The 60948-nt window shown below is 34.2% G+C and overlaps 1 protein-coding gene and 1 long non-coding RNA gene across 2 annotated transcripts; one reads left to right on the top strand and one right to left on the bottom strand.

Annotated features, from left to right (window-relative positions):
- Positions 1 to 22954: 22954 nt before the first annotated feature.
- On the bottom strand, positions 22955 to 28962 carry LOC128998743 (uncharacterized). The gene is made up of 4 exons (XM_054425075.1): positions 28878 to 28962; positions 27559 to 27725; positions 24930 to 25090; positions 22955 to 23295 (listed from the first exon to the last, which is right to left on the bottom strand). Exons 1-4 carry the CDS (start codon positions 28955 to 28957, stop codon positions 23092 to 23094), a joined length of 612 nt encoding a protein of 203 aa, XP_054281050.1. The 5' UTR covers positions 28958 to 28962; the 3' UTR covers positions 22955 to 23091.
- Positions 28963 to 31034: 2072 nt separating this feature from the next.
- Positions 31035 to 37642, top strand: LOC128999150 (uncharacterized). The gene is made up of 3 exons (XR_008491239.1): positions 31035 to 31327; positions 35134 to 35292; positions 37532 to 37642. It is a non-coding gene; the product is annotated as an uncharacterized LOC128999150 (long non-coding RNA).
- Positions 37643 to 60948: the final 23306 nt, after the last annotated feature.

The raw sequence follows: 60948 nt of genomic DNA, 5'->3' as shown, positions 1-60948 counted from the left end.
TTTCTGAGCTCGCGTGGCCTAGCCCTTGTATCTGTAGCCCTGATCTTTACCAGCAAACACCAAATCTGCATTTAAACTACTAGAATTGCTGAAGCCAACTTTAAAGCTGGGTCTAAACTGAGATTTGCCAATTTTACTATTTTTAATGTCAATCAAAAGTAACAACTCTTTATATAGCCTTGAAGAGTTTTTTTACCTGGTAAGATTAATTTGTGATCAAATAAGTGCACATAGATCCACATTCAAACACCATCTGCTCGTATGTTATTGGGTTAGTTAATTAGTGCGGATAAAGATTTGATGTCTAAATTTAGGCCTACCACCGTTTAAAGTGACTTTATTTTTATTATTTTTTTCAATATTTTACAGCTAAAGTGGTTCTCAAAGAGTATTTTTAATTTGCCAATGGTATTTTATGTATCCCTTATAGCGAATGTAACGTTATTAAAAACTTAGAATTTCCCGTGTATTTGCTATCGTTTGACATTTGTCTAGTAAAGATTGAATGGTTCATATCAATTAGGCCTAACCCTTTCAGTTTAGGTAAATTTTCGGTGAACAAAATGGAATTAGAGCATGATCAACACAGTGAACCCCACCAAAAATCTTATCTACCAATCAAAATGTAAATGTAGACAAATGTCTTTAACTTATTTTAATGACAGAAAATTTGAACGTTTTGACACATGAGGGTAGGCCTACTTTTGTTTTGTTCTATTTCAATATTTTTATTTTACAGCATCAATTGAAAAAGTGTGACAAATATTGTATTCTGTAATATATTGTATTTTGTAGCCCTAATACAATTTAAATTTCTGACAGAAGTAAATGTCTCGTGCCATTGTGTCTTCTCCATTACTTTGAATATAAAATAATTTCAAGCTATTTATGGATAGTGACATCGACATCATTCATTACTTGTTTACTGGAGGGTAACTATTCGAAAGTGTCCAAACATGTAAAGCCATATTTGTTTAAAAGGTTGGAAGCCTCTTTTAACTTTGCACTAGCCCATTCACAAAGGCCTCATCTTCATGCGCAGAACAAAAAACATAACCAGCAAACAAAACAATGGTGGGACCAGTAAAGTTCAAGGATAAACTATACTGTTAAATGTTATGGCATCAAGACAGGAACCCCATGACATCACTGCCATGTCACGCTACCAACTCAATGACTCACAAAAAATAAATATAGCTATAAGTGTAAGCAAAATTTAAAATCAGAAGTTCGTTAAATTAGGCTAATTTAATGGGGATTTTAGACAAAAGTTTTACTGTGAAAAGCGTTATGGATTAAAAGTTAAGTTACCTCTTCTGAAATTATGTCTGAAGTTATTTTAGAAGAGATATTCAAACTGGGGCAAAGGATGTTAAAACTGTACAAAATGTCCTACCTGTGTTATCCTGGTAATATTGTCCATACTCCGTATGATACGCATTTATAATATTTTTGTCCTCAAACGTCTCTGGATACATCATTATCTGAAACAATAATTTTAAAATAGTTTTACGATGTAAATTTTTCAATTGCTTCATAATAAGAGAAGTGCCTTCAAAATACTGATGATTTACAAATAATTATAAGGCTTAATTGTGTGTCATATCATGGTGGAAGGAAATTACATAGGTGTGCTATTCCCGTCATATGCTGACGTCACCCAGATTGCAAACAAAAATCAGCTGTTTGTATTGCCATATAAGTATATATTTGTTTTGATTTGATTGTAATTGTTTATATAGTTTTTCTTAAAATCTGAGTGAGGTCAGCATAATATGACGGGAATAGCACATCTATGTATTTTCTTCCACCATGATGTCATATGATAATTTTGAATATTATAATAACTACAAATATTCAAATATTACCTTACCGGTACTTACATAATTTTTAGCCGTTAAATAACAATTTACATTTCAACATTTATTAAAGCTTCGAAAAGAAAGAGGGCTAGTGTCGCTGGATCTTTGGAAGGATATAAATGTCTCGCCACTAGGTCAATAGCTTTAAAATTACACCTTTATCATAAAAATTGATTACAGTAAGTGGGTTGGCTTTAAGAGATGTAACTAACAGAGAAAACCCTTATTGTAGGTCTACTAAGCATGTATATTGATAGAGAACAGATCAAAACTTATCAAAATAGGATTGAAAATCTTCTGTTGTTCTTGTGAAAATCCCTAATTTTTTGGAACCCTATCAAAAATGTTTTTTTGAGCTTCAGTAACAAAGCCAAATTGATTCATGGATAAAATCACTTACCTAATCAACTTACTGTAAATATACAGCAAAATCCACAGGTGTTAGAAATAGTTTTGGTAAGTAGGCCTACTTTGAAACATCAGTTGTTTCATAAATTTGTAGGCTAGGCCCCAACCAAAATAAAACTGGATGGTAACTTAGGTCTGATGAATACTTTAAGTGCATGTTGAACCAATATTTAGAACTGTTGTGGCAAAGGCAAAATACATTTAAGTCGCACCAAATTTGGCCAACAACAAATGGTTGGGGGTGGTGCTGGCATTTGGTTGATGTCCCTTCATTCTTGAACACAACTTGGCATAAGATGAACCCTCAATAGCCAGACCATTTGCGAAGAACTTGAATCAACAACCCTAAACAAAATCTAGTTGTAAGAATTCTAACACACAACCTCTGACATGAAACTCCACATAAGTTAGGCCTACATGGAAAGATTAGTTGTAGGCCTATTCATTTCATTACATTTTTGGAGTTTGGGATAGGTGTGTTGTATTAGTTGAAGGCCACATTTCTAACCCCTGCTTTTAAGTTAGTTTACCTAGACTTTTAGGACTAGACTAGAGAGAGATGGGGGGATGGCATAAACAGTTTAAAGGATCGCGGTCGCGGTCACGGTTCGATTCGATCAGCTGTTTGGAAGGTTAAGTTTGCTTTTGTTGTTGTGGCGTTGTGTAGAAAATAGACAGCTGTAAGAAAAACATCAGTCTGTAGTTCAGGTCGACCAACATAATTATGAAGTTGGAAGTATTATTGATCAGTGATTGATTATTTTTTATAGAAACTTAAACGCTTAGATACTATACAAAATACGCAATTACATCAATCCTTGTTTGACTTTTGTTTAGTTATAACTTTTGCATATTAAACTATGGACTTCGACTTCAGATATTGTAAAAGGAGCTATATTTGGAATTTAATAAATAAATTAAATTACTCATCCTAAGCATGTTTAAAGTAAAATGTTATGCCTATCATCGCTCAAACGCGTTTATGTCAATTCTCATATATTAGGGCAATTTTTATAGTGTTTGAGTATCTCCTTTGTTTCATAACGAAGAAATGATAGTAGTGAATAAATAAAAAGTTTTTTTTACCACTGTGACTCTGTGAGTTGTAATAGCTTTACTTTAGTAAAATAGCATGTTAATAATTTGAAGGCATTAACGCACTTAGGTCTTATAAAAACCAGTTAAGTCCAGTTGCAGTTGCTTATTTACTGGATTTTTTTATATTATAGATTCGCATTCAGATTCTTTATTGATCATTAAACACAACTGTGCAATAGATCTTGTCATGCAACATGCAATAGAATACAATAACCAAAAACAATAAATAACTTTCATATAGTGATACATCAGTAAAAATTGTACCCACTCGTATTTTATTTGCCTTTTGTGAGTATTTTATCCAACCAATCTACATAAGATTCATGCCGAGAAGAATCAATGGTCGAGGCCCTATAATGCTCCAGAAAAATTCAACAGAATTAAGTCACTAAGTAAAAGTAAAGTTACTAAATACCTACAAGTAAAATGATTCACGTACTTTAGGAAAATTCATCCAAATGTGGTAAAAATAAACACATTGAGGAATATTTAAAAAATAGACATTTCGTAAAACAATACCACAGATTAATAAATACTACTTACTCCGTCTGAATGGTATGTCCTACAGTCTCATCGACATAGTACAGAGTCAACAAACACTTCTAGTACAGCGGAACTGAATTACGGCTTCTAGGGCACTGTTTCAGCTGAATCAGGTCGCATTTCAAAACACAGACGTAATTTGAACAGGTTTGCATTTTTGCACTTGAAACACTTCAGCTATTCTTGCCAGCTTACATGGTGGTCATAAAACGTAGATTATTACAAGTTCTATATAATTTAGATTATAACAAAACAAAGCTGTTCAATTTTACACTTTTGTAATTTTGATTGTCATAAAAATTTCTAACCTTACATTTTTCACTTGTACATTCCATAAATATACCGAGAGTACCGTAAGGAGGTCCTGATTTGGGCATTAATATTACCATAACACTGAATGTTTTGTCGAAGTAACAGTATTCAAAATTTTAAAGTCAAATTAAGTCGAATTGGAATAAATTCTTAGAAAGATACAAATTTTGATCTTGAAATAGTCCCTGTGTCCAAGACCCCACTTTAATTCCTACTGTGTCTATGATTAATATAATCATTTTATATACTAATGTCATTGTTGACTATAGAAATGTAAACCTAAACCTTCCATCCACATGTTAAATTTTTCACCTGTTGTGGAATAAAAATGTATGAACCTAAATAGAGCCACCGACAGAGTGTTCTGGATGTATAATACGGAATAAGTAATTTCTTATAACAAAGTTAAAGTGAAAGCGAAAGAATAACTTATTGCAAGGTGTAGTTTTTTTAGGAGCACTTGGCTCAAGAATTCATTTTGGAATGGACAACTAACATACCTAAGAAAAAAGTTCCAGGCTATTAAAATGCACAACAAGAACAAGTTCACAAAAATTGATTTGATAATTCACTTCTACAAGAGGCGTTTTGCGAGATATCAAATTAACTTTATGTTGTGAATTTGTTGTGTACTTCCAATTGTCTGGAACGCTTTTAGCAAATTTTCCCATAAAATAGGGAATTAGCATTTACCCTAGATCTCATAGTAAGGGAGACCTGTACCCGGAACCGCTTTTGTTTTGACGTCCTCCATCAGAAGCAACAACACCATCCATTGAAACTCATTCATATTCGTGAACCAGCATCGGTTGGACTATGGGAACGGGGTTTTATGGAAGAAAAGAGGTTGCCCAGTTTGTGGAGCTTAAAAAATACAATTTGGTATATTAAGCGTTGCTGAGAAAATTAATTCAAGTTAAATAGTTTTGGAGAAAAATCCACAATCCTGTACTGTAAATATCAATTCCCATCTCATTCTTTTGGGGAATAAATCAATTATTGTAGTTTGCTTATTTTTCATGTATGTTTATCAAATTTGGCAAATTTATTTATTTCATCATAAAGCTATACTATTTACATTTCTATAAAACACATTTTATTTATTACCTTTCCAGGAGAAGCATACCTTAGTACTTGTTAACCTTAATGTAAATTAGTTAGTATTTATCAGCCAAAGATTGCTGGCCTGTTTGCGGAGGATTCCTGAAAGTACAAGGGTAGAAGGGGTGGGGCTCTGATTTCTCCCTTCGAGATACGCAAACTTGAGGGCAAACTGAATTCACTATTATGGTCAGTAAAGAAACTAGTACCTACAGTATGTAAGAGTCAAAGTGGGGTAAAGGAGAGCGATTCCCTTGATTTCTGAACAAATACATTAAAATCAATATTGTTAAGTTACATTAAATCCTAGCTTGCTAATTGAATTACTACAATAATCGCGTGTTTATGCTTTATTTCTCAAATTCAGTATAATATTATATGGTCATCCACAACTGTAACATAATTCATAGAATACATTACATTTAACATTACAACACAATACAATGAAATACGATACAATACAATAAAATATATATTTGTTTAGGGTAGATTTCAATAGGGGTAGTCCTCATCTTGAAAAGACCTAGCCCTTTGATTTCTCCTTCCAAGTTAAAAAAAGAAAAACCATACCACTGATTAATGAGGTTCAAATTATTCACTTAATATATTGATTACTGTATTTTGTACCAAAGACGTCTGTGGTTTAAACCATTTAACACTGAGTACTTCTTAAAATCTGCTCTTTCAAAACCAGGATGCTTTGTTTCTGTTCTGGAGGTAACATTGCTGTCTGCTCGTCTGACAACTGTGGTACGGTACAACTTACATTTATGTTACTTCAAGTATGAACAAAATTGTTGATCATCAAGAATTTGAATAATTTTGCACTCACTATTAGGTTTCTCAAGGTCTGATCGAGAGGTTGCCGAATTTATTTCCTGAAGAGCTATTTGACCATTGGCACATCGGGTAAAACAGTTACAACCAATTATTTCCCGAAACTATGTGAAAATCTGTTTATCACTAACTCTGATGGAAAATGTTTGCATTTATCCTTTAGATAATATAACTAATTACAATTGTGGATGGAAAGTCAAATGAGTTTTTAGGATAACTTTTATCAAACTGAAAGCAGTATTTTACTTTCACCTTTCATACATTTGGTCTGAAAACTACCTTCATGAAAACATCAGATTTTGGTAACCTTTTCTTGTTTGTTGTGAAGCGGTTTTACTGACCTCCTGATCGGTGGCTGCTACGCCAATGTTGACTGCCAGAGGTCCTAAGAGACACAGGTGTGGTACAGGTCCGGGAAAACTAATATTACATAGAATAGGATGAAAAAATAAATTAAATTGAATGTGGGTGCCAGTAGTACTAAAGTAATTTACAGGAAACACCTATACTAAGACATTTAAAATATATAGATTTTTTCTCATGTCTTGTACTTAGATTTAATGAGCTATTTGGCAGCAGCTTTGCTTAGTCCCAGAACATACCCAAGCCCTCTATTGAGATTCAGGAAATGGAGAAGAGCGATACTAGATGTAAAATAGTTCAACTCTTCCCTTAAGTGTCACACATTTTTAAATTCTCACTATCAAATAATTCATTTGTTATAAATATAGATTTTTGTAAAAGCTTATAATGTGTGAAAAGAAGGGGGAAAATGAATAATGAAGATGAAATAATGGTCCATGTTACCATGTTTATAATTTATTTAAACATTAATGACATTATCAATAGGCATTGACCATAAGACTAAAACAGGCTACTACCAACAACAAAACTTGAAGGAAGAATGTGTAAATATTGACAAAGGAAATTAATTATCTTGAGAATTTCTGAGGTACAGGAATAACTATTCATGATTTATTCCAAGTTTGCCAACCCCTACAATTTTTTTGAAGTTTTTTTTTACACTAAGCTTCCAAAGAAATCGTACTATCTATACAGTGGCGGTTCCAAGTAGGGGAGGGCTATAGGGCTAAAGCTCTCCCCATTGGACCCTGGATATATAGATTTAAACATATATTTCATAATAAAAAGGTAATGGAGGTGGTTAGACACAGTGATAGACACTAAAAATTCCTTTAAAAGTCACAAAACGGCTTTTAAAATGTACAATTTTCTGGGGGAAGAATCCTTAACAACCCCCCTAGTGTAGGACACCCCCGATATCCCCCCTCTGAACAAGGTCCTAGAACCGCCACTGCTCGTATATTTAATAACTATTTATGAAAGAATAATGTTTACAAAATATGTCATCAGAAAGGCACATCAATATTTGTTTTGACATAGGTTGACATTTGTTCAGTCTACTATGGTTGTCAAAATCACTTTAGCCTAAAATAGACATAATATAAAACATATCTTCAAGTATAATTTAAAACGTCTAAAAAATAATTTAAGTCTTTGGTTTGTGAGTTTACAGAACTGTAAATATATATAACCATCTTAACCTATCACAGTGTGTCCCTTCTATAAATAACTAAAGGAAATTGAACTAGTTAATGAAACTTATCAATGAATTATTAATTAAACTATAAATAACTATTGTAACTACTAAAAATAAAGTAACTCCTCAACATACAAGTTGCATAACCTTTGAAACCTCTATGTAACATATCTTTATTGTAGTAGCTTTAGTCAATGACTAAACACATATTGCAGTCATAGTTGCATCTGTGAATATGTCTGTGCCAAAAAATAAATATAATCCAAACCATCATCCTTATGAATGGAAAAATTGACAAATATGACAAGCTTTCTTTTGAATTGCCTAAGATTGTGCCAGTTGTCAACAAGTTTCAAAATCTAATATTCAAAAGCCAAGTGTTAAGCTCTAATAAACACTAACGGTATAATATACAACAGTAAGACCCGTGTACACCGAGCTTATTCTAGCTGCTTATAATGTTAGCTATTTTTAGCACAAGCTAATCACATTAGCTTGAGCTCATTGTTAGCATGAGTTAGGTTAATATATGTGATCACTGAATAAAATTGTTTTATGTCCCTAAGAATCTTTCATAAGGATTCTGACAGTGATGTTGGTTACGTTGGATTTTCATGTCTCAACAGGAATCAAAACACAGCTGACTTGCACTGTGCGGCAAAAAATCTATTTTGAGGCATTTCGTGTGAACTCCTACTTATAAAGGTAAACTTGGAGATAACGTGCCTTGATAACAGGAGAATTTGAGTTACAGAGGTTGAGTATTACTGATAGAAACTGTTAAAATTTGATTAATGGGGATTTAAAAACGAGATATTAAGGTTCAAGGTATTATGGTCCTACTATTTGAATCTCACGTCACAGTAAACCACTTAATTAATGCTTTGTATTTTCAAACATGTTCCAACTAGTACGTAAGTAAAATATTTGCATGTTGATTGTCCTTACTAATGATAAGTTCACAGGGCTAATTCATATACACTAATAATTATTAAATATTAGCTACATGTACACAGGCCTTAAACTGGTAAATTGACAAGCTTACTGGTAACTAATAGGTGCTGGCCCTTGCCTACAGGTTTGTATGAGTCATCTAGCAATGATTTAAAACATAGTCCCACTTATAGGTCTAATTACTAACACACTGTATATGTACATATTGCTTGCGCTATATTATAAAAATATTTTGAACATGAAGGCACTCATATGATATCCTTAGTTTTCTAAGAATAATTACTAAAGATGTTGGTGATTATTTCACTTGTTAAGGTGGATTGGCAAAGTTTCCTAATTTTATTGTTAGAGGAACTCAGAAAGCTTAACAATATAACTTTGCAGACCAGAGAGAACAGAGTAGAAATAGAGCATCATGCAATACGTTTAAGCCTGTTTACGAACAACCCACTTAATATCGTTATTGCACGTTGCTAACAAAGTGGCATAGATCATTGAGATGCATTAAGAGTATTAAGATTGACTACATATTGCTCATGGAATACTCAAACCCTACCCTTTATGTTTTTTAATTCAAGCAAAAAATAACTCGATAAAATCAAAACCAGAGAGTTAATAAAATTGTTATTGGTGCGTAGCAATATGAGCTGAGTTCTATATCTTTAAAATAAAGTAGAACATCGCTAATTTGAACCTCGATAATTCGAAAACCTCTATAATTAGAAATGTTTGTCTGTTCCCCTCAGAAAACCTGGGGAAATATAAAATTCAAAAATAATATACCGATAATTCAAAGTGATTTTTACGCTTAATGCAGCCTCTACATTCAAATTTGCACATACTCGAGCCTCTAGAATTTCAATTTTGTTGCTGTAATTCAAACTGTTACCTCTAAAATTCAAAGTAAACCTCTTCAATTCAAACTGCGTTACCGTAAGCTACTGTAATTCAATTTCAGGACAAAAAATACACCTGTTGCAACATGAACTGACGCTCTTATTGATGTTCCCACAATGTGTTCATTAGTCTCCGTTCTCTCAAACTCTCTACACTTAAAACTGGGACCTCCATAACCCAATTTTATTTATTCTGACCTCTATAAATCAAACTCTATATTTCAAACTTCCCATAGTTCGAAATATATTGTCTTTCTTCTGAGATTAGAATTAGCGAGGTTCTACTATTTTCCCAAAGTAAAGCTCGGTCCCACATATTATTTATACAATAATCACCTACACCAATAGATTTTTTTTTTTAATTTGTTATGTTTAAAATATAACACAAATATAAGGACAACAACTATATGGGTTTTCTAATTTTTACTGTACTTCATCCATATTAATTACAAATCGTATAAAAACGGCAATGAAACAATTTCACATTAAGAAAACCCTATTAAGTACGTATGCTTTTACAGAAAGTATAGTTTTTAATATTTTTCACATAAATAATTTAAAGTTAAAATATATGAGTGGTTCAAAACACTTCATATACTCTAAAAATATTTGTCAAGACTGTTAGAACGTTTCTTACTCAAGTTCTAGAGGTTCTAGAGAAGTTGTCTAGAGACGGTTAAGACAAATGGAACTATGACTCTCGTTACTTCCACAAACCCTTATTCGGACAACACCGATTTTCGGGTGGCTTCACCTCTAGTACCTGATGCCCTCTCTATTTATATTCTGTGCTCGCTGGCAGAAGACACTACAATGAATAGTGAGCTATAGCTCAGTTGTCATGTATAACAGTCTAACAGGTGGACATTTATTTCTGTGCCGGAAAGTTGATATTTGCATTTTACTGACTGAATTAAATAAACATTTATAATTCAAACATTGATTACAGTAACATAAACTGTTCTATAATTACTTCCTAGTGATGATGAAGCTTTGGAACTGATTTGAAACTAGTAGAGTTAATTTTACCAAAATATTTTTATTTAGAGGTTTTTAACAAAAAGATTAAACTTACTGGCACAAAAATATTCCTCCCACTTGTAAAAAAGGCAACTTAGCCCTACCATCCTCAGATATTTATGCTTCAGCACCCATGAAACAAGTAAATACATAAATATACATAGTAAATATAAGTTAATATTAAAAATTTCTTTCATCTTAATTGTATTGTGTGATTTTTACGAAATATGGTGCAATAGTAAATTTGATTTTCTTTGTCCCAAGATGTGGCTTATACCGTTCATCCCAACTATATACTGATTTATACTAATCAATTACAGGAGAATTCCAATCATCCGAAAGCCAATCGTCCGGATTGCCAACTATCCGGATGTGGCCCAAAAAATTATTCCTTTCTTTGGTCCATGGGAGTTTCATCCTCTGTACCAATCGCCGGAGCTACCATCTTTACTTCCGGAAGGACAGTTAACACGACGGGTCCAAACGCTCCAGTTTCAATGTCTCCAACCCTGAAACAAAATGAAGAAAAATTATTTCTGCAAACTAAAATATTGTAACAAATTTAGCTCTTATCTTATCTTATCTAACAGGGGCAGGCCGAGACCATAAAGCACTTCATCATCTGAAAAGTTGAATTACTGCACACCCCAGACAGTTGTTTCATTGATAGACCCTACAAATTCAGCCATCCGATAAGCCTGTAGTTTTCCAATTAGTTCCTCCTCGGGAAGGTATCCACCTCGGCTGTGTCCTCTGACCTAACCCAGTGCCTACAGATCGGTTCACTATCAAATAAGCCCATCCGTTGAAAATGTTTCCTGAATCGCCCATGGCCAGTTTTCAGTTCCACCGTTACTTTAATTCTTCGCCTGTCTAGTCTCAAGAGGCAGAGGCAACCCCTTTGGAAGCCCTAAACAGAGTAAGCTTGCTAACTCTAAAGAAGGGGAGTATCAACCCAACGTTTTCGGTGCTTCGAGGGGGGCTGATGCTTCTAGGTGTCAGGGCGGAAATGCTTTATGAATGTGTTAGGGCAAACTATAGTAAGGACACCAAATTGAGCTCTTCGTTAATAATTTTATTTTTACTTACTGATCAATAGGTATTGGAGATGGAGTCCTGGATACAGGAAAACTGGCTATGTCTTGAGAAAATGTAAGAGGCCAGAAATACTCGGCACATCTGAAAAAGGCGAGTTCTCTAAAATGTCAGGATTACTAGAAAATTGAAAGAAATACACTGGTAAAAAAACAATAGAGAAAGGTCCTCAAACTTGGCACTTCATTATCAGGTGGTCGGACTTCTTGGCTAACATGTAAAGAATTCTGTTATAACATTGCAACACAACATTAATTGGTGTTAATTTAGACTGCAAGTGATTCTGGTAGCGAACTACAAAACTTGGTTACTTCAATAGTTAAAGAGTTCTTAAATCAAATAATCAAATCAGGTACCTATGTGGAATGGTGTCAAAAACTATTTACAAAACAACCTAAACAAGCCCCTAGAAAAATAAAACATTAATTTGACATATATTCTTCTAGAGTATACATAGGTAGTGATACTTAACGGTTAAATCATCTGTGTGTTTTAACATTAACACTTAAAAAATGAAACCACATCTAATAAATTGATAGAAATTGTGTAATATGTAGAAAGTGATGTGTTTGTTTTTTATTTAAATGTTCAACTAGGATGACATAATAACAAAACAAAGAAAAATGTGTATAGATAATGTATAGATAATATAGCAACCAATATAGTGTATGATGTATCAAATGTACTAAATTTAGAAGCAAGTTTCACTGACTACAATAATTTTTCTTTAATGTTACTTTTGGCATAACTAGCATGCACTAGCGAGTAGTCTAGCTAATAATTTTACAACATAACCTTGAATTAAAACAAAAAATAATAATAATGGATTTAATTCAAAAAGTAAAACTTGTATTTTTCAATGTTATGGTGTTTTTATTCAATGGAAAGATCCAAACCTTGGTCATATTAGTAATTTTGTTTTGTTAAATAGCATCATTGATTTATTAGCCCAATGAAAAATGCTTATGGTACCAAAAATTATCTATTTTGGAATTGAAATAGCAAGCCTCAGAATTTGAATACAAACACTATCCACTGGTACATTTAGTACCCATATATGAGGAATAAAATTTTACTGTGCCATATTACATCTTAGTTTTAATAGTAACCCTTTTCCATTTTAGGCATTTGTTAACTCTGCGCCTTTTGATCCATATTACTCTTAGTTAGTGGGACTGCACTGTTAAATTGACAAAATCTACAAACATATGCTTCGAATTTGATCAAACCATTTTCAAGATATATGTGCAAGCCAATAATATCTCACGCTATATGTTCATTAGTACTACATAATAAAATATCTGCATAAAACTTAATGATGAAGATTGTGTCAACTAGAATAGCCTGAGAAAGGTGAGGGGAACTCCCAACATCACTGAATCACGCCACTAGATAGTAGCATTACATTAATCTAATGACAATCACCGGTAATCGCCAAGTGTACAAAACATCCAAAAGGAATCCTGCCAAGGCGCATCCTGCCATTCCAATTGAGACAATTTACACCTCAAAGCATATTTGACACAATTAATCTATAATATCTCGTTCGTAGTTGTGAATATCACTGTTACCTGAGGGAGCTGTTGATTACGAAGGGTTTGGCAGCAGGACAAGACGGGCAAGCATCGCTAGACACTGAGTTGCGGGACATGGGGCAAGGCGGGGGTTGAGGAGGCATCACTGGTACCCCCGTAGCACCTCCACACAACAAACTAGGCTTTCGTCCCTGCACTAGAAACATGCCAGTTGTGAGCACAAACATAGTCTTGCTCTACTTAAAACCTTTTTCTGTAGAATGTGCTAAAGATATTGCCAGTTATTGAATTATGGACGTAATTCAAAAAGCCACCGACAATGTGTGGATCTAATTTTAAAATGTAATGTATTGATGGCAATAAAATATTATTCGCTTTTCATTTTAATTTTTTATTTATAACGTTTTTGCCATTAATTTAATTTTGCCATCATTAATTTTTTTCTGCTGATAGTCTCCAATAGGATTAGATAATCTTATTCCTCCAGGTTCATGTCTGTGTAGATTATTTTTGTTTTGGCCAATTTTAAATGTTACTTTCTTAAAATATTATTTTGTTATAACAAATTTGATGAAAACCCTATTAGGATGGAAAATGAAGGGGGAAAACTACACATTGATGCTTACAAAATCAGGGTTTCAAGAAGAACTCCAATCATCAGAATCAATTGGGAATCAATTACTTTTGAATGGTTAGATTTTCACCGAAAATTCAGAATATTTTGTAGAAAATACTTCACTTTTAGTACTTAACGCATTAGTAGTGAATGGTAAATAAATTCTTGATCAGCATCGTACCTCAAATTACAAAAATATGTCAAATAGTACTTGCAACATATTTACACTTATACTGTTTACTCACAAAAGACGGTAAATACAAATAAAAGATGGTAAGTGGTGATAGATTTCGATTGGACACTCCAAACATCATCCATCACACACAATAGGCAAAATCCACTTACCTTATCAACACCACTTACCTTATCACCAACACCACTTACCATTTTATATAGGCCTATTCACCGTCTTGTGAGTAAACAGTATTATTGATTATACTGGCACATTTTTGATTATAGTAATCCCCAAATAAATACCTAATTTGTCAACTTTTACCAATGGAGGCTCCTTATATTGTAAATAATTCTTGATCAAAATATTACTGCCCTATACTTTTGTCATTGGATAATGAAAATTAGGTTTAAACTATAATAAATAAATTGGTTCATGACAGAACAGCCAATTGTTTATTTTAAGGCAATTTCACTACTACTGATTCACATTTTTATTCGTATAGTAACTAATTAACTGCGGGTTAATACTTTAATATTACTGGTTAAATAAATCTTACCAGCACTGACAGGTATGGGAGATATGGGAAAGAAGTCGCCATGTATAGGGCAGTGAAAACAGACTCGCTTTTCTTTACTGCGAGCATGTCTAATGAGCAGGCAAACGAGCAAGCCAGCGAGCAACATGAACACGCCCATTGCCAGACACACGGGGCCAAGTACTCTTGAGTTGGAGCTGGTGGACTCTCGCTTCTTGAATTCTTCAAACGTCTCGTCTTCTGTTCGACCCTGGTAGGCGATGACTGCAAAGAAAAGTTGCAAAGATATCATAATATCTTGAATTCTTGTATTGAACAGATGTAAATTCAACAAAAAATTGTGACTAAAAATGTCTTCTCGTCTTTATAAATATGTAGATCCAAACATTTCCAGTTTGTTCAACTTTGTTAATTGGTTCTTTCATTGTTGTCACATTCTGTTTAAAGACCAAGCATCTGTATAAAGTAATGTTTGCAATTGTTGGAAATATATAAGCTTTTTCTTTTAGGTGGGACGAGTAATGGACTGGTCTTCTTTTGAAATGATGTACTAAATTCGACCAAATGGAATATTTACCACTCATGCCATTGCATAATAGATAGGAACACCGTATTTGCTGGATCCGAAAACCGAGCTTCATTGAAATAAAGGAAATGAAAATGTATGTAAAGATATGAACTGGATCAAAGTTAGTTTTTGAGTGGATTTAAGAATTGGCAGAAGACAGGTAAATAACGGGGTCAATCCATTGAATGTCCATGGTTGCTCAACTTTTTTTTATTTAATGAAACTTTTATACAACATTGACTGTGTATCAACATGTCATGTAAGGGTTCATAAATATTTTTTGTAAGCGAAATATGTGTTTTTTGGCAAAACTTTCATTTAATAATATTAAATAACTTTATTATTTTTAATATATATGAGAACTAATTAAAAAACCAAATATTCAGCATGAAATGGGCTTTAAATTTATGTATTAATGTATTGGCATACTTTTTTGGTAAGTTTATAATGTTCAAAAACGTAAATAAGAATGTTCAGCTTGAATAAAAATATAGTCAATAATCATTCTTATAGTAATTACAAGTTTTTATGACAGAAATTTGAATACATTTGTTCAGTCCCTTTGTGATATAAGATCTTGAAAGTAGGGAAAATCGGACAGCATATTTATAGACCTATAGAAAAAAAGGACAACCCTCTCATTATTAAAACATAATATTTTTACTGACATGCCAGCACTAAAGTAAAAATAATATTGGGGGTGAGTGTTTCTTTTAAAATCACATAAAATACAACATATTCATCACTGAAAATGCTTATTTTCACTCAGCATTGATGACAATTGTCTTAGATGGATGAAGAAAACTCACTTGTCAGTATACTGCCTATAACAAGGAATATCAGTCCGGAGATAGGTAACGCTGCTTGACAGCTAGATGAAACTTGCACCCCCGCCACCAGAAGACCTCCGTCTACCTTCTCCACCCTTAGGCGGGGCACATCACTCCCCGTCACAACGCTCACCTCATCTTCTGACCTAGAAAGAATTTCAGCTTAAGTAAAGATCAAATTAGGCTATTTCGTGAAGTGTTTCCCGACTTGTTACCTCTACGCCTCTAGTATGATTTTCATGAGTCCAAGTTTAAAATGTAAATACCCTTGCTGCAGCAAACCTGCAGACTAAGTGAATTTCCATTTACCTGATTGGATTTTCAATTAAATCGATTTAAATAACATTAGGTTTAACAAGTACAGTTCCTAGTTTTGCTGCTACAGGGAGGGTATAGGGGTGATTTTTAGCAAAATATTAATAGCTTAGTACAAAATAAATAAATTGGCCAAGTTTGATCAAAATATTCAAAATATATCCATAAGAAAGCAAACTACAACGGTTAACTTATTCTCCATAAGAATAACATTGGAATTTGAAATTTAAAATTTGTTGAATAGTCTCCGTAGCCAATAACCATAAAAGACACTTCAATATACTAAATTATTTGTTTTCTAAGTTCTACAAAAGGGTGTAAAGAAAAATTAGGAAATCTTATGTTTTGAGGGTCAAAATTGAGAAAAACCAATTTTTACTCCATAAAAACCCCCATAAACCCCCGTTCCCATGGTCCGATCCTGCTGGTTGGCGAGCTCATTTTAGTTTATCCAGCCCTAAACCACTAAGCAAAATTCCATCAAAATCAGACAAAAATTATTCAAGTTATCGTGTTATATAACATATATAAAAATTTGAACGAAGAGTGTTTTTGGCCTCTAGGGACATCAAAATGAAAAAGTATATCGGTCCCGGGCCCAGGTCTTACCGTGCCACCTACGATAATTAGCTACCCTACAGGGAATTTCCCTATAGGGAAATTCGCTAAAAAGAGAATCACCAAAATTTGTAAACTTATCTACTCTTATGTGTTCACATGGTAATCAATGTCTTTAAAATATTTTTTTTTGTTAAATCACACTTAACACATAACAAGGTGTAATTTTCTGATATCTTTGGCTAGGCTTTCAGAGTTTATTTTGATGTTTCTCACTACAATAGAACTTGTTTATGATTTGTGCATGTTAGGAACAATTTAACCAAAGTTATTCTTAACAGATAAAAATTCTTGTTCTCTAATAAAAACTACAAAAAAATATACAAATTATATATTATGAGCAATGGTTGATCTATTCTTTTAGAACTGATGAAAAATAACTCTTGAATAACTATTTCTATCTCTTATTAATTCTAATACAACTTATGCAACTGAATAAAACCATCACTTTTGATTCTTACTAACAGGAGTTAACTGATTTTTACTGCGAACAATCTGTATTTACAGTATTAATCTTACTTTCCAACAAAAGTCAGTACAGCAATCAGACAAAAACAAAAATAGTTAGTGAATCCAGTATTAATCCTCACGTGAAGAGAAAAGAGTGGTTGCCACAACAGAAACCTATTCTTAACTCTTCATTAATTTTCTAACTACAGACATGCATGGCTTACCTTTGATTTCGATGACTGAAGCCGACTTTTAGTTTGTTTAGCATTTCGCTGTATTGAGTTTTCATGATGCTTTCAATGTTTAGAAACTGAATATTGAAAGTCTTACCACAAATAAAATAGTAGGAGTTGTTATAGTAATTTCCTTCTTTGATAGAACAAGATTAATTTTGAGTATTTATCAAATATTTTTTTCAATTAATGACTACATTTCTATTACTCATCAAAGTCAAATTTCTATCACAGTTGCTTTTTTATTTAGTTTGAATTCAATCTTAAAAACACCAAAACTACTGCTCCACCAACAAATATTTCAATAAGATACAGTTTTTGTTACACTTCTTCCTAATGAATGTCAAAATATTTAGCTAGATCTTTAAACCTTGCCTAGTTGACTGTTCAAATCAGTTTAAAGATAACTTTTGAAAAACCTTGGAAGAGTTTTATCGCTTTTCACTTCTTTTTTGAGTCTTCTTCAACACTACTCTGAGCACAGCTTTCTATAAACGCTTGATTTTGGTACTTTGTGAGAAATCCGGGCAGCCAGAAGCAAGCGTTAACCAAACGGAGGAACACCCAAGCTGTTGCCGCTAAAGCAATATATGACACACAGGTGATTAGCATCTTCCACAGGTCTAGGGATATAGAGTGACTCTTCATCTCGATACAAAATTGCTGAAACAAAATCAAATATTTAGTATCAGCAAACTAACACATACTTTCTCCCATTACCTTTCCAAACCCTCTTACAATGGGTAAGCGGTGGGAGTGACTATATTTTATGGGTATAATCACAAAAATTGCAATAACTTTTGAACAGGATTGGGGGTTGTACCATTTTGTTTAGAATTGAAAGGACCATTATATATTACATTTTAATACAAAAAAAAATCTGGGATACCATGGATGGACACACCAAATGACCACAGGTGTAGTCTGGTAGTCAGTAGCTCAGTACACATCCACACTCACAAACACACAAAGATATCAACTTAAACATCCCTTTTTTGGGTACAGGGCCCCAAAGAGATATTTTCACCCAAAACTTAAACTCACATTTTGATGAAAGCAACACTTTCTCCAAATACTAGGGATTTGTATAGGGGGAGAAAGTAAAAAATATAGATGTATTTCTTCAGTACAGACTGTAATTCTGTGTATCGGGTAACCAATTTTTTTAGGTGTCAAAAGAGGTAACAGTAGTAAGGATTCCCTCCCTTGAGGGATCTTTTAGGAATTGACATTGATATATACAGTAAATAGATATCATTGAAACAACCACTTTTAGTTCAGTTAGCTTTATTGATACATTCCTTTAACACGTTTGCTGCAGCACATCAAATGTCAGGCGTATCCCCAGTGCGGCGCAGCCCGCAGTGTTCAACAAAGACGATTGCCGTGTGTAATTGGCTTTCAAAATTTGGTCGGCTTCGGTCCACAGATAGCAGCAATGCTTGGAACGTAGTCGGTCCCATTGTGATTGTATTGCCAAGTGGAGGGAGAAAGATAGGACAAAACTTGAGTTTTAAACTTGCCAGAGGGAGATTTTACGGGGAAATTTACTACCAACCTACACCACAACAAAAAGCAAGTCACACACTACACACTAACGTGGTATAGGTCCAGCTTTGACCGACACAAGAGCAAAAACAAAGATATACAAAAGGCATTGCCTAATATTCTCGATCGGAAACGGACGCACGCTAAGGGCGCCGAGCAACGTACCCAAACGGGAACGGCCACACTCAACGTATTAAGTGTTGTTAGCCTTAATCAGCTGAAGACAAATTTAACTACCCAGTCCATGAAGAGTACTTGTTGAACTGAATAGTTATTTCTTAATTCACCAACTTACAAAGCATTTCAACCAAATAAAATCATCGATTTTAAAATATTGCTTGTCTTCATGTATTATTACCAAACAGTCAAGCACATTCTGTAAAAATAACCCTCAAATAAGAGAGGAACATTTAATAAACTTCAGAGCACTCAAATAACATGAAAACAGACTTGAGACGTCTAAATATTTTAAACCTACAAGTCAAGAAGTCAACTTCTAATTGGTTAGAGATTTCAGATGAGCATTTTAAATCCTGTTCCTTGTGCACAAGTCAAAAACGTGATGATTAGTATAGTGGGTGTTTTTGTTGATATGATTCAGCTCCTGAATGTTGGAGAGGGAAAAACAAATTTAATTTCTTTAGACTGAACTGCTAGTTCTGTTGTCAAAATGCAATAGTTTTGGCAATTTTTACACACAAAATGCAAATCAGAATAACATAAAAACTTCAGAAAAGCTAAAAAACAAATGATTACTAAATGGTTACAGACTACTAAATGATTACCGGGGCCTGCTTTCCGGTCAATTTCTTTAACAAATCTAGCAAATGCCCTATCTTTTAATCTGATCAGTGAATGGATTTTTTTTATGGCATTTATATCATAAATAAGTGAGTAAGATGAAATCATTGACTTTGGACATTTCTAGTTGACTCACTATTTGTTGTGGGGCAAAGGAAAATGTATCCTTCACAACTCAAAATATACACTAATTAAATAGGTAATCTAAATAAAATAAAATTATTCATGTGTTTGAGGAATAGTTATTTTTTAATTTTATTTTACTTTTAAATAGTAAATTGTCATACAGAATGAAACTGATAGTGATTAAATACATTAAATTGTGATCCATCTATAAATCTTAACATGTGTTATTTTGTTTTTATTTATAATCATTCAGAAGTTTAAAAGATATCTCATGTCTGTTTTTTGCCATTATTTATGGATTAATCTGAATTAAAACATTAAATGTTAATACACTGAAACAATGTATTCTAAAAGAAATACAAAAATAAATTTATTTTTCCTGTTTGCATAATTTATTTAGCAAATACACACATACTATTAATAACGTCAATGTTGAATTTTTAAGAAGATTATAATTAGACTTGCTTGATTTTTTGTGAGATCAATAAGAAAAATAATTTAATAGTTCAGGTTTAAATTTTAATTCCATCTGCATTACAGTTTAAACTGTGACCAAACATAAATAAATTAAACTTTTGTAACAATTTGAATAAAAAGGATAATTTATTTTCTACGAAGTAATATCGTGCTCACCTGTGGATTGGTCTGTGGTCAACTAGGCGGGTTAAAACGATGTAAAGTCAATAATCAATACTAGTCTCTATGGTCACCATAGCATCACAAACGCATGTATTTACGTCTTATCATTGGACACTGAATAGTTACACTTCCTGTTATACCGTAGGAAATATCAAAGTATAAATATTTGAATTGCTTTTAACCTAAATATAATGTTAACTTTTTTATCTAAATAGTTGCTAAGGCTGCTCAAGTCTAGGGGAGCGAGCTGGTCTGCGGCATTTATCATTGGTTAGAGCGTGGGACTTTGGATCCTGAGGTCCCGGGTTCAAATCCTGCCAAATAACCAATAGATTTTATCTAAGTGATAATGCCGCAACCCCTAGGTCCCTAGATTCCTGAAGTAATGTGAAAAACAATTCCAGGCTCCTGCCTAACGTCCGAGGACAAAAAAAAGGCCGCTCAAGTTGCGGAAAGTTTTGGCTTTGATTATGGATTGAGTTGGACATCTCGTTCCCATCTTAAATTGTTGCCAGTTAAAAAAAAATTGATGAATTACCGAGTCGGTGGCTCTGTTGGTAGTGCGGACTTCAGATCCTAGTCCCTGCTTGATTTTATCAAGAGTTCAACTATTGTACTGTACCAGCTCACCCCTTGCTTTGCTACATTTTGCTACTTACGTGATGGTAATTTTTTAAATTAGTCATTATCAAGTTTTATAAAATAACACAAATAATTATTTCTAATTATCTTAGTGTATTTTTAGTATTTTAGGTACTTTAATGATTATGTTGACAATGTCACCTGTTTTTGTAGCTGTTGCTATGTCTGTAAAACGTTATGTGACAATAAGAATAAAGATATATTTATTTTACGTTTCCTCTGAACCTTACTTCTTATTCTCTGTGCTCTTACATATTCTTGCTTCAGATAGTGTTAGCAAAACGATTCTCTACATTTAATTGATATTTTTACGTAAAAAAACCATAGTTAGGAGTAAAAAAGTAATCATCTAGCTTGATGCTGATTCAAATTATCTTTATTCGCTTATGTGTAGTTACATAAATAGAGAAAAAAATTGTAACAACAACAAATCATAACTGTAAAATAAAATGATTTTGTATTATACCAAAATAGTAATAAAAACTATGAGGTGTTAATTTTATATTTACAATTAATTATTTAGGCCAGATATTACTTTTTAACGAGTAAAAGTAATTTAAATCAAAAAGTTCAATATTTTATCACACAAAATAAAGAATAGTTTTTCCTAGAAATGAGTCATTTAAATATTTCATCATGAATAATTCAAATGCTAGATAGACAAGATAATTTTTTCCATATAGCATCTTGATCATAACATTTGTATGAGTCGAGCTATAAACTTTAAGGCTCTTTACAAACTCTATGAAATTACATCAAAATACTGGTATACAAACTTATTAAAAGTAATTTCAAATCTAAAACTTTATCAGATTGAATTCCAAGATCTCAAAAAAAAATTTTAAATTAAAAACCTTCCAATTTAACATGTGAAAATAGGGTCATCAGTTATCTTTATCTATTTATTTATTTATTGAGTTACATGTCAGTACATGTCTTTTTAATGTCTTTTTTACATGTCTTTGTTACATGTCTTTTTTAATGTGGAAACTTAGAGATTGTGTGAGGGATGAGTATTTGAGGATATCTTATTTTTCTTTTGTTCAATCACATATTTGTTATGGAATAGTTTTGTGGGGTCACTCTAGTGCTGTACACGACATTCTCATAATTCAAAAGAAAATCTTGAGAACTATGTGTAGAGTGGATGAAGTGGAACACTGTAAACCATTGTTTATCAGACTAAATATCATGACAGTAATAAACCTTTACATCTACCAAGTACTTATCCACACAAAACTACACCTATCAGATTTCACCACCAGAGACCACTTTCATACACATGACACCAGAGGCAAGGCTAAGCTGGATCTACCCCAACACAGGTTAGCCAAAACAGGTAAATCCTTTAAAGCCAACTGTGTAAGGTTTTTTAATAGGCTCCCTCAAACTGCAAAATTCGTCCCATTTAATCACTTCAAAAAAACTATAAAAAATTGGCTAGATGAAAACCCTTTTTATTCGCTTGATGAATTCGAAATGTCAGAGTTTAATGTTAAGTTTTAAGTTTTAACCTGTTGTACATAGTTTTTAGTTAATTTTAATTTAATGTATTAGCATTATTTGACTGTTCCTATTTCTGTATTGCTATAGATCAATGGAATAAATACTCTTTACTCTTTACTCTTTAGTACATCATAATAACAGGACATATTGTCAATGGTTAATAAAGACTTAAAACTAATAGATAAAACTAATACATCTGTATTTACACAAAATCAACTGAATCTTCCCAAAATACAACATGTCAAGATGGATTACTTAATCTCTATGTCAAACAGCCTTAATCCAGTTAATCTCCAGGGATGACGTTCCTGATTGTTTCACAGGGAGATATCCACCCCCGTACATGAGGAGGGCAACGCTGGTAATGTTACTGGTGTCTAACGGAGGGGAGTGTTCTCTCTTTCGGCCACGGAAATACGGCTCGAAATGTGACAAAGGCAGCACGACTGTTTCAAACTTTCGAATCGGTGCCTGCGAACAACGGTCAGGGTTAGTTTTGTAGCTACGTTGTAAGTCAAGAAATTAGAATAGAGTAATCTTGATTTATCATTGGAAACTGGCAAGATCGGATAGGTGATAAGGTTAGATAACATGATGAATCATTGGGAATGTGTAAAACTACTTTTTGACGTTGGTAGCATTGAAAACATATGTTTAATAATTCTCTCACAATAAACAGTATGCAGCTGGGTTCTATTCTCTTTGTAGACCAGAAAGGAGTTGATAAATTCAGCTGTGGTACGGTAGATTTATCATCCACTCTTACAGTGCCCTTTTAAAAATGGCATAATATGAGGTAGGATTAGGCATGATTTACAAATGTTTTTGTTAATGATACCTTCATCTTCATGTAACAACTGTAAATGGAATTGTTATGTGTTATTTATAATGATTACATAAAAAGTAGACAGTTTTAACCTTATGGTGGTCTAGGTAGGCCTACATTTAAGCTATTCATGCAGTATTTCATTAGATATTTAAGATTTTTGTGTGATATATGTAAAACTTAGGGAATAACAAAGGCTTCAAAATGTGTAAATGAGGTTGGTTGCTGATGACAACCTCTAAATAAAAAATGAATGAAAGGACGAGCATCCAAAATAAAGCAACATACAAAATCCCATGAAGTGCCCAAATTGAATTTTACAAGAGGGTTCTAACACCCAACCTTGAATGCAAATTAAATACCTCTTAATGTTATCTTCCATACATGGATGGTATTTTTGTCTTTCGGTTATTAATTAAAGTTTATCAAATATATTACTTAATTTAAAAAATATTAGATTAGCGATCTTTAGGGTTCAAGTTTTATTTAAAATTATTCTGGGAAAATTTATTCACCCATGGCTGTTTGATAAGCCTTCCTCGTCACATGTAAAAAGATTCTGCTACGGTTTGCTGAGGCTTGCTTGTCATGACATAACCCTGGTGGTGGCATCTGACGACGAATCCGTGAACTATTTCAAACTAACACTGTATACAGCACATTGTCGATTAGTTGCTTGTTCTTTTACAGCTGTTTCTGTCGAAAAGAGTGCGATAGAGACAGATGTACTGTTTTTCATCTTACAACTATGTCATTGTGTTTGTAGATAACCCCCTAGGTATTTTGGAATTCTACTTTTACTATGGAATTATAAATTTAATCATGATTATGCCAACACTTATGCCAGTAGAGGGTAAAATGAGGTATGGTTTGGCGTGATTTAGGAAACAACTAGAGTAGCAGGGTTTGGCCGGCGTAAAAAAAAATCATGCCTCATGGGGTTACGTTATAAAGAACCTTAGAAATTTTGGCTGTTTAAAAAAATTTGTTGAAACAAAACAACCCTTTTCTAACTCCCCTAAGTTGAAGAAAGATTGTAAATAAAAATGGTTAAGTTCACACAATTTTTTATCATGAAACTAACAACTCGGGAATCAAAAGTATAATATTTACTTACTACAAAAAGCCCTCAAAAGTCATTGATATTAAGCACTCGTAGGTGTAATGAATTTTGTTTTTGGCATGCAAATAATATATGTAAAGTACTCGTAAGGCCGAGCAAGGACTTGATTTTAGGTCAGATTAACGAGGTTTAACTCTATTGATAAAAGTGTTTAACCTGAAACATGTGTTCGTAGGAGGGAGAGATTTGCCCATTGTGACGTAAAACCACTTTGTAACCGTAGTAGTCCCCTTGTCCTCGACAAAACAGCTGTAGCGTCGAATAATCAGACAGGTCCAACTGTGTGTCCGTGCGGAAACCGGCAAACCCAGCGCCATCTAGAACATAAAAATAACCATAAGAGCAGATCTAGAACAGCTGAGTAAATTGTTTAAGGAAAACCCAGTACTATCTTAAATCCAACGGGCTGAGTGGATGTATTGCTCGCCAAGTAATTTGAAGGATACCGGTTCAATCCTGAGAAAAGTCTTTTTAAGGTTTAAAACTGGACCTTGCCGTTTTTGATAAATTGATCTTTGGGCCAATAAATGTTCCTGACAAAAGAAGCAGCCTATCTTGTCTGTAACAAAGCTGTAAATAATATTAAAAATTCTTCCTCTACTCATTTTGTCTTTTAAATACAAACCCTGGTGTGTATTATAAGCTTCATAAAAATATCCATCCATATAGACACATGACCCAACAGGTTAATAGTGTCATCTGTTTTACCGGAACTATTTTAACATTGGCAATGTAAATGTAAGTACTGGGAGTTCTATTCTATTCTACCAATAAAAAATTAATTTTGTATGAGTAAAGTATTCAAGCAAATTGATTTAAGGGAAATCCTCTGTGATTCATAGAACATATGAACACATGGTTTTCAATAACGAAATCACTGGTGGTGATATCTGTGAATTATTCTAGCACTTCAAAAGCATATTGTGCTATGTTTCAGTGTTGGTAATAAGAATGACTGTTTAGATTGTAATGGGAAATATAACAAAGTCCCAATTATTTTGTCAATATATGTGAACGCCTTATATGCTTTCGTTCTGTGCTACCTTCAAACATAAATTTTGAAAAATATTTCTTATAAGCCTACCTGAGAGAATCTGATTTTATTGTATTTCCTAATCACCTTAGTAACTGATATACGGACAAACTGTTTATCAAAGTTAATTTTAGATACCATCTTTTAAACAACATCGCTGCAAGCAAACTATCACTGAAAGTTATTAAACTCACCTCAAATTGCTATTCCAGGGGCCTGTTTCATAATAAACTACAAGTTACAAGCTATAATTTGTAATTTACATTAGGTTTGCATTGGACGATCAGCTGATTTACTTATAATATTAGTTTGTAGTTTATTATAAAACAGGCTCCAGCTTAGGCAATCAGTAATGGAATACCGGTATCAAGACTGCTTTGAACTAGCTCAAAAATACAAAAAAAATTTCTAATGAACAGGGTGACACGGAGTAAAGGTTATTTAGCACCTAATAAGAGGCTGAGTTACACCAAATTTTGTTAACCCGCCTTTGGTAGACGTATAAAAAACAGTTGTTCTTAAGAAAATTTGCTTATTCCTGCTTTATTGTCATATAATTAAGCTATTATCAAATGAGTCACTATTTTCAAGAAAAATGGAGTAATAGAATAGCGTTTTTGGTCTTATATAAATGATAATTTTGATGATAGTTTCTTTTAAGCCTACATAAAACCTTTTCTTTTCAGTCACTGTTGATGACAAAAAACCAAGAGACTCTTATAGCTCCACGAGAAAAAACAGATAAATATGTCAATCAAATTGCACAATAAGTGCCAGAAGATTATATGCAAAGAGCACACCGGCCAAACAAAAATAATATATAGTGAACGTCAACTAAAACAAATTTGTTTTCTTATACTGTGCTTAGATTTAACTGAATTTAACGTATGTAAATTGCGTATAGAGATGATGTTTAAGTATTGTGTATTTTTAAGGAAAACTCTATTTTTTTACCTACTCATATTTTTGTCTAAAATCTATTTATGCCTAGCTATTTAGACTTATTTTAGTTCAAATATCACATTTATAGTAGTTGTGACAGCAAAACGAGCAGCTTGATGTTACGCAGCGCCTATACATGCTACTACTTGCGGACCAATTAGCAAGGTAAACCCAAAATTTTTGTAGATATTTCAAAATTATAAATAAAAAAGGAAATTTAATTATATGTAAATGAGGGAAAGCATTCAAACTATATTATTTTGCATTTGAATTTTAAAATTCCCCCGTTTTTGCAAAGGAAAGCCCTTCAAACCAATCATCCCCCGATCAAACTTTTCCTTGGTCCTTGTCAGGCCTACCCAAAATATTATTCCTGGAGCCGCCCCTGCCAATTAGTGGGTTAAGCAACTAAATCCACCATTTAGGGATGCACAATACCTCAGTGAATTAGGCAAAGAACATCTAGCATTCAATACTAAAATGATTTTGTGTCGCACTAATGCCAGGCACTAAGTTTTTATTATGTTAAACTAATAAAATATTCTCGTTGTCCTAACTTCCATTTCTCCTTGTTTTAACTACATACAAATAGAGTAAAGAACAATGAACTAACGCTGAGGCAACAAGCCAAACAATCCTGACATGTAGATCTAAAACTCGTACTTAGAACATCACCAAGTACCATGCAGTGTAACAAAATATATCCTATTTTTAATTAGGCCTAACTTTAAATTTGTATTTATTTTTAACTTATAAAAATATTTTATAAATGATAATTCTCTCTCTAATTTTGGACCCCTTTTCCAGTACCTGGTTGAGGGTTAAGCATGGTGAAGAGGATCCCTCGTTGGAACCTCCGAGTTTTGTGAAGCACCAGGGCTGCCTTGGACTTGCCTACTTGCTTCAACACATCCGACATCTCCATCCATCCGTTGAGTTGCGGCACCGACGTGAAGTCCATCACCAACAATTCGTCGCTGGCAAACATCAAAAGAAAATCTTAACATGTAAACTAATATAGGTATGGTAAATAATTTGCAAAATTTAATAATTTAAGTAAATAACTCACCCTTTTAAGAGTGAAGAAATGTAACTACTAAGCAACAAAAAATCTTTTTTTGAAATAGGTACAAATTTATATAGCTTGTTACCATTGAATGTTAAATTTTTAGATTTTAAACTTTATGTTAAATCATCTCTGTTGAAACTTAGTATATACGATCTAAATGAATTTGTAGACTATCTCACCAGCCATATGATAGAGTGATGTACGAGTGATATATTAATGTATTCTTGACGATGCCACACATGTAATTAATTGTGTAAAAAGGCAACAAAGATTTTGATTGATTGATTGATATAGAAACACAAAGAATTTATGCAGGTTTTCCTAGTAGCGGAATCCAGCTGTAGATTTGTAAATGACGTGGGTGCGCTTTTCAGCAAGGGTATTTTCCTATGATAGCAGTATTTATTTGCGTAGTGGGTTTACGTGTCAGTTTCTAGTAAAGAATTACACAAAAAATTAAGTCTCACGAGTAGTTATTTTAATGGTTCGTCTATAGACAAAGAAAATTTAATATTGATTCAAAATTGCTAAATGACCAGTTCTAATACAAATTTAAACTGAATTAATTGTCTAGGTTTAAGGTTTAGTTTACCGAGTTTCATACTATTTGAAGTAAGTTTACTGAAAAAACCTTAATTTTAACTCTCAATATACCAAATTAAACATGGAAATACAGCAGTGTACAAGGCAGTGGGGGATTTAGATAGTTTTTGTAACTGGATAATTAAAAAGAAAATCATTGTTATCTGAAATAAAAGTTTATGGTAGAGCATAATAACATTTTCTTAAATTCTGATCTGCAAACTTCTCTGACTAGGCTCTACATTTTATATCAATATCAAGAAAATTTATCCATGCAAACAACTTTGTATGAGTACACAGAAGGGTCACCACAATCCACCAATGTAATTTTAATTCTGGCAAATTTCAAAACTACGCTAAAGGAATTTACTGCAGCTTTGTCAACAATTTGTTTCCTCTGATTTAACTTCAAAGCCTTAAACCTTGAAAACCATTATCTACTAAATAAAAATAAAAGTATTTGGCGCATGTAACTTACCTGTTTTCCTGATCTTCACCATAAATGGTAGTAAGTTTAATAAATATGTAGATAAGATAACAAACAGTTCTATGGCGCATCACAGTCACAGTCAAAATAGATTGATTGCTTTCATCTGCAAGGTCAAACTGCTCTAGGCCATGATTGGCAATCAAAGGGCCCTCCCAAATGTGTACCTTACCAAGTTATGATGCCTGCCCAAGTGTACTGTCTCATCAAAAAATATATAGGACAACCTAGTTAAAATTTGTGAATAATTATTGTATTCTGTGTTGACCTGCTTACAAAATAAGCAACAAAAAGCATTATGTCCTATAGTGCAACCAATCAAACCCCCAGTCAATAATACCCTTTGGGCACTTGGGTTTCATAAAAAAAATATATTTCACTCAATATTATAAACATACCTTTTACCTCTTCTTTCTTCGCCACAATCCTCAGATCGGGGAGTAGTCAAAATTTCTCCTTCTTCATCTTCTTGGCAGCCTTTCAGCTAGCCCAGTATAAGTGTGTATAAGTGTGTTCTTGTATGTATTCCTTTGTTGAGTAATATGGTTTGTTTATAAGGTACTTAGTTCTTTAGTGTCTTTACAAATGTGGTATGATTTGAAATATTTTTAATTTTTTCTGGCAGAAGATTTATGTATTTAGATCCTGTGTATGTTGGGGTGTTGCTGAATTTTTTTATCATAGATGAACATAGTTTTATCATAGATGAAGTAATTACTTCATCTATGGTTTTATGATCGACTGAATACTTAAAACATTACAAAAAATCTGTAGCCTACAAACTGTTTTCATCGTAAGGAATAAGTTATGAAAATAAGTTTATAATAGGCCTAAATCTATTTTTTAGGTTAGAGATTTGTTTACGCTTCTAGAAAGATTATGACACCACAACCAAACCAATCAACCCATAATTCAATTCGATTCGAGTTTAGTTTGTTTGACTGACATTGAACAATTACATCCAATCAGCTGTAAGCTGTTGTTTGCCAAGCTATCAAAACAAATTATTTAAGTTTAAGGTATAAATAATTACATAGAGTAATAAATGCGTTATTTCAATATACAGTAAAAAATGTGTTGAAAGAATTATTAATGGTTAGGTTTAAAAATATAAATGTCCGTAAAAAAATATGGATTCCCAGTCAGCACACGAGGTATTATATACATATATTTTAGGTCAATCTTGGTAAACTATGTAAAGTATATTGAAATATGTAAAATTCACATATAATTTACTCGCTGATATTTACATAGAAAATATCGTTACCTTTTGTTTTAGGTCAACATGAAATTCTGTCTTAATTAATATGTGATTGATTTAAACCTATTTTCTGGCCTATTTCTCGATACATTTAATGTATACTGAATGTAACTTATTCACATCCCATATACTTTAATATTGACGTAAAATATACATATATTTACGTTAAATATACATAAACCATTTTCCTGGATTCATACCAGATAGATTTGTAAATTTTGCTCAAAGCCTTGAGAAAGAGATATTTTCACTCAGACCAAACAGTTGCTTTTAGAGAAAGTTTTTCTTAGAAGAAGGGACAGTAGGAATTTACAATACAGGCAGCTAGACAAAGAACTGTAATACAAAGGGGTGGCAAGTGCGAAGGTCACTTGTAGAATTCCTTCACCAAGCCAAGAAGTGTAGTTAGACCGAACCGGTTTGGGATTGGGGTTGGGGTTGCAGCGTTGACTTATTGGATCCGAATAAAAATATCGAAGCCAGACTGATAGATACTAGAATTATATCGATAGTCAATATCAACATCGAACTTGATAGGCTCGATATTTCTATTCGATAGCTTACTGGGCAGTTATGACTTAGGGAGTATGTTTAATCTATGGTTATGATTAATTTAAATTTATGTAACTACTACAGTCTAAGTTAGAAAAACTAAATAAGTTAATAATTAATAACTAATATTATTATTATTACTAAGGTATGACTGAAATAAATCATAAATCCTTTCCACACGGAGCATTAGCAGTACTGGTCTTTCGATATGCATTGAAAATCGTATTAGCACGATAGTATCGAATGGGTCGGACAGTACCGTAACGCCGACTAGCTGTCAGCCGAGGCCGCCATTGTTGTTTTTGTTTTAGTTGTTTAGTTCTGTGTTTCTGCTGCAGTTCGAGTTCTTTACTTTATCTCTTCTGCTATTTATTCTGTGTATAGTCTCTGCCCTCCTCGAGATCAATATTTCAATCGTTGTTTCCAAAACTTAGCTGTTAATTATTCAGTTTTTTAGTTAGTTTTAAAAGTTTATTTTACAGTTGTAACTTATTTAAGTTCAAGAATCAAGAAGTTTATTGGCCATCGGTGTTACCGTTGGTCCTAGGCCTACTTTTAAGATTTTCACTAGATCAACCTAACTTATTTATGTTTTCAATTCATCATCAATTTTCTACAACCCTCAAAGGTAAGTGTTCTGCTTTTATTTGTGGTCTAAACTTACAAATACTGGATTTTAATTAGGCTAGGCTAAGTTAAGTTACATCACAGACAATTGGATAAAGAAGGTTTAATTTCCATCTTCATTTTTACTGGTCTTGGATGATATTTTCGGTAGGTGTGTATTCTTTCAAGATTTCGGTTGCACTTTAGTTTCTGTCCTACATTTACTATTATAGAAGGACTACTAGCCACGAATACTAGAACATGTTTTCTAGTACCTATTTAGGTACGGTACTACACAAATAGGTAGGCCTATTTGTGCTACCAGCTGATAAAACTGTTCTAAACTTAACTTAACCTTAACCAAACATGCAGTTAAGTACTAGGTAACTTGAGTTATGTGAGTAAATGTAGGACAGAAACTAAAGTGCAGCCAAGATTTTATCAAGTACTTAGGCGGGTAATTATATCGACCTCCGGACCTCACGCGAAATTAACAATTTTTTTTTTCAAAATGGTCGAAATTTCACGCTGATTTCAAAAATGATTGTCGTTTTTTTCGGAAACGTCCCGTTTTCCCGGAAAATGGGAAAAACGGGAAAAATATATTTTGCTCAAAACCCATGTTGTGGGTACTCAAATTATGCGGAATTTCCTCCTGAACAAGAATATGTAAATTTTATTACGATCGGACCACTATTAAGTAAAATATCACCGAAAAACGGGAAAACGGGGAATTTTTTTTTTCTCAAAACCCATGTTGTGGGTACTCAAATTGTGCGAAATTTCATCATGAACAAGAATATGTAGTTTTTATTACGATCGCTTTTAAGTAAAACATCACCGGACAGGTTAACTAACCTAACATAGGTTTGGATTAGGTTAGGTTAGGTTAGTTTAGGATAGGTTAGTTTAGGTTAGGTTAGGTTTAGTTAGGTTAGGTTAAGTTAGGTTAGGTTAGGTTAAGTTTGGTTAGGTTAGGTTAAGTTAGGTTAGGTTAGGTTAAGTTAGGTTAGGTTAGGTTAAGTTTGGTTAGGTTAGGTTAGCTTAGGTTAGTTTACTTACAATACTTACCTATTCTAACCTAACCTAAACTAACCTATCCTAACCTAACCTAACTTAACCTAACCTAACCTAACTTAACCTAACCTAACCTATACTAACCTATCCTAACCTAACCTAACTTAGGTTTAGATTAGGTTAGGTTAGGATAGGTTAGTTTAGGTTAGGTTTAGTTAGGTTAGGTTAAGTTAGGTTAGGTTAAGTTAGGTTAGGTTAGGTTAGGTTAAGTTAGGTTAGGTTAGGTTAAGTTAGGTTAGGTTAGGTTAAGTTTGGTTAGGTTAGGTTAAGTTTGGTTAGGTTAGGTTAGCTTAGGTTAGTTTACTTACAATACTTACCTATTCTAACCTAACCTAAACTAACCTATCCTAACCTAACCTAAGTTCGTAAGTTAGGTTAGGTTGAACCCAACCTAACCCAACAAAACCTAACCCAACCTAACCAAACTTAACCTAACCTAACCTATCAAAACTCAACCTAACCTAAACCAACCTAACCTAACTTAACCTAACCTAACCTAACCTAACTTAACCTAATCTAACTTAACCTAACCTAACCTAAACTAACCTATCCTAAACTAACCTAACCTAAACTAACCTATCCTAACCTAACCTAAGTTCGTAAGTTAGGTTAGGTTGAACCCAACCTAACCCAACTAAACCTAACCCAACCTAACCAAACTTAACCTAACCTAACCTATCAAAACTCAACCTAACCTAAACCAACCTAACCTAACTTAACCTAACCTAACCTAACCTAACCTAACTTAACCTAATCTAACTTAACCTAACCTAACCTAAACTAACCTATCCTAAACTAACCTATCCTAACCTAACCTAACCTAATCTAAACCTAAGTTAGGTTATGTTAGGTTAGTTAACCTGTCCGGTGATGTTTTACTTAAAAGCGATCGTAATAAAAACTACATATTCTTGTTCATGATGAAATTTCGCACAATTTGAGTACCCACAACATGGGTTTTGAGCAAAAAAAAAATTCCCCGTTTTTCCGTGATATTTTACTTAATAGTGGTCCGATCGTAATAAAGTTTACATATTCTTGTTCAGGAGGAAATTCCGCATAATTTGAGTACCCACAACATGGGTTTTGAGCAAAATATATTTTTCCCGTTTTTCCCATTTTCCGGGAAAACGGGACGTTTCCGAAAAAAACGACAATCATTTTTGAAATCAGCGTGAAATTTCGACCATTTTGAAAAAAAAAATTTTTAATTTCGCGTGAGGTCCGGAGGTCGATATAATTACCCTTAGGCCTACGATATTAACTAACTTAGGTTAGGCCTATTAATAGCACATTAGTAAAATACAGGGTTTTTAAATTCGCAGAGGATACGCATCCGGTAACTGGACGTGGATTAGGCGTCCAGCAGTTACTGTCATAACCTAACCTAACCAACCAAACTTGCTGATAATGAAAAATGATAATGAATGAAGGTTAAATTATGTTCATAAAATAAAATTATAAATGCCAAAAATTCTAACAAAAGATGTACAGTTATGGCATTCAAAGCAAAATCTTTGACAAAAAGTTAAAGATACCGATGTGATTCGAACCAGGGACCTCTTGCGTTACTCACTAATCAGCCTAGCACTCTATCCACTACACCACAAACACTGATGGTTGTACATTGTATCGTTGTGGTAATGGCGTTCCGGGCCCTCACAACCCTGTGACGTCAGTGCTGGACGCCTAAGTTAATCCACGTCCTGTTACTGGACGAGTATTCTCTGTGTTTTAAGTTACGCTTGATGTTTTTTAAATTTACAGTAGGTAATGGTAATTCCCAGGCCTTCACTAAGATTTTAACGCAACTAATTATATGCTTCCTTATGTTAAATTATCAAGAGATAAGTTAATTTTTTGGCTAAGGGTTTTTGAACTTGTCCAGTTTTTGTTAGACGGTTTGTTTATTTACAATTGACTAATAGGTAACTATACTATATGCTAACTAACTTAGGCCCATGTTATACGGACAGCAAGTACGCGACAGATAAAACGCCGACGCTGATCTACAAATTCAGTGCTGTTATACAATCAGCAATCACGCTGTGTCATCGACGCCAGGGAGCTGTTAATACGAGCAGTAAACACGCCGCGACAGGCTCCGAGGGAGCCCGAAGGTCGCCGAACTGTGAATTTCCACTCCCGATAAGTCGCCTGGGAACTATCCTGTCGGAGAAGTATGGTGGGGTGAAGCACGGATCTGCTGTGTAAAAGCTGCCCGTATAACAGTAGGTACTCGCATAATTTCTGTCGCGTTTTTCCACCAGTTTTACCAGTCCGGTCGCGTTGTCCACGCTGACACCAGGTTTACAGTGTCCGATGCGGTTCGTATAACTTGCACACAGTGACGTCCATTGCTCGGTAGGCTTGGCGTCTACGCGGCGAAAAATCTGTCGCGTTTTTTCTGTCCATATAACATGGGCCTTAGGCATACACAATTTCATTCAACAATTATTACAAGGAATTAAGTTAGCTTATGCATGGATAGGTATATCTGTCATAAGTAAATAAGATAAACTTAATTAATTGTGAATGCAACAAATAGGCCTAATTTAAAAAACATACCTTCTGTTGCTGTATCTAGGTTATGTTATGTTCACTCCTAGGGGCCAGTTGTGGAATCAGGTCTGGATTTACTTATTGTTTTGGGAAATAGAATGGTTATAACAGTCAAACACACCTAAGAAGGTACTTAGCCGAAAGTATAAAACGATTAAATATGACTAAAAAGTTTTTTTGTTTTTGTAGATCGACTTCTTCCAAAGGATTGGGGCCGCAACAGTGGTGGACTCTGGCTGTCGAGCCCTCATCAGATCGCGGACAAACGAAGTAGATGTTAGCTTCAGTTGGGAGGGAAGGAAGGGAAAGAGGACCCTCCACAGCCTCAACTTCATAAAACACTGGAGAGTGAGTATAATAGTTGCCTACTAATAGTTACTGGAATCTAATGGAATTTAAATAATAGTCCCTGAAAAGTTATTTTACCTGGGGAGCAGTGATTAACTCTTTTGTTTGAGTTATAATTTTAAATCTATTTTTAAAAAGCTACCCAACTTAATATTTATGAACACTCTTTTTTTTAAAGGTGTGTGAAATATTTGATTTATTTAAATCTAATCTGTATCTAATCATGGGGAGACTGTGGGAGAAATTTGTAAGGATGAGATGCCGTTTTTTTTTTCTAAAACTAATAGGCTAATGTTAAACGTGAATCCGTTCTATTCATCATTAGATTCAATTAAAACCCTCTTATGTTCCCAACCGGAGACTTTATTTCGGGCCCCTAATTTAAACCAACAAAAACAGAAAATATCAAAAAGAAAAAGAAGAAATAGTTATAAAAAAAGTTAAAGGAAAATTTTAACAAGCTAACAACAAGTTTAAATTCTTTTAGCGAATTTCCCATATAGGGAATAAGCTATTACTGTAGGTCTCATGGTAAGACCTCGACCCGGGACCGATTTAATTTTTCATTTTGGGGTCCTCCATAGGCCAAAAACACCCTCCGTTTAAATTTATATATATATATATATATATATATATATATATATGAAATATATACATATGTATGTATATGTCCGTTAGCGCAATATCTCGAGCAAAAATGAACCGATTTTGATCAAATTTGGTACTAATGTATAACCTACGTTTATTCAAAATCATTTGAACAGACTATGGGAACGAGGGTTTATGGGGTAAAAACTGGGTTTTCTGATTTTTGACTCTAAAAACACAAAACTTCACGATTTCTTTCCATACCATTTTGTATAGCTTATAAAAGAAATAATTTTGTATATTGAAGCGTTGTTGTATGCCTATCGGTTACGGAGATAATCGAAAAATATTGTAAATTAATAATTTCTATGTTACCTATTCTCATGGAGAAAAACTGTTGTAGGCTAGTTTGCTTGTAGGCTATATAAATATATTTTTGTCAAATTTGACAATTTTGTTTGTTTCATTCTAGTTTATGAACATTTCAATTGAAATAAAAAAAACACTTCAATACCTTCCTTCCTTGTAGTAGCAAACCTAAGTACATTACTCATTATAATCAATGTTACCTATTTAAATAGGAAATAAATCTTACATTTTTAAGGGAATGCAGTAGAGTCCCGAAAACTCTGCGTAATGTGGACTGGAAGGGTGTCGAGTTTGTGAAATGTCGGGTTATTGGGAACTAGGGTTATAAATAAGAACCATACAATTTGTAATCCTTTTAGCTGCCTTATTTATTTATATTTATATTACAAGTCAGTATTAAGTCATCAGTTATCCAGACTGCCGGGTTATCGAGTGCCGAGTTTGCGAGACTCTACTGTAGGTACTTAAGTAGAAATCCAGCCCAGTAAATGGAAATTTGCTTAGTCTGCAGGGTTGCTGTGGCAGGGGTATTTGATATCCATAACATGAAAAAACGTTTTGTAAATCATTACTTGGCCTCTATTAATCTAGGTAACTACAGTTGGCTCTCAATAATCGGACATTTACTTAAATAGGCCCATTAGAATGTCAGTTTGCCAAAAATGTTTGACTACCAATTTGTGGTGATTTTCCCAATTTCATGGCGATCGTAGGTGGCAATGGTTTCATGATCACAGGATATGTTAACGATTTTGCCGTGATCGTAGGATAACTGAGGTTAGTTTGACCTAGGTCCGCAAGTACTCTAATTACGGCACTGTTATTAGTAATGATTATTTCTGGATACACGAATAAGCTAGAGTATGTAGGCTATGTCTAAAACATGCAAAGGTCTACCAGACCAGTCCAAGTAGATGGCAGAGAAGTGTTGATGAACAAGTCTATTTGTGGGTCTCCTTAATCCTGAACATTGGATGCGCCATTTTGCTTTGCTTCGACCACGTACTATGCTTACTACTCAAACCGGCCCTGCAAAATATTCCCGAGTTTATACTCATAAAGTATTTAGTATTAACTAATTAGTGTCCAGTGGCATCACCGCCATGTCGGATTATCAAGGGTAAATTGTTTTGAACCCCCGTAAAAAGTCTTCTTCTAAGTTAAAGGACAAAGTAGAAACGACCTTATGAGAAAAAACTGAATCAAACACATTAACACTTGCTTATAACATAACAATTATAGTGAAAACTCTGTGGTATCACATTGTAAAATCATGTTTCAGGTGTTGTTGCAGCGTCTCACGGAGACAATGTCACATACAAGGCATTTGAAACCAAGGTTAAAGAATGGTTCCGTCAGGCTCGAAGATTAAATTTTCAAATGTAAAGCTGTACTTGATTTATTAAGATTACATTTTTAATTGTAAAGCTGTACTTTGTACTTATTGCCTACTGTTCTGATTTTAGTTTTGTTGGGTACAAATTCAATTCTAATTACTAATTATATGATATTATGTTAATAATTCTAGAATGATTAGTTTTCCTTTTGATTAATGAGAATTTGTTTCCTATCAAGTAACACATTTTTATGCATTCAATTAAATCAAATACTAACACACCATGAATGAGTGAAGACGGTTTAAAAAAAATAAATTTCAACTTATTACAGTTTTCATAGTACTACCGAACTGACCATAGTTTATCGCCTTAAGAGTCACCCTTAAAAGTGCCTCAAGTTTTTAGGATGAGTAATATTTTTATAATAATTGACTTTAGCTGAGAACTAATCCATCTTTCTTATGTTGATTACTGACAGAACATTTATTATTATGTTTATTTAGGTGCTAAACATAATTGGATAAATTGATTCTTAATACAATTTAATTATATTCAGATATTTTTTGCATTACTGTACATAATTAAGATGATTTACATAAATAATACTTAAATTTACATATTATTGCTTCAGTTTAGCTTGTACAAAATTTACATTCCATATACATATATCATTGACGTATTATTTTTGTATATGGTTTACGTAAATTGACGTATTAGTAATACGTATTATTTACAAAATAAAGTGGGACGTATAGACGTAAAATAGAAGTATTCTATATCAATTCAATACGTATAATTTATTTTGGATTTACTTTGGCTCAAAGTAAATAATACATATTATATACTTCTGTGTGCTGACTGGGTTATGTGCAAAGCACTATGAAGCAGGGGAGTAAGGTGGGAAAATTTCTTCCAAAATAATTAGTCTCAGTTACAGTATAAATTTCTCCTTTCAGACATTCCATCCCCATGTTACAGTTATCACAATTTTTGTTTACTTTTTATTAAAATGGACGCAGGTAGTTATTGTAAGGCAATGAAAGATTGAGCACGCATACATACATTTATTGTATGAGCATCTTTATTGCCTCTTTAACTATCTCAGTGACGAAAAAAGGTATACAATGGAATAATTAATTATAGACACACCAGCAAACTCTATGACTCCGCGCACAGAAGTATGGGTCATTATCGTTTATAAAGATAGTAACAGCTGGTCCACCATAGGATAGAGTAGAGATGGGAAGTCTACTTCTTAGTTTCACACTTGGATTCTGCATCGGTGACCGATAAAGTAAAAAAAGTTTCGGCACTCGTAAATCAAAATCAGTACTTAAAAAACTAACTATGATGATAGTGGCGGGTTGGGTTAGATAGAGATCTGCTCACCATCACCATAGTGCTTCAGCGTTTCTTTGAAACCCCATAGTCCAGCTCGCGCAGTTTAGCTGGGAGTGTGTTGTAGGCCTACTTGATGTGGTGGTACTACCGTAGTAAGAAGAGTTCGGGCAAAACAGCAATGGGGCACAAGGGAGGGATTCAGGCTTGGGTATGACATCGTATCTCGCAGTGCTGACTGTCGCCGCTATAATCGCCAAAGTTGGGAGGCTGGTTGAGATCAAGTCATTGATGATGCGATGCAGATGAAGTATGGTTACGGAAATTAAGAAAGTATTCTAAAATAGAAACAAGTCAAGTAAGTTCCTTCCAAAATTTTTTAAGCTAACAAATAGTTAATTTTGTTGTTAGTTATTGTATGCCGAGTGAAGCTTTAAGATAATCTCATACAACTACAAGGGCTTCTAATGTAAATTGATAGTTTGTATTTATTTATTTATGCACTCTTGATGGTAAACAACATTTTATAAACAATACATAATATATTACAGGAATTCGATGGATTTAAAACTGTCAAGGGCATGACATCAGCATCATCATTAGATCAAGGTGGTTGCCGCTACGAAACTTTCTAACCTCAAAATTAATTTCTCATTTAAAATATTTGTTAGCTGTTTTTAACTGTTTCGTATTACACACAATACACTTTAATGTAAATGAGATGTCTAAAATAAGATTATAGACATTCTAACACTTATTATACCATACACTAAGACTAAACAACACAAAAGAGAATATTTAATCTATGGTAATAAATAGTGCCTCATTCTGTCGTGAATATTTTCTAGATACAGACAGTGAGTTGTGGTGTGGTACCACTGTGTACTTGACACTAGACTAGACAGTCATTTCGTTCTCCTGTCAAAATAGTAGTTAGGTTATGGTTATGTTTGTTTATATGTTCTTTGTTCTTTATGTTGATACATATTCATTCGAAATATGTCTCTCTGTTTATCTCTGATTTTATATTTTCTTAACTTATCATTTCTCACAAAAAATAGCTTAAAACAAATATAGATTTTCTCTATCCAAATTAAAACCAATCGCTGGATATTCCTTTCCCCTGGTATTTTTAATTGCTGTCCAAATAATTAAAAAATGTTTATACTCCCCTAGATCTAGAATATAGAATGTATGTTTTTTAGCATCAGTTGAGAATTTAGTGACATACTTAGGCAGCATGTATCTTTGTTTTGTTTTAAATTTGCCAAATCAAAGTCCTCTGTTGCTGGTTCAACAGCTCTGCTAAACTTCCTCCAATACAATGGTTAACGGTTAACCCAGCGAGAGGTGTAACCTGGGGCTTACTGAGTTTCTTTCTTTATGTCTGCCCAATGGTAGAAATTCTGACACCAGAATCATATTTCATAAGGTCCATTTAATTTAGTCTTATTGAGGCATATGGACTTCTGTTTGAAATATTGTTTAGAGCGTGAAGATCAGATTCCACCTCATCTGAACTGTGCTCTCCATGGTAAAACTTAGTGTCAATTTTACTGACAAACTTCCTTCTGCATACTCTAGCAAAAATGTCCTAGCTTATGGCATTTTTGACACACCCGAGCCTTTTGCTGGACATTGTTCCTAGAGACAACAATATCTGTGACATTGCTCACATCCATTTACATGACCAGATGTTTTTTGCTTCTTAACAAAACCTACATTCGATGTAGACCTAGCACTCACCATCGTCCTGGCCAGCTGGAACACACTCTTTGCTGTGACCACGCTGCCACCGGTCTTTACTCGACACCAAACCTATGTCTTACTTCCACTTTAAATATTTCAGTGAACACCTTTGTGATGAAATCATCCCGGATCTGTTTATCCAAGCCTTGGCCTTACCGACCGTGTTTGCTTAATTTCTTTAACCGTAGGAAATATTCTGTGAAAAACTCACTTTAATTTCTAACAGCTCTTTCAAACTCTAAACAGGCAGCAAAAGTAGTTTGGTTTGGACCATAAAGCGTAGAGAACGCCATCTTGGTAAAAAAATGTTATAAAAAAGGGTTATTGATGCCGTGAATACCAACACATTTATTCATAACTTAGCAACGAGTCATGAAATTGTGTATTCAGTAGTCAAAAAGCCAATAAAATGTTTAATAGATTTAATACAGTATTTTTCTACTATTATGAATTTATTTTGTCTTAAGTGACAAAGAAAGTAAACATAAATAAAAATAAAAGTTATTTCTGGAAAAGTAAAAAGATTTTAGATGCAAATAATATTTTAATTTTGTTGCAATATGTAATAGCTAGTACTTCCTGTGGTTCTGAGATAAAAAGGCTTTTTTACAATTACCACAAGTCCTGCTACAGTAATCTGCTATCGAAGCTAAAGAAAAAAAACATTTTAATTTTAGAATAAGGGAGTCACACTAAAACAATATTAGTAAAACCACATGGGACCTTATTAATTCAGACCTGACACTGTATTTTAATTTACGATGGGTTACCTGTTCCTGCCCTATACTCGGGGATCATGGCTGTATGAAGAACTTACATGTGACCAGGCCTGATTTACCGAATAGTCACTGTAGACATGTGTCTAGAGCGCAAGGCAATTGGTTTTTGGGGGCACCAAAAATTGGAAAATAAAATTATTGGTAGTTGTATTTGCATAATTGTGTTAAACTTCTGATAATCCCTTGCAGCCATGTAGACATCGCACAATTGCGGCAAAATTCTGACTATTTTCTGCAGTCATTATACATAATTATCGCAGAAATATATTAACATATCCCGCGGTTGTGAGGAGATTATCATCGTCTACCACGAAAGAGACAAGACTCTGATCTTTTCCCGCGGTTGTGTGGACACTATCATCATCGTCTTGGGCGATAGCTGTCTAATCCTGATCACCCCTCGCGGCCGTGAAGACATCATTATATTGTCCTGCGGTCGTGTGCACATAGTAATCACCTCCCGCGATTCCTGCTATTGCGGATCGCGGAAATATTCTGATCATTCCTCGCAGCTCCGTCCGGATATCATCATCGTCTTCTGCGATCGTGAAAAATTCTGATCATCCCTCGCCGCCGTGTGTAGACATGTTATCGTCTCCTGCAGTCACGGAAACGTCACTGTTGTCATGCGTGATCGCGGTAAATTGAAATTCCTGGTACAAGTACAAAATTTACACATAATTCCTGGTTCAAAAAACCTCACGCATAATTCCCGGATTTCCCAGTCGGAGGATACCCTATCTTCAAGAAGAACTGGTAATATTGGAATAAATATAAATTTTATATAAAAACTTCACCAATATTTTTTGATTTTTTAATTTCCATGAGGCCTTTCCCCAGCTATGCTGGCATCATCAGACACATGGTAGATACCCTGTTACATATGATGCAAAGGGGCGCTATAATTAGTTGTGCTTAGGGCACTGACAGGGTCAAAAACGGGCCTGCATATGACTGTATCAGAAAAGAGGTTGATTCAATCAGAATTAAGTTTTGTTCAAGGAAAGGCTCTGGTCATAATTTTGAATTTTTAGAATAAAAGGGATAACAGTTAGCTTACCCTGGAAGTACAGGTAGGGTAGAGAACACACATTAAACACAAGATATTTCATGCCTCAGGGAACAAAATACTGTTTTTGTGTCCCATGTGTGTTCTAGCACATACTACTGTACTTTTATGCAAGCTATCTATTATCCCTTGTATTAATCAAAAGTTAGTCTATTCAAAAGGAAATTCTATGGCTAAAAATGAGTTGACCTTTTGAGTATAGCCTGTATTTTTATAATTTATTTGTATGTAATTAGGTTTGGTGATTTTGAAATGTAACACATTTCATACGTCTATTTTTGAGCACCTATGGTGAACAGTGGAGTCCTTAGGTGTAAGTTATCATTCATTTGCCACATATGGAATAGTAAAACTATACCAGGCCAAATTTTTCAATGAAAAATGTCTAGGTGTAAATTCAAACCATAAATGTGTATGGTTAAAATATTTACCTACAAATGTTTGTTAAAGTAGCCGTTTCAGTTCAGTTCTTAGAATTGAAAAGATTCACTTCACTTTACAACACAACCGACCAATGAGGCTCAAGGATTGAGCGAGGAGTAAAATTGCAATGTTTGAACTTCAGCTTATCAGCTGTTTACCAATTTAATTGTTAACGATTGGTGCAATTAGTGTCAGGTACAATGTTTCGTTGCATCACTGTCAGTGGCAATGAGAGGCTATAAACGAAAACATAGCCTCTCTTAGAAGTTTTGAGTTGTGATATTTAGTCGTAGGTAAAGTAGTGTACACAACTCACATAAATCTATCTTTACGCAATCGTTGCCCAAACTACTATAAAAATGTTGTTAGGAAGCTGTGAAAAGTGACAGTCCTCATGATCTTCAGCCCTCTGGTCGAGCATGGTTATCGCTGCTGTTACAACCAGAGACCCAATGACATCAAGTTAGGCACCACATCCTTCGTCTCTTGTCCAGAGACTTGTTCTGTTGAGTTCTGCTTCAGTTTGGAGCAGTCTTTTACTGATATGCATCAACACTAACTGCCTACATGATCAGGGACTGTACTTTTGATCCTTTGCATTATTCTTAACACAGCTGCTTTTTTCTAACGATTACAATAAAATATTTGTCCATGAGATGTGTCTTGTTACCTTTTTATTGCATGGTGGTTGTTAAAGTATTTTGAATTTACACAGTAGATTATTTTGTGGGTGTTGTGAATGTATTCTTGTAAAGACTTATTTGGTTTAGAAATAAAAATGGTCATCATCAAAGATTTTATATTGAAAAATTTGTTGTTATCATATTTTTAGAGCATCAGACTGTTTAAGATTGAATTTACAAAAGTTTCCTGCCTTATTGGAAGCATCACTTATATTATGGTGTTTTTTATCCCCATCGTATAAAAGGCAGATACATGAAGTGTTTTTTTTTGGAGAAGCCAAATTTTTCAAGGGGTTTGAAATAAAACATACATAAATAAAGAACGGTAACAAAATGTATTGCACAAAAGTTTACATATTAACAACTACTTAAACTGTACATTTGTTCACATTTCCGTGACGTTTGTTTTGGCACATTAAAGCTAGTCTAATACTAAAAACTACAAAGTTTCTCATTTGATCCAGATACGATCCAGTAACATATAACTTTTAAACTAAAATGCTTACTAGTTTTGGCTCTGTAAATTTAAGATGCTAAAGGATATTCAAACAAGACTGAGTGATAATAAATTACACCTGTTGTGCATTTATACAAATAGTCATAATTTAAAACACATTCAATCCAAAAAGTAAATACAAAATTTAACACGTTTACAGGTTCATTTCACACCAATAGGACTCAGAGCAAAACGTGAGGGCTTATGAATCAAAAATATACCTTAAGAACGATAATACAAATTTGAAATGCTATATTATGTGCTTATTAATTTAAAGGGTGGCATTTTAGTGACATACATCACAACATACTTCAATTATAAATAACTATTAGTAAATTAAAAGTAAACAATATAAAAAGCTGACATTCTGGCACTTTCAAGTTTCAAATATAAATTGTAGAATAAACAAGAACCCATTGAACTTATATTGAACACTAAATATATTATGGCACAATAGACCACTACAACTACAGCTCATGAAACCTTTCTTAGAAACGTTTTAATGATCTGGTGTGTCAACCGGGTTATTAACATAAATACAACATCGCTTCACAAATAAAGGTCACCAAAGTGCCAAAGCTGAACAAATTGTAGGAACTTGATCAAGAGTATTATTGAGAGGTTGAGGTTACTGTTTTGCTCAGGCAGCAGACACCTCCAAGGGGGTTTCCGAGTTCTTATCGTTGTCGGAGGTTTCCAAGGGAGCAGACACCTCCAAGGGGGTTTCCGAGTTCTTATTGTTGTCGGGGGTTTCCAAGGGAGCAGACACCTCAAAGGGGGTTTCCGAGTTCTTATTGTTGTCAGGGGTTTCCAAGGGAGCAGACACCTCCAAGGGGGTTTCCGAGTTCTTATTGTTGTCGGGGGTTTTCAAGGGAGCAGACACCTCCAAGGGGGTTTCAGAGTTCTTATTGTTGTCGGGGGTTTCCAAGGGAGCAGACACCTCCAAGGGGGTTTCCGAGTTCTTATTGTTGTCAGGGGTTTCCAAGGGAGCAGACACCTCCAAGGGGGTTTCAGAGTTCTTATTGTTGTCGGGGGTTTTCAAGGGAGCAGACACCTCCAAGGGGGTTTCAGAGTTCTTATTGTTGTCGGGGGTTTCCAAGGGAGCAGACACCTCCAAGGGGGTTTCAGAGTTCTTATTGTTGTCGGGGGTTTCCAAGGGAGCAGACACCTCCAAGGGGGTTTCTGAGTTCTTATCGTTGTCGGAGGTTTCCAAGGGAGCAGACACCTCCAAGGGGGTTTCTGAGTTCTTATTGTTGTCGGGGGTTTCCAAGGGAGCAGACACCTCCAAGGGGGTTTCCGAGTTCTTATTGTTGTCAGGGGTTTCCAAGGGAGCAGACACCTCCAAGGGGGTTTCTGAGTTCTTATCGTTGTCGGAGGTTTCCAAGGGAGCAGACACCTCCAAGGGGGTTTCTGAGTTCTTACCGTTGTCGGGGGTTTCCAAGGGAGCAGACACCTCCAAGGGGGTTTTTCGAGTTGTTGTCGGGGGTTTCCAAGGGAGCAGACACCTCCAAGGGGGTTTCCAAGGGAGCAGACACCTCCAAGGGGGTTTCTGAGTTCTTACCGTTGTCGGGGGTTTCCAAGGGAGCAGACACCTCCAAGGGGGTTTTTCGAGTTGTTGTCGGGGGTTTCCAAGGGAGCAGACACCTCCAAGGGGGTTTCCAAGGGAGCAGACACCTCCAAGGGGGTTTCTGAGTTCTTATCGTTGTCGGAGGTTTCCAATGGAGCAGACACCTCCAAGGGAGTTTCCGAGTTCTCACAGTTGTCGGGGGTTTTAGAGTTCTCACCGTTGTCAACAGTTCGGTCTAGAAGCTCCTCTAGCTCTTCATCTGTGAATACTGAAACAAACAATCCTAATTAACAATCTACTTTCATACCTGCATTTAAATTTATTCACCATCAGTTCTTCAAGGCTGGTCTAGGTGAAAACACTCTTCACCTAGGCCACATTTACAAGTGTCAAAAAGAAAATGTTAATGTAGAGTAGAATCCCTTTTAATCCTTTGTCAGTGTCTTTGATTTTAAAACACAATCGGTGACACACAGTTTTTTTCCAGGCGTTGAAACATTAGACAAATAATGTTTGTTGTACATACATTAAAATAAAGAGTATTTTTTTTTTTTGTCCTAAGGACCTAGGCACGAGCCTGGGATTGTTTTTCACATTACTTCAGGCTAGACCTAGGGGTTACGGCATTATCACTTAGATAAAATCCATTGGTGACTTGGCGGGGATCGAACCCGGGACCTCAGGGACTGAAGTCCCGCGCTCTAACCACTACGCCAGCTCGCTCCCCAAAATAAAGAGTATTAAAATAAAGAGTATTAAAACCATGTATAGTAATAATTTACATTAAATCAATAAAAACTTTTACTTTACATATTTATTAAATGTATAGCAAACAAAAACAATAACACCATCGGTGACTAACCGTGCTACCTGACTCTTCAGGCTTCAACTGATTGATATGGGTTTTGTGGGAGGTTCAAGATCAAAATCATGTTCAATCGGTTCCTAGAATGATGCACGTGAGGTACTGTTACTCCTAAAGCTGGCGGCTGGCGATATCACATATTATTCTATAAAAACAAAAGTGCCTGGAGGAAAATTCTGTATTGTCACCGATGGAGGGTTAAAACCGTACCCTGTGAATCGAACCACAGTAAAAAATTAAAATTAGTTGGAAAATCAGCTCTGCAATGGGAATATCCTCCACTTCAGGACCCGTCCATCCTTATTAATATGTATATTATATAATTGTATACAGGACAAATTTATTCAAGAATTAGGGGTTGTATGTCGAATTTTAGAAAGATCTAGCATAACAGTTTAAGTTCTAGTTTACATTTAACAAACTACAAAGTCGTACGTATCTGTAAGGGAACCCATAAAAAAATTATTACCTAGTCCATTGGTGCATATGTATGTAAAAATAAAAATGTATGTAGATGCATATGTATGTGCATATACAATAAAAATTCTTAGACAAACCTAACAGTATTTGTCGGAACCATTTTTATTTTTGCTGAAATAAAAGTGTTCAAAAGTGATAAAAATAAATAAAACAGTAACGTTATAAAATTCATTTTCAATTTAAATTAATATAAATAGGCCTATTTTAAGCTATTAATTATATTTTTATTTAGTAATTAATTAAAATTAAAAACAGGAACTTTTTACAATGTTTCGTATGTTTTCGACAATCAGAAGTAAAAAATTATAAAAATGAATATCATGTTGAGGGTAGTGAAATTGTTCGGAATTTAATGGCGAATTCAAATAAAACATTCTTTTTGCTAACAAAAAAACAATAAATGAGCAAATGAGATAATCCCAACATGATGTCAAGTTAACCCTGCCCCCTAGCAGGGTTAAGTTGAAGTCCAAAACCATTGTTATTTACGCCCGAGATTATCCAATTTGCGCTAGACCATGACTCGTGAACCCGACATTTGGCCCGGGGTTTTCTCTAATTGAACCCGTGAAGCCGACTTTTGCGCTCGGGTTTATCCCTGTCATAATTGGATGAAGTTTAACTGCCTGCGTGAACCCGATTTCTAAGCCACAGCGCAAAAAACCGGCTATAACTGGATTTTGCGCTCGAACTAAGGATAACCCGTGACTCGTGAACCGCCCCTAAGAATTCACCCAAACACTATTTACTTATACTAAAAAATTAACGACAAACATTTCTGTCATTTAAAATTTTTCTAGAATATTAATTTATTTCTTATTTGGTCAGTTTTTAAATATGCTGAAACAAATGCTATTTGTTTTGGTATAAAAGCTTAGACATATCCATTAAATAAATAGAGTAGTTTGGCATCACGACAGCAGTTGAAGGTTCTATGTTTATTCATTCCAAACGGTAATAACCAATATGGTGAATAATAATTAGTAATAAGGCACATGTGTACAAGATGGCTAGTAATAGAGATCAAAGTTACAATACAACTAAATAATTAAATAACATACAGTAATGACTGAACTAACAAGTGAAAGAGTAAATACTAGGGCGATCATTGCGCAAATAATAAATAGTACATTGTTAGTGCATGTATTAACAAAGCAACCAAAGATAAATAGTAAATATATGTGGATGATTGTTCAATAAGTTTATATTCTCTAAGTAAACAACAAGTAACAATAAATTAGTAGCAATAGTGAGTAACAATAAATAAATATACTTTTTATAAAATAACAAGTAACAATGATAGTGAATAGACTAGCAATAAATAAATACACTCTTTGGATAACAATAACCTAGCCAATAAATACAATAAAATATATACGTGCAAATAGGCAATATTCACAATCAGGTCAATATGACAACTACAAATTTCTGACGGTCCGATTTGCAGGGATTCACTGCAGAAGCCTCTGGACTTCTTTCTTGATGGAGTTGGCCGAGACACCAAAGAAGTTCAGCAGAGGAGCAAAAGATCCTGACTTTTTTGTTGTCCTTGCTAGCATTCCCAGCAATGCTAGCAAGGACAATAAAAAAGTCAGGATTTTGCCAAGACATATTCAGCTGGCCATACGTAACGATGAAGAACTTAGCAAACTTCTGAGTCATGTGGTGCTGCCCGATGGAGGGGTTCTGCCCAAGGGCGGTCCCAGGGGGGGGGGTCAGGGGGGTCATGACCCCCCCCAAAATATTTTTTTATATATATAAACTATTATACCAGGGGAGCTTTAATAATTAATTTTTATTGCAAGTAACAATGATAGTGAATAGACTAGCAATAAATAAATACACTCTTTGGATAACAATAACCTAGCCAATAAATACAATAAAATATATACATGCAAATAGGCAATAATCACAATCAGGTCAATATGACAACTACAAATTTCTGACGGTCCGATTTGCAGGGATTCACTGCAGAAGCCTCTGGACTTCTTTCTTAATGGAGTTGGCCGAGACACCAAAGAAGTTCAGCGGAGGAACTTAGCAAACTTCTGAGTCACGTGGTTCTGCCCGATGGAGGGGTTCTGCGGCAGCATCGGGCAGCACCACATGACTCAGATAGCGTGCCAGGGATGTAGTCTGTAGCTCTTGCCAAGGGCGGTCCCAGGGGGGGGGGTCAGGGGGGTCATGACCCCCCCCAAAATATTTTTTTATATATATAAACTATTATACCAGGGGAGCTTTAATAATTAATTTTTATTGCAAATCTTTCTGCCAAATTGAAATTCATTGTAGTCTTTACACTTGTGGCGAATGAAAGGACTAATTAGAAACTCTAACCTAAAACTCATCGTTCGAGTCTGACTTTTTTTTTGTACGTTATGAAAAGTAGGGAAGATCGGCAGACGCTTTCAGCCATATACAGCAACGGCAGTGCCCACTGCCCGATGCTGACATTCGACGTTTGGCCGCATTCTTCTTCTTATTTAATTTTTCGGCATTTAATGTTATCATTCATTTTAACCTAGATGATTGAAAACTTGAATTGGGTTTGGGTATTGGATAAAGAAAAGAAGTTGTATCAATAGTCAAAGCTTGAAAGGTAGTTGAATATTAATTTGTCTGAGTTGAGCGTTAGGAATTTGTAATTACAGTAATGTAATTCAATGATTACCGTAGCAAATTTCAAAACTTTCAATATTAAATAGTATTCATATTTAGAGCACCTGATATCATATTTAAGAATACCACAACCCAATTGGCATGTTGCTAGCCATAAAACAACAACAAAATGGTAGTGTATCAGACTTAGATGTGGAAGGGACAGATTTAATTCCCAGCACAACCACAAAATCGTTGCACAAAAACTTTATTCTCACGTTGACCCCTTGTAAAATGCCACTGGCACTGGCGTAGAAAGTATGAGAACACTGAGAACCAATTCTCCAGGAGGTACCAGTGACGGGACGCCGACGGCAACGTTAGTTGGGTAGTGTACTTTGTGTAGGTTAACTGTTGCTTACTAGGCAGGCATAATGCAGTAGTTTTGGGTCCAAGTTCTTAAACACTTCTTAGATCAAATAAGTTCTCTGGTTCGAAATCTTGGTCTGATTTTGGACATTTTCCGTTTAGCATGCACATTGGCACCAGTAGAAAGCATGGTGGAAGGAAAATACATCCACCATGAGTTGAAAGGGTGTTTTCGTAAATCAATAATGCTTGAATGTGTTGTAATGTTGCGGTATTCCTTTGATATTAAAACCCCAAGTCTCAATAATGCAAAAACATGACATTATACAAGTTTATTTTTAGACATTTCTTTGACCTTTAAATAAACTGGGAAGCTTGAACACATTAAACTAGGCCCTCAAAATAGCTTCAAAACCGTTTTAATAGCCGTCAAAATAGTTTTAGAACGTTATTTCCAAATTTCCCCCCCCCCCCCTCCTTTGCTGGGGGGTATGGAATAAGCGCTAGACCATGACTCGTGAACCCGACATTTGGCCCGGGGTTTTCTCTAATTGAACCCGTGAAGCCGACTTTTTGCGCTCGGGTTTATCCCTGTCATAATTGGATGAAGTTTAACTGCCTGCGTGAACCCGATTTCTAAGCCACAGCGCAAAAAACCGGCTATAACTGGATTTTGCGCTCGAACTAAGGATAACCCGTGACTCGTGAACCGCCCCTAAGAATTCACCCAAACACTATTTACTTATACTAAAAAATTAACGACAAACATTTCTGTCATTTAAAATTTTTCTAGAATATTAATTTATTTCTTATTTGGTCAGTTTTTAAATATGCTGAAACAAATGCTATTTGTTTTGGTATAAAAGCTTAGACATATCCATTAAATAAATAGAGTAGTTTGGCATCACGACAGCAGTTGAAGGTTCTATGTTTATTCATTCCAAACGGTAATAACCAATATGGTGAATAATAATTAGTAATAAGGCACATGTGTACAAGATGGCTAGTAATAGAGATCAAAGTTACAATACAACTAAATAATTAAATAACATAAAGTAATGACTGAACTAACAAGTGAAAGAGTAAATACTAGGGCGATCATTGCGCAAATAATAAATAGTACATTGTTAGTGCATGTATTAACAAAGCAACCAAAGATAAATAGTAAATATATGTGGATGATTGTTCAATAAGTTTATATACTCTAAGTAAACAACAAGTAACAATAAATTAGTAGCAATAGTGAGTAACAATAAATAAATATACTTTTTATAAAATAACAAGTAACAATGATAGTGAATAGACTAGCAATAAATAAATACACTCTTTGGATAACAATAACCTAGCCAATAAATACAATAAAATATATACATGCAAATAGGCAATAATCACAATCAGGTCAATATGACAACTACAAATTTCTGACGGTCCGATTTGCAGGGATTCACTGCAGAAGCCTCTGGACTTCTTTCTTGATGGAGTTGGCCGAGACACCAAAGAAGTTCAGCGGAGGAACTTAGCAAACTTCTGAGTCATGTGGTGCTGCCTGATGGAGGGGTTCTGCGGCAGCATCGGGCAGCACCACATGACTCAGATAGCGTGCCAGGGATGTAGTCTGTAGCTCTTGCCAAGGGCGGTCCCAGGGGGGGGGGTCAGGGGGGTCATGACCCCCCCCAAAATATTTTTATATATATATAAACTATTATACCAGGGGAGCTTTAATAATTAATTTTTATTGCAAATCTTTCTGCCAAATTGAAATTCATTGTAGTCTTTACACTTGTGGCGAATGAAAGGACTAATTAGAAACTCTAACCTAAAACTCATCGTTCGAGTCTGACTGTTTTTTTGTACGTTATGAAAAGTAGGGAAGATCGGCAGACGCTTTCAGCCATATACAGCAACGGCAGTGCCCACTGCCCGATGCTGACATTCGACGTTTGGCCGCATTCTTCTTCTTATTTAATTTTTCGGCATTTAATGTTATCCTTAAATCTCCTTAATGTAATCCTCCTTAAAAATATCACATTTATTTCCTATTTAAATAGAATTAGTTTAGCGAGTACTTAGGTTTGCTGCAACAAAGAGGGTAATAAAAATGTTTGTAAAATGTCAATAGTTTAGTATGAAATAAATGCATTTTCCAAATGTTTTCAAAATATGCTCATAAACAAGCAAACAACAGTTTACTTCTTCATAAGATTAACATGGGAATTTTAAATTTACAATTTTTTGGAATTTTCTCCGTAACCATTAGGCACATATCAACACTTTAATATAATTATAAATTATTTGTTTTTTAAGCTCTACAAAATGGTCTAGAAAGAAATTGCTAAATTGTATGTTTTAAGGTTAAGAAATGAGAAAACCCAATTTTTACCCTATAAAACCCCGTTCTCATGAATTCTAATGGTTGGTTTTTTTGGCCTCTAGGGACATCAAAGCGAAAAAGTAAATCGGTCCCGGGTACAGGTCTTACCATGAGTACTACGGTAATAGCTTATTCCCAATATGGGAAATTCTCTAAAAAAACATAATTTAAGGGGGAAATGTGGGGAAACACAGGTTGAGGTTAAGCCTCAGCCACAAAAACCTTAACCTGGATTTATTTAGTACATAAGTGCACAATTACAAGTTGTCAATACCAAACACTATGGACAAAATATAAAGTACAAATCGTATTCAAAGTCTCTTTTTAAAGTTCATACGGTTCAAGTTTACAAGCTACACGCCAGGATTTTTACACACAGCTCGTTTAAAATAGCTCAGTGTGAACGACTCACATAAAAGCTGCGTTTAAAAAAGCTCTGGAAAAAGTTGAGTGCGGCTACTTTACACGCCCAGCTTTTGAACGAGCTAGCGTGTAAGTAGCCCAGTGTGACACAGTTGCTTGTGCACATGTTATTTGTTATTCGAAGATTTGGGAGGAGTTGGTTCTTGCAAGAGTTGTAGTTGTAGCAAAAGTGATTAAAAATTAATTAATTGGACAGAAAAGGAGGAAAGTGTGGGAGAGACAGTGGGTAAGAAGATGTATGGATTATGGTGCATCAAATACATTACTTTGTATTGGATTCAAACTGTTTTTCACCCATGTTCCATGACAACTTATTTTTCTCCACTTTAACCATCTGCTGTTAAAAAAACGTATCCCTCAACGGTCTATTGGCATAGTTTTTATCTTTGATTTTCCACAAGGCTGGGCACTTTTGGTACCAACACGTTTAGGAACCCTAATATGTTTGCAAGTGGTCTGGAAGCGAGTGGAAAAAAGCATCGTGTGAATGAATACAAGTGCACTCGCAGACTCGCTGGCGTGGATCTTGTAAACTCCTTAAATGCTTATGCTATCGCATTTGACATTTTCTTCTAGTTTAAAAAGTGCCACTTTGGCACAAATAACTATTTACCAATATTTGAACAATTATCTTACTAATATTATTTGTGAAAGTTTGTGTGTTTGTTTGTTTGTTTGAAGTTCAATCACGCATTAACCACTGGAGGGATTGGGCTGAAATTTGGCATGATGACAGCTAACATTCCCGATTAACATATACGCATATTCTTATCTCAAAAATCCTTTCGAGCTCCGCTCCAGTGGCTCTGTAGTTCCCCATGTTAACCTTATGAGTATTCATATTTAAAGGGAATTAAAGAATTTAGTCAGCTGTTTCAACTAAAAAAGTTGGTTCTATGATAGGCAAAGCATTAAAAATTTATAAGATTTACCAATAGTGCAGCACTATAATTTTTTTTTTCATTTATCTAAATAGCTAATTTGAACTAAGCAGCAACAAAAAACTGTGATACACAATGAGAACTGTTAAAGTAGGATTGTTTAGTTATGTTCATGATTTTAATGTCATGAATAATTTGTGATTTTTGCAAATTTTTTATAATTTATTTTTCTTTATTGTTTAGGTGAAGTAGTAGAACATTATGGCTATGGTGGATGTGTAATACCATAGTATACCTAAATTTAAAGAATCAAATTTTATAAAACTGTGTCCACCCCCATTGCAAACCCAAACCTTGAGTATAACCTGCAATAAGCATTTTAAACTTATATGCCAACCCCGTACGAAGCACGGGTACTCTGCTAGTTTAAAATAAAAAGCTAATGTTAGAAATGTGGTAGCTTAATCCTCTATCAAAAAATACAAATATTTGTCAAACTCTCTAAAAAGTTATGTTTAGTCCCCCTTGAAACAAATTTGAATGTGACTGTACACGCCTTGTTTAACCGTCTATAAATGGTACTCATTAAGCGGACTTCAAAACGACAGTGAAACAAAAGCAAAAATGAGAGCTTTTTTTTGTTATTTGACAATTTTATAAAAGGACGTGGAGATGGTGAAAATGTATTTGGACCCTAATATTATACAGATACCTACTGAAGAAGCAGGTAGGGAATCGAATATGGATTTTGTCTATGGAAAAATTCTTGCATTTCAATGGTCCGAATCATGGTTCAGTCATTATAACAGTACAGAAGGAATACTGCTAAAAATTGAACAAAAGTATAGTATTTATGATCCCACGGTTTGAATCCTTGGGAAAGTTTTGATAAAATATCAGACAATAACCAAGAAAAAAACCAATAGGCCTACCTGACAAAATGTAAGTACAGAAGGAATACTGCTAAAAATTGAACAAAAGTGTAGTATCTATGATCCCATGCCTTGAATCCTTGAGAAAGTTTTGATAAAATATCAGACGATAACCAATAAAAAACCAATACCTGACAAAATGTAATTGTGTGTACCAATATTTTATAATGTCTCTTGTCTAAGGGAACTGCTACTACATTGGCTACATTTGGCTATTTCAAACACATCGGTGGTGATGGTAAGAAATTTAAACGTAATATCAAAATGATCTATATTAATGGAACATAATTACATGTGAAACAGTGGTGGTTCCAGGGGAAGGGGGCTATTGATATTTTTAGTGACGAATCACAGCTCTTGGTAAGTACCATTTGACACAATGAAGAGAAAAACTTACCAAATCTTCGAATAAAACTTTGACATACATGATTTACCTTCATCTCCCTTAATTGTATCTTTTTTCTTTATTTTTGACATTTTCAATTTCAATTTTCAAGTTACAAAAATACTAATTGTTAAATTTAAATGAAATTTTTTTTAATTTCACTCTTCTCCATATTAAATCACAAATCATTCCATCAGTGTTTCTTCACTCACAATAAATCATTACCAAAACTAAGTCAGCTGTTCTTAACTTTTTAGAAATATTGTTGTGCCTTATCAATAGTCTTTTGAAATATTAAAGAAACTTTTTCTACTATAAAAAATGTTAAACAAATAATTTTGTATTAAAGACAGCGCAGACAAAACTAATATGATTATCAAAGCATCAAAAAAGTGTAATGCCAAATACAGTACTGTATATGTTTCATTGCACCTCTGATTCTACTCTACAAAAATATCAACTAACAACTTAATATACAAACCAGTTCTTTTAATCAGTTCTATTGGCCATTGCCTAACTTACCATTAAGTAAACATAGTAACATATATTTCCTTGATTTTAGAAACAAAAGAACACTGTGTACTTCTTAGTTTTATGATATTTTCCTTGGTTTAATTTAATAAGTGGTGTGGTAAAACACAAATAATAAATTTATCAAATAAAGTAAATGTGAACTGAAAGCTATGTTAGGATAAAGTAAGAGTATATTGTATTACCATTTGATAATTAAATATAGTTACACATATACAAAAGATTTTAGAAAACAAAAATCAATGACATACAATTTAGTTATTGATGATATTCCCTAGTTTAATTTAAGCAGGTTTAGCAAAACACAATAACTAAATTTGCCTAAATATACATATAAAAAAACAATGTGATGTGCAAGCTATGTTAAGTTAATCTAACACATGTTAAGCAGTTCAAATTTATTTAAAGTAGCCTACTAATTCATACAAAACATCTATACATTGTACTTTTTTTACTGTTTCCATGAAAATATATCAATAACATTAATTCATAACACCATAGATAAAAACTCCTTTTATCTATGATAACACTTAAGACACTAAAAATCGATAGCAGAACCCGAGTTGATACAGCGACGCTTTTAGAATATTTTTTTATTTCTATAATCATTGACATCGTTTTTGAATAAATGATCTTTGATACATTTATAGAATAAATTAACCAACCACATAATTGTGTGAAATATTATATTTAATTTCATTGGATCAGCTGCCTGTGAAATATGCAATTTGGTAGTTCTTTTTGTTTACATTGAAATGTCAAAGCAAATGTAAACATTGTGAGTATTCTCATTGCAGCCAGACCAATCAATATTTACTTTTAAAATCCTCACCTCAGAGCTTTTAAAGCCAAAGGGACAAAGCCCACGGTCAGTATCGAAGTGTGGATAGTCCTATAATGGTCCTTGGTATGGTAGCTATATTTTTGTAAAATTTAAGCCCAGTTGGTTCGGTGTTTTTGCACCTACTAGTAATACACATACAGACAGATACCATTCGATTTATATAATAGTATAGGCCTAGATAAAATTATGGTATACAAACATAGTACCACTTCTGCCGCAAACCTAAGCTAATTTCAATTTATCTTATTAGATTTTTATTTTTACTGAAACATTCATTGAAAGTTATCATGTTCCCATCATTCGATATTGATGGTACGCAAACTCGTGTATTGCCGACACCTTCAAACTAAATTTCACTAAAACCTGATCAAATTGTAAAAGATAATGTTTCTGACCCATGGGGATATTTAATGAATAAGTAAATCGGTTTCGGGTCTAAGAATTTCCGTGCCACCTACGATAATAGCTCCAGTAATACTCTATAAGGACTTAATAAAACAACGGTGCGGGACTGGTGTTAATTACACGACAGAAGGGAAGGTTGATATGGGATTGCGAGGTCTTACTAAACAGCTGATCTGTAGAGAGAGAATAGCTTGCTGAAGCCTATAGTCTCTGCTTCTGCTAGACATTATGTCACCGCGCAGACAATGCATTACCATTTTTACACCAAAAGTAACTCACAATTGTAACTCGTATAGCTTCCGTAGAAACATCTTACTTTACAATTGAAAACGTTAACAAAATATTACCAAGAATACAAAATAATCTTAGAAACAAAAACTTGAGTGTCACCTGATTATAAAAGTTGTATAACACAACGGTAACAATGCCTGTTTAACGAGAACACTCATTAATCTTTAGCTAGACTATCACATGCGATGATAAAAAAACAAACACACAAAAAACCTACAGACTATAAGAATAACTCAATAACTCAGGATTCCAACGAAACATCACAAAACAGCGTGGTTCTATTATGCACGTAATCCGTGTGCGCTTGGAAATAGGTTGGCAACACTTACGATGACATACTATGAGCAGCTGATTGAATATTATAATTACGATTTAACCTGTCATTTCATGTTTATAGTTTATGTTCTCTTTTCGGTATTTCTGAACTTTCTGGACTTTTCGTTTAATCTTTTTTTAAACATTCCTACGATCTTAACAAACAAGGAAATACCTTTAAAGCATTTTTTTCGCGGAAACTTACAACGCGACAAACGCTGTATTTTGTCTACAAAAACACCGAAATTTGTCTGCCGACAGTCGGCCGACATACTGGAGACAAAATAGCAACATTTTGGAGACAGTCGGCAGACAATGTTTCCGCAGACAAATCGCCATGTGTGGACGAGGCTTTACAACTCCACATACAATCAAAATAATAGTTAATTAAATATTTAGGTCTGTAATGTTTTTGTTAGGTGGGTAATGACTCTTTAATTACGACTTATATCAATATTGATAGATGAATCAACAACAACGTCAGAATATTAGCTCCTATTCGGTTCTAACTCTATTAGGTTATAATTGTAATCGATGACCTATGATTGATACTGAATGACAAAGTCCCACGATAGAATAAAGTTATACAGCTACAAATAATATGGGCTTTGATACAGTCAATTTATTGCACATCCGTTAACAAATTAATAGATCACACTGTAGTAATAATAGAAGCTCAGAATGGAAATTAAACAATAAATAAACCATATAGTGGCCGGAAGTGATAACAATAAGACTGGATTCCTTCCTCACACACATAGACACAATCTTATCTATTAGTGATGTTGTTGTCAGATATACGTCGAGTTATACACATACTATACTACGTATTTATATAGACTTATAAAAAACCCACACTGTAGTAAACATAAAACGTAGCCTAGACCTACAGAACAAGAGTCTAAAAGTTATTTGACAATATCACTAAACCTCAGATAACTGCAACAATGCATATCAGCTGTTCAGGGATACCAACATATGATCTTGTTTTGTCGTTAAACAGTGCCTTGTAGTACTTGTAATTAATTTGGGTTGCGTTAAATACAAACTCTACATATTGTGATCACCATTTGCAATAGGATTGTAAGCTGATATTCTAATTACCTCCCCATTGTATGAGGTAATATCATATGGGAATTCAGAATTTGAGACTTTTAGATGTACTAACTTGAATAGATTAATTATTTCCCCTGATGAATGTATTTATCTTAGTTGTTTCTAGCTTTAATTCAAACACGTGCCTTAAGTTAAGCACAGCTGGGATAATTGAATCTATCGAATATCGTATCTAGGAATGACCGAACTGTGAATATGCTAGAATATAGGCATGTTTCTAATAAATAAATTGAGATAGATAAGAACAGTAGGACCCTACTGCTAGCAAAATTAAAACATTAATGGCTAGTTTTAGACCTAACCAGCAAATCTAAGAAGAATCAATTGGTACATTATTTTACAAAATTTTTAATCAAGAGAAATGTCATCTAACTAAGTTACAGCTACAAGAGTTAATAAAAATACTTAATACAGTATTGCTGAAATGATTTGGCCAATCCGGTAGTTGATGTACAACATTTAACGATCAAGTTATTAAGTATTTTATAGGTCGTTAAATAATAATACAAACTAGGCCTACAATAAACCTTGTCAGATATAAAACATTATTTACAACCACATTGTTACAGACGTACAATAAAATGAGGAGTAACTAATCTAATAAAAAATCTCTATTAGCAGGTTAAACCCTATTTTTATTACTTTTAAGTTATTAATTATTTTAGTTATTAATTTAAATTAACTTATATAATTAGTTAAGTTATGTGACATACTTTTAGTGTTGATCTTGTAGCATTGTAGGCCTATTTAAACTTAATTGACCTAATGTTAAGTTTTGAATGTATTCTAAAATGTTTTTACCTAAGCTTGATTTAAAGTCAGTTTTGGGCTTATCCTAAACTTGAGCACAATTAAGTATGCTATGCACTGTATCTATGGTAAGATCTTAAACCCTAGGTCATGAAGTTTTATTAAAACTGAAGCAGGTAATAAAAGACTTTAACGAGTGGTTGTTTAGGAGCTAGACTTATGTTAACTTTAAGGTGTTAGGTATCTAATGTGAATTCAGTTTTGCCAATCTACTTAAAAGGGTATATTTAATCTAAGTTATCAGCACCGTTAAGCGGCCTATATAGCACAGTATACTGCATCTATCTGCCAAGGTATAAATATAAAATATATTGTACCTTACTTAGTTTTATAATGTTTTAAGGTTTCCTGTTATATAACTTATATCATCTGAATTAGCAAAATTTAATCAAATTGGATGTTAGGAAATCAAATTGGTCAAATTGGATTGTTCAGTTAGTTCATAAAACATTTGTGTAGGGCCTACGATAAGTTAGCAATTTGTTTTTTATGAGTAAGTGTAAATGTAGCCTAGTGTAGGCAATCAGTTACAAATTAGTAAATCTACGTAGTTTCAAATACTGACTAGTGTATAGTCACACAGTTCAAATCTATGTATTACACGAAGTGCAGCGTACGTTTTGAGGTTATGGTACATCCGTAAAGCCCTTAGCCAATGAACGAATGCTAACTTAGTAATACGTAATAGAAGGTGTAAGTTAATGTAGTTGTTAGTTAGGCCTAGGCCTACTTAGTCGCTTAATAAGTTTAAAGGAAGTTTGGTTAAACGTTAAAAGTTTAAAACGTTGTTTATTTGATACAAGGATTAACCTTTCAAAAACAGAACATTCTAATGTACCTAACACCAATCCAATATGGCCGACGGCGACACCCCCGCCCTCGAAATGAACTCGTCCTTCGAGCAATGGAAGTTAAGAAGTTAACAGACTGAAACTAAACTAACCTTTTAACTAATGTCTAAACTACTCGTTATATCTAAATAATATAATTCTTAGGCCTACCTTCTGGTTCTCCTTTGCTTGTAGGATGCCACGCCCTGAGACTCGCCGGTCGCCGCACGAGACACTAGGTAGCCTACCGAACGCTATTGCCGTCACGATCACGATTCGTATGTTCTACGAACGACACATCTACGGACGGAGACCAACACAACGTGGCGAAAATGTACACGGAACACGCACGCACTGTAGTTTTCACGTTTTCAGGTTATGTGGACCAGGCCACGGGCCTGACCGGCGAGAGAAAGAGAAAGAACCAACTGCCAACTGCCAAAAGTGCCACGTTGTATCCACTTTCCCCCACTCCACGCCACGTGATGAGGGCGCATTGGTCGAAAAGTAACTGCCAAAAATTTGATATATAAACCGGACTAAACTGCAGGTATTAAAACTCCGGTAGATGGTATTACATAAAAATTGGTAACGGAACGGTGTTAATTAAGTAAAAGCTGTCGTAGATGCCACCGATCTCGAGACCAGTGAAGAAGTGAAGAAGAAGAAGCCTTGCTTCGGCTTCGTTACCGAGCTTGCGCGTCATTGGTCGGTTGCTCAACCCTGGAACTGCCAACACCATGAGAACGGAAAATTTCCGTTTTTGAGGCCAAAAGCGTTTCAGTAGTTCTCAACCCACTCCAACTGGATGC

This window comes from Macrosteles quadrilineatus, unplaced genomic scaffold, assembly GCF_028750875.1.
Source record: "Macrosteles quadrilineatus isolate MER2022 unplaced genomic scaffold, UCM_ALF_1.0 Scaffold_7__1_contigs__length_78375512, whole genome shotgun sequence".
Taxonomy (NCBI): domain Eukaryota; kingdom Metazoa; phylum Arthropoda; class Insecta; order Hemiptera; family Cicadellidae; genus Macrosteles; species Macrosteles quadrilineatus.
This window is presented reverse-complemented; position numbering and strand designations above follow the sequence as displayed.

Coding starts and splice junctions, on each gene's coding strand:
- LOC128998743 (XM_054425075.1), bottom strand. CDS start 28,957: ATGCGCCATAGAACTGTTTGTTATCTTATCTACATATTTATTAAACTT. Junction 27,726..28,877: donor GGTGAAGATCAGGAAAACAG/GTAAGTTACATG, acceptor GATGTTTGCCAG/CGACGAATTGTTGGTGATGG. Junction 25,091..27,558: donor CATGCTTAACCCTCAACCAG/GTACTGGAAAAG, acceptor TTTATGTTCTAG/ATGGCGCTGGGTTTGCCGGT.